Source organism: Amblyomma mixtum, chromosome 5 (genome assembly GCF_055824585.1).
Source record: "Amblyomma mixtum isolate Tamu chromosome 5, ASM5582458v1, whole genome shotgun sequence".
NCBI lineage: Eukaryota > Metazoa > Arthropoda > Arachnida > Ixodida > Ixodidae > Amblyomma > Amblyomma mixtum.
The window spans coordinates 47,811,838-47,883,926 of record NC_143016.1 but is presented as its reverse complement, the minus strand read 5'-3'; the positions used below and the strand labels follow the sequence as shown (position 1 = coordinate 47,883,926).

The 72,089-nt window shown below is 47.9% G+C and overlaps 1 protein-coding gene and 1 pseudogene across 2 annotated transcripts in view; one reads left to right on the top strand and one right to left on the bottom strand.

Annotated features, from left to right (window-relative positions):
• Window positions 1-21,921: 21,921 nt before the first annotated feature.
• On the top strand, window positions 21,922-54,390 carry LOC149342020 (uncharacterized; annotated as a pseudogene). The gene is made up of 3 exons (XR_016282996.1): window positions 21,922-23,270; window positions 50,648-50,965; window positions 51,430-54,390. The product of XR_016282996.1 is annotated as an uncharacterized LOC149342020 (transcript).
• A 14,418-nt stretch (window positions 54,391-68,808) lies between these two features.
• Window positions 68,809-72,089, bottom strand: part of LOC149342019 (uncharacterized) — a 12,845-nt gene continuing 9,564 nt past the window's right edge. Inside the window, exon 5 of the mRNA XM_089546723.1 lies at window positions 68,809-69,092. Coding sequence (XP_089402849.1) covers window positions 68,809-69,092 — 284 coding nt within the window. The remainder of the gene's footprint in view (window positions 69,093-72,089) is intronic.

The window sequence follows — 72,089 nt, the reverse complement described above, 5'->3', positions numbered from 1 at the left end:
CCGGCAAAATATTCCTGGAATTATACTCCGCTTCGCTAGACAAGATACCCGCGAAGAATGGTTTGAGAAGAGGCGTGCCCAAAGTACCCACTCATCGCAGGCGTACATTCAAGAAAGTTTGACAAAACACTCACGCAGCAGCCCTCTCTAGTTCATCTTCCTGTTTCTCTTCTACGTTTTCCCAAAAATCTGTCATGGATACACAACAATATGTATCTCCAAATAACTTTGAAAATTTTGTTGACAATGACTTTAAGTCATCCTTTAAAGTATTTCATGCCAACATGCAATCTGCTCAAAACAAAATCACTTCACTTGAGGTTCTCTTAAATCAGATTAAGACCCAGTTTGATGTACTCATATTGACTGAAACATGCTATCACGATGATGATCATGCACTATGTATTCCAGACTATTTCACATGTAATCTTAAATGCTCGTACGAATGCGAATTGCTTTCAGCTTTCACAAAAACAACACATTTCGAGGCATTATCTTTACGTAGCAACAAGACTGTTCTTGTTGCGGTGTACAGACCCCCCGAAGGAAACTTCGGGGGGTTCAGTTTTCTTTCTTCGGGGGGTTCAGTTTTCTTTCATTTTCTCGAGTCTCTATTCTCATACCTTAATGACAGCGATCTTTGCCTTGTTTGCGGAGAAGCCTTCAATTTAAATATGCTTGAATCAACTATAGGTCCTATAAAAAATTCAATCTGTTGGTTGAAACGCAAAGTATAAGAAACACCATACCCCTTGCAACACGTATTGCATCCACTTCGTCAACACTAATTGCCTTATTCTTAACCGATCACACAGCCAATAAAATTAAATAAGACGTCCTTATATGCGATCTCAGTGATCACCTTTCTATTTTTTTTTTGTGTGTGTGTGAAAGTTCTAGAAAAAGAAAAAAAATCGCAAAGTTATCCGCCAGCAAATTTTGTCATCCCAGTTAGACCAATTTCGGGATGATGTAAAGAGAGCGGACTGGTCGGACGTTCAAAAATCGGACGATCCTAATGTCTCTTTTTGCTTATTCACGGATAGAGCTTTACAGGAAAACTTTTCCTTTCCTGTCTGTTAGCGTGTCTTGGAAAATCAGGAAACCTCGGATAAATGACCGCCAACAGTTTTAAGAATGACATGTTTCACAAGTTTATACAGACCCGAGATATGGCTGAGCTGAAAGAATTTAAGCAATATAGAAATAGACAACAAGGAAATTAGGAAAACTACAATTGACTGTTTTGAAAACTCTTCCAACATAACGAAACATGATTGCAAGTTTACTTGGCGAAAACTCAATCATGTTCTTGGCCGTTCATCTATTCCTGACCCGGTGTGTGAGCGCAAAATAAATGGCAGGTTACTATATTGCCTATATTACTACATGGCGGGTTACTAACAATATGGACCTGCCTTGGCGCATGCTTTTAATGGCCACTTCGCAAATTTACCTGCACCAGTATAACGCAAGCATGCAGTTTCCCTCTTTAAATAAATCTCCAGCAATATTTTCCTCGGTCCTGTGACCAGTAATGAAGTGTACTCAAAGATTATGCAACTAAGAAATTCGACCAGCCGTGATGACCACGACGTGCAAATCAAACCCGTAAAATATGTCCTCGATGTTATATCACCTGTCCTACCACATATTTTAATTTGTGCACAAGCTCTGGAGTCTTTCCTAACGACATGCAAATAGCAAAAGTAAGGGCTATCCATAAGAAAGGTGATCATAACAATCTAAATAACTATCACCCAGTTTCTATCCTTCCCGTGTTTTCCAGAGGGTCGAAAAAACTTCCGCTAGTGAGCTTTGAAATTTTTTTGAAAAAAACAAACAGTATAACTGATGCCCAGTATGGTTTTCGGAAATTCCGATCTACAGAACTTGCTTTGCTTCACCAACACGAATACCTTTTACTATCTATATTTGTTGACATGTATGTATCAAGAATAATTCTACATTTTACAAAGGCACTTGATTACCTCAACCGAAATCTTCTTCTTGAAAAACTAAAAAATTACGATGTTCGCGGATTACCGTTACAGCTAATTAAATAATATCTCTCACATCGCGTACAATATGTTCAGCTATACGGTTATTCTTCAGGCTTTACTCGTACTCAATCGCGAGTCCCACAGAGAAGTATTTTAGGGTCATTTTTATTTAATATGTACTTAAACGACATTGTGAATGTGGACATGCAGGCTAAGTTCGTCATCTATGCCAATGACGTTAGCGTTTTTTATGTTTCCGATAACTGAACAGAATTGTTCTCATTGCAAACGTGGTGTTATCTAAAGTAGGTGATTGGGCAAAGCAGAATGGTCTAATAATTCAAATCAAATCAAATCAATTTATTTAGCATTTCTTTCAAAACAGAAATAAATGCAAGGATAAGAACAAAAAGCTGCTTCTTGAGCAGCTTGACAACGGTTCTTACCCCTTGTTTTCTTTTGGCAACGGATAACAGCAGAAATAATACAAAGCTGCGATTAAAATTGTACGAAGATAAGAGCATGCAGTATACATAGAAACTGTAAACAGTTCTAAATCAAAAGCGATCGTTTTCCGTGCGAAATCAAGAGTAGTTCCATCGGAGTTAAGACTTATACTAAATTGTTCGGAGATATGTATCGAGGATGAATTTAAAATGTTAGGGGTCATTTTTACTGAAACGATGACTTGAAGTCGACACACAGACTATATATCGTCAAGACTTGCATCAGTAGTTGGCATTCTCTACAGAAACAACTATTTCCTACCGAAGAACATTATAATGCTTTTATAGAAGTGTCTCTTTTTGTCTTATCTAAATTATTGCATACTCGTGTTTGGCACGACCACAGTGACCAGTATATTGAAACTCGGTAGACTTCAGAGAAAGGTAGTTAGAATTATCACAGACTCTGCGCATGATTCCAATCTGCAGCTGTTATTTCAAAAGCTCGGCCTATTACATGTGGAACAGATGTATAATTACAACCTATGTCTTGCATTAATTACAGAAAGGAGTCAAAACAGCAATATCCTGACAAATTTAAGGAAATTAAATGTTAAAGTTCTGTTAGTTCACTTCACAAGAAAACTCTGATTCTGGAAAATTGATTCCTGCAGAAAAAAATAGCTGTGCAAACCCTAAACCACCGTATACCTTCTGTCTTAAATTCCTATTTGTCTAAACACGCCGATGTTTTACAACTGAATGCTAGGCTGCTCAAGAATATTTTTCTTCAATAAAGCGTAAACCGTACATAACCGGTATTAGCCTCGTATTATTCAGAAACTGATTTTTCGCTGTCATCTCACTTGTGATGTATTTCTTTTTCGGACAGTGTTTGACTGCAATTGCGCTGCAATTTTAGATGTGCGAGAATTTTATCGTGTTTCATTTTTTATGACTGTGTAAATTTTCATTCCTTAAATTCCACCACAGAGCATGAGGTTTTGTTTCCATGTATCTTCACTATCAGCATTTGCACACTTACCATGTCCACTAGTTCAGGTTCCTGGGTTTTTTTTTTTTTTTTTGATAAGTTATGCTGTCAAGTGCCGCCTGTCATTTTCATGTATGGAAGAGGGGAGGAGGGGGGGGGGGACGTAAAGCCCTTCTACTCTATATGTAGTCAGTCCTTATGAATACGTTGTTTTCTTTCCGCTTATTTTCTTCTCTATCTGGTACCTTTCAAGGCTGTTTTCGTTCCAGAAGTGCGGCAGTTTATTCAGCGCCACTTCCCCCCTCCCCCCCCCCTTTTTTTTTCTCTCAGTTTGCCACTAATCGTACACGAGATGCAATATGCTCAGTCATAGCCAACAATTCTGGGCAAAGGCATTTTTGAGCGGGAAACTCTTATGAATGCAGTTTTTGCACATAATTTAAAATTTCACCTGAACAATCAATGTATCGGCAGGTCACGCAAAGGCAGTCCTGATTTTTTTTTCTATTAATGTTATTGCTATTAGCGTTCCCCGTTGGTTTCTTATGGAAGTTTTTACTGTTCGATGCGCTGATGGAAACACTCTAAACGATTTTGCTAGATAACAGAAGAATGGACCATTACATTTAATATTTCTATAGCAGTACCTTACCATTTTGCAATTTTCATTTTTTTTTTTTGCCAGAATCACGACCCCCTCTATAAACTTCCGACCTGCTCACTGACGCCACCCCTACGGCGGCGCGCGGACCTAAAAACTGTTGTGTAGGGACCGAAGTTACCGCCAGGTGTCGCCTGGACTAACCCCCACAGCAGACGATGCGATGTCGTGCGCGACGGTCCTGGCTGGTCCTGACGCACTGCAGTGCGCGTTCTTCTGTTTGTTTTTCGTGTTCCTAGCGCGTAGATTGACTGATTCATGGGGTTCAACGTCTCAAAGCAGCACTCGGGCCATGAGAAGCACCGTAGCGGAGGGTTGCGAAATGCGATTGACTACCTGATCCAGTGCACGAGCGATTTTGCCGTGGGAACGCATAGGTATGAAAAACAAACAACAGTATTATACAGCGCATGGCGTGGAAAATGCAAGTCTTATATTCCTTTTCTTGCTTCATTTTGTGCAACAACGCTTCGCTGTCTGGTGCAAAAGTAATTCGTGCATGGGTAGTCAATACATTGATCTTGAAAACCATGCAAGTTCCTGCAGCGCGAAAAAAATACAATTAGCGTACACTGTCACCCGTATAAGTCGGTTACCTTTACGACCTGCTTATTCCAGGTTCCGTAAACTTTACCTTTATCATCCTGTCCAGAAGGGAGGATAATAGAGAACGGTAGGGGCGCCCGCGTTTTATGCGTTGGGGTCTAGTAATAGCGACCTTCTAACAACGAAAGCAACACAAGTCGGCGTGCCGCTACGTGCTACAGCGACTATTCGCGCCTACAGTATCTTGAAAATGACCCCTAATAGCGTTAATTCTCGCGGTTATGGCCACTGTTTGAGCGTCGGTGGAGCTTCGCTGGCATTAACTGCCGCGTATCTCGATCGCATCGGAGGTGCCCTGAGCTTTCATTACTGCGGCTACATAAAGCGTTAGGAGGCAAACTGGACTTCATTCAGCAACTCTTGTGAGCGCTTCTCATCCATAGGAATGTTTATGTAGTATAACCAACTTTGATAATCTATGAAAATCTTGTGCTGAAAAACTTTATTTCCGTAGGATTTTCATCTTGAAAAAGGACATGTGTTCTGGTTGAACACTTTTAGACATCCTGTTGTTTGCAATACTAGATGAACCTGGGTGGTTAATCTTGATAACCACCTATAGCTATTAACATTAGATCCACCTTCCTCTGCAGAATGAAACTCGGAACGATATTCTGCTGCAGCGAATGCATTCCTTCTCAAAGTGAAATGCTTAGCGGTTAAATCTCGTTATGACTGCGACAAATTTTCACGATTTTCATGCTCAGTACTAATAGACGAAAATTTGGAATTCCATGCAAGTTCCATGCTGCAAACCTTTTGCACGCGGCTGTATGCAGTAGTTTTGCACTGCACGAAATAGAGGTAAAAAGCAAGCTCACAGTTCAAGCAAAGTTTTATTCCCTGAACATATGGTACATTCTAGCACCAGTACTTGTAGTGACCATTTCTGTTCCCATTTGCAGACATTGCTTTTGAAGCATCACAAATGCAGGAAAATCAGTAATCCGAAACTGAAATGTTCAGACCAGCAGAACATATTTTATTAATGTACCATCATTAACACTGCCAAGTACAACCAGTATACTACCAGTTAAAATTAGGCTGTATGACTAAGGACCTAATCGAATATATACAAGCTCCAACTACCTAGCCCCCAGCAATTTACCGACAGCCCACCAACATAACATCGGAAGCAAGTATACAGGCATCAGTTCCCCACTTCCTCTGGCAGAATAAAATCAACCCTGCTCTAGCGGCTACAACATACTGACCTAGGACGACAAATTCGCAAATGAGACCACACAGAATAATAATAGCTCCTTTAATTTTCATCATGAAGGTGAGGGAGGCACGGAGAAAAAGCTGAGAAGCAGCCTGACCAGCTCCGGCTTCCCAGAAATACACACGATCATCTCTGAATGTCACAAAAGCAAACACCTGCGGCACGCAACAACAAGCGGAGCACGCGGAGACAGCCGTGCGGAGAGCGGAGAGCAAAGCCGGCAAGGGGGTAAGTTGCAGCGCCACTGCTTGCGGCGGCAGTTTGGCGAACTAAAAAAAACTAGACAAGCAAAAGCAAATCTGGCGACAGGGGGAGCGTCAGCATGAACAGGTCGGAAGTTTATAGAGGAGGTCGTGGCCAGAATGGACATGAAACGTTGCTCTTGGTCACTTGGCCTCTGCCTTCCTTTGACTAGGGCCCCTACTTGCTTCACACTTGGCGCAGTCGACAGGATCATGCCGGGAATTTCGCCACCCGCCTATGGATGAAAAAAAAAAACTCCATGCACCCGCCCTCCCTCTCGCTTCTTCGCTTGTGTTGCTCACGGACCACATGGCATCGTAAAAAGTACATATCAGCCACATTCGGCTGCACTTTCTGTGTTGTCACTAAGCAAACTAGATGGAGGCATGAAGCAGCGCAGCTGCTAAATAGCCACACGTTTGTTCAAACGTGGTAAATAATTCGTTACCTACAGGCATGGTGCGCCTACAGAATCGAACAGGAAAACAGTTGGCAGGCGACGGCATCTCGCAGCGCGAAACGGAAAGAGTATGCAAGAGCTTTTCTTGAAGGTCACTAGATGGCAGCACTTCTACTTTAAACTCCTGTGGGAACTTTTGTTTCACGTAGTATATAGACACCCTCCCCTTAATAATCGAATTTTACCAGCGCTTGGAGACAGGAACACTAGGGAATATTGACTGGTTCTTCAATTGAACCCTAAGAAATGAAACCTGCAGCTCTCGCGATCATTTCACGTGAGCGCTCGCTCCACATACAGCGCGATGTCGCTTGCAACCCGAGCAGATAATAACTGAGTGCACGTCGGCGCGATCTTTTGAAATCAAATTGTCAGTTACTCTACTCACTTCGGCCGTTAGATAGAGAAAAAGGGCGATTTGAACGGCCTCAAACAGCAGTTGGCCTTCGTAAGCGAAGGTTGGCTCCCTGATGTACCGTTTATTGTCCCCCTTGCTTTTGCCTTTATAAGATTAATTCCTAATAGGACAGAATTATAGCTTCTCTAAATTACAGATTGATTGATTGATTTCCGCTTTTGTGGCACGAGATCAACTATGGTAAAAAAAAGCGCATAACAAGGTTAACTGCTCAGCTCAAGTCTTTCTAATTTACTGTTCAATTTGAAATCGGAAGGTATGTTGCAACTGCCAGTTGATCATACTGTGAACCGATAGCCAAACCATTCAAAAGCTATAAAAGTTTCAGCAGTCCCTCTTGCCAGGGAAAAGAAGACAGAGAAAATGTGAATTGAAAGAGGATCTGCCGGAGTTTTCTCGAGAATGGCCTGCGAGATATCGCAGTGCCCTATAGACGTGCAGCACACAACGACTCACATAACTGACCTCAAACAGCAGGACACAAAACCAACCTAAAAATGCTTAGGTTATTTGAATTCATTATGTGAATTCTTTCTATCTTTTTCAAAAAAATGTGAGTAGCAATCATTTTGTATTGCTCTTGAATCTTGTATGGAGCAAGCAAATTGTACGGGGCCATTTCGTACTTGCTTCCGGCGTGAGTTCTGAAGTAAAACCTGCAGGTAGCCGCAGCCCGCCTGTTTTATGTGTTGCCGTTGTTGTGCCCTTGGAGAATTGCTGAGTTGTCCTCGTTCATGTTGCCATTTCAAGATAATGATGTGGGCGAGTACAAGGCTGCATTAGAACTTGTGAGGGGCGCTTGACGGGATTAAGAGGCGTTGCCTTTCGTGACAACATAAGCTATTCATCAGTTCTGGGCACCTTCCCCCCGCTATTAAACGCCGCCTCGTAGGACAGTCTCTGACTCTATGAGCGCCTATTTTAAGGTTGAATTGCAGAAAAACTTCGTGTGTACGAGGTCTGTTAGAAAAGTATCCGACTTCATTTTTTTTTTTTTTTTTTTTACGAACACCTGATGGATTTGAAACAAGCACGCTTGCACCAGCCTACCCTGAACCTTCGTGCGCATGCACAAATTTTTCCTCGCCTGCCGATAGCGTCAGTCGCTGGCACGCAGCGTTTGAGTGAGGCGGTGCGCAGTGCTCTCGTCGGTTTTTTTATTGTAAGGAAAATGGCGGAGCGACAGGAGCAGCGCTACTGAGTCAAATTTTGCCAGAAATTAGGCTACAGCCAAGTGGAAACCATTCGGAATACACAGACGGCTTTCGGGGACAATGCTATGAGCAGCACACAGATTAAGCAGTGGTACAATTGGTTTAAAGGCGGCCGCACATCGGTGCAGAGAGAGCCACGCTCCGGTCGGCCATCAACATGCCGAAATGACCAGGTCATTGCCGAAGTGAACGCTGTGGTGACGCGAGACCATCGTGTGACTATTCGAGAAATTGTGGAAGAGGTGGACATCACCCCAATTTTTCTCCACATTCCATTATCGCCGAAAACTTGGACATGGAGAAAGATGCGGCGAAATTCGCGCCGAAGCTGCTCACGGTGGAGCAAAAGCAGCTTCGTGTTGAAGTGTCACAGGATATGCTGGATTCCACAAACAGTGACCCCGACTTCATCAACACCATAATCGCTGGTGACGAGTCTTGGGTGTGCAGGTACGACCCGGAAACCAAATCCCAGTCGTCACAATGGTAGCATTCCACGGCACCAAGACCAAAGAAGGCCCGCCAAGTGCGCGCAGCAATGTCAGAGTGATGCTGACTGCTTTCTTTGACTCCCTCTGTGTGGCACACCACGCGTACGCACCCCACAAAGTAAACATGGACCAAAAGAATACTACAGGGATGTCCTCCGTCGCCTGCGTGGTGCTGTGCGGCGCAAGACGCCGAAGTTGAGGTCAACGGGAAATTGGCGCATCCATCATAACAATGCTCCTACACATTCCTCGCACTAAATTCACACTTTTTTCGCGGAAAACCAGACTGCTGTAGTTCAACAGACTCCTTACTCTCCTGATATGGCCTCCTGTGACTTCAGGCAGTTTCCTAAAATCAAGAGGTCATTGAAAGGAGAGCGATTTCAGACAAGAGAGGACATTATGGCTGCAACGACAGCTGAGTTAAACTACATTCCGAAAGGGGCCTTTTCGTAATACTTCCAACAATGGCAGCACCACTGGGAGAAGTATGTGGAGTCCCAAGGAGACTACTTTGAAGGTGATTAGGTTTCCAACGCTCCAGTTATGCCAGTTTTTTTTCTTCGGCAAAAGGTCGGATACTTTTCTAACAGACCTCGTATTTTTACTCAGGATTCCATTCGCATACCCTGAACCACACACAAAATACATACTGCCACCAGGTGACCCCTGGTGGCATCAGAAGAAAAAGAGGTGAGAGTTGGCTGACGCGCCCTGAGGGCTGATTCTGTTAGCGCTGCTGGCGAACGGTGTGGGCATGTACACATGGTGTGGGCATGTACTCAAAATCCCCACCTCCCCCCTTCCCCTACCCCTTCCAGAGAGGCATGGGAGACTGCCCTCCTCAACTGCTCCTCGCTTGAGTCCCAAAGGGCTCTGGTGAAACGGGCGAGAGACGGGGCCTCGTCGTGCGGTGTCCCGGACTAGGGACGCCGACCATGTAGCGGGGCCACTCTGTGGCTCCCAAACTCTTTTTTTACAATATAAAAGTTTTCACCACCACCACCACCTGCCTTGGTTCCGTGACAATATTCATTGGTTTACGTAGGTTCGAGAGGTATACTGTTTTGTTTTACGTCTACATCCACAGTGTAGTGAGCAGATTTGTGCGTGTGTGCGTGTGTGTGTGTGTGTGCGTGCGCGTGCGCGTGTGTGTGCACGCGTGTGCGTGCGTGCGTGTGTGTGTGCGTGCGGGCGCGAAAAACATTTCTGGCTACGTCCCTGGGCCTCGATCTCAATGCCATAGGTAGCATAAGAGGGTTCTCGCACAGCTTCCACCCTTACCTATTCGATCACGTTCCTGTGGCACTCGCGGTAATACAGGACGTACTATGGACGCTATGGACGAGGGTGGGGCGAGTGAAGACGCTCAAGGCTTGATTACAGTACATATAAATACCTCCGAAAGCAGAAGATTGGACAGCCGTCGTCGTAGCTCGGTTGGCAGAGTACCGGACGCGAAATTCGGAGGTCGTGGGTTCGGGTCCCACCGGCGGCATGTGGCTGTTTTTATCTTCTGCTTTCTAATCAACTATCTTTAAATAGCCCTATTAATCTCCCATTGATGAACACCGCAAATTAAAAAAAAATATATCTTATGTGCCTCGGTTTCCTTGACTGTTGGCTTCCGTCATGGTTCTAACTTTGAATTTGAAGTTTAAGCTCTTGCTCAATGGTACTGATAGCTTCGTAGGAAGGAAAAAATTAGCTTTCTATCTCGATACCGTACGTCCACCTGGCAGATCTCTCCTTGTCTTTCCAAAAAGTAACCCTTGGGCTTCATCCGAGAAAAGCTTACGGGTGTGTGCCCGGATCTACCACTCAAAAGCTTCACGTTTACCCCTAATGCGAGAGGGGTGGGTGGAGAGCTCATAGATTCAAAAAAAGGGAATTTGGTCACCTAACTGTATTTTTAAAAAAGTTAGCGTTCAGTAGCTAACGCTACAAGGGGACGAGAAACAAAGGCGTAGAACCATGCTACGTGCAAGTTCTCTGTTTCGCCGCAGTGCCGTTGACGTCGTACGACGTGGAGCTGCGTATCACACGCGGATAACTCTTTCGCGAACAGGGTATAGCGGTCGTGAGAGGATCGTTCTTTAGTGTTTCCATCCAGGTACGGTGTCGAACGATGAATGCTCTTCCAAAGCACGACCGCGTCTCGCGCCGGAGCCGATGCATTCACTAATTAATCGCTCCCATGCCATCCCTTAGGCGCATCATCAGCACGCACACCCAACTGAATGACGCCCAGGCTTTCAGGCGGCGAAATGTTCGAAACGAATTCAATTAAACGAGCGCTGCTCTCCCCGTCTTTGTGCGCGGAAACAACGCCTGAAAGAAGTCGGCCGTGAGCGAAACGCCCTTCGGAGAATGCAGCCGAGCTCAAGTGCTCCTCTCAATAGCGTGCTACAGGGTGAGCGTGAGCTCCGGCGCCCGGCCGGCCGGAAAGGATTGGGCCAAAAAGCCGCGCTGACAGTGAATGAGGAGAATCGCGTTGCGGATGCCCGCTTCGCTTGCATGCTGAGGGTATAACATCTGCGCCTGTCATTGACTGAGATTGAAAGGAGCCTCGCCCGCATCCCCTCCAGCCCACTCCAGTGCTCGCTTCGGGGCGCACGCTTGGAGATGCTCCCGCTTGAAAGAGGGAGCCAAGTTTAAACGCCGTCATTAAAAGCGGAATGAGAAATGCCCGCAGCTCACGCTCTTTCGCGAGGATGGATGGGAGACAGAGAATCTGTTCGGCGGGGCGTGTAACAGAGCGCTTGCTACATTTCGCTCGCGGCATTCAAGCTCGAGCCCCGCGGACGTTCGCAGACCGAAAACGGGGGAGGCCCGAAAATTTACAGCCGAATGGAGATTTCACACTCTCCAATGAGAGAAAAAACTTGAATCTGCAGCGTTTTACGCTTTCTGGATGGACACCTGGAAAAGAAGCCGGTGGGAAGAGACACAGTTGAGTAGAGGGGAAGGGGTTCAGGAACTGAATTTCTGGTTCGCTTTTAAGACAATATACTTATCTGATAGACTGCACTGAAGCATGACCATGTCGAACATTTTGGGGTGAAAATTCTGGAAATTGGATAATTTCAAGAGACTGTAATGGAAATATTGAAAGTAATGGTCCGTTCCTCTGAAAAGTAGCAAAACCTTGCTTTAAAACGTTTCCATTCATCGCATCAAACAGTTGACACTGTCATAGAACGCCAATGGGGTATGCTTTTGACGTTTAGAAAAAAAAAGTGCGAGACTGCCGTCGGGTGATCTACGGATATATTGATTGCGTTCATCAAAGGTTTCCCGCTCAAAATGCTTTTGTCCAGAATTGTTAGGTATGACATCGTTGTTCTGTATGAGTAAAACACGTTTTTGGGCAAGTTGGTAACATTCTTGATTCATATTGCAGCGAAGAAGCACACACACACGTAGAAGGAACACGCAGCGTTCGTCCGTGTTTTTTGCGTGTTCCTTCTACGTGTGTGTGTGCTTCTTCGCTGCAATATGAATCAATTCTGTATGAGGTGCACCTCACATCTTAGGCTACAGGGTCCCCTCACTGTTATGCACAAACCATGATTTTATACCTTAAATCTGCTTTGAAGAACGCAAGGAACAGTTGTGCGCCTTGCCCTCTGGGATACCTCTCTTCCATATTTGATTAGACTGAAAAGATATGATCCATGCGGGCGCAGTAGATCAAAACATTTCCTCGACATTTGGCCTTGAGTGCACATGAAAGCCACAGAACCTTTTCTTAGGTGTTGTTTTCAGTTTCGCATATGCAGGTTGCGCTGCAGAGACCTTGCAGTCCTTGGCGAAAAAAAGAAAATACGATGAGTGCCCTGATGGATGAAAACAATCAACTGTTTATTCTTGAACGCGCCTTCTGGGCCTGCGCAAGATAGGCGACGGTCACAGCGCAGAGACAGTGGGAAACAAGATAAAAAAAAGACCAACACACGCTTTGACGTGTGCATTCGTGCACTGCACCACAAATGTAGCTCTGACAACAGTGCATGCCAAAGGCGAGTCCTCCTTCACGGATGCCAGTTCCTTTTTTATTTTTTGCAGGCGGAATCGGCGTCCCAGCATCGATGTTGCCGTGCTTTTTTTGCTTTCAAGCTTTTTCGAAAACAACTGCGGCGTGACAGCATGAGGGAACAAGCGTATCGCTCAGATGGAAGGTATGCGAAGCTGTCTTCTAGTTCACTTTCGCACGCCATCTATTTCAGGACGGCACAATGTCTGGAGTTACGCAGAACCAGCTGCGTCTCATTAATAGAAAACATGCAGGACCCCTTTTTTCCAGCGCCAAAAACATTAGAGGCTTTCGCCCCTCTCTCCGCAGCTTTTAAACTTATTTCACTCTCTCTCATATGTCACTTTTTAGTAAAGAATGGGAGAACCTTGCGGGAACAATGCTTGTGCGGCAGCGCAGGCGACTAGCAAGAAAATCGAGACTCTAGTTACGCTGTAGCGGCGCTTGATGGCTAAATAAAACTCCCGTTGGTAGGCGCGTAATGTCACAGGTCATCCATGCACAATAACCATTGCCAATCCACATTGGTTGGTATTATGGGCGGCAGCGGCATTGTCCTTATGCTCCGGCCGTACACGTCATGACACGTGTGACGCCAATCCTTCATCCTTCAGAGCCCGTTCCTTGGCCCATCGTACGGCAATTCGTCCGGCTCGGTATGCAAACGATATTCTGCGTCTGCACTGTTCCCTCGTGCTACGTTCCTATCGTTTTTTTTCTTTTTGTTTGCGAGTGACGAAAGGATCTGCAAATGTGTTCGATTGGTCACTTTTCACAGAAGGCATCGAAGAAGGATGCCTTCAAATGGCTGCTGTCTATCCTGAATGAGCCAGGAATGCTGGGAGACGAAAGAACAGCGCACGACAGAACAGCATGCGTCAAAACAGTGCACAAAAACAGCATGCGATAAAACAGCACGCAAATACAGCATGCGATAAAACAGCACGCAAAAACAGCACAGCAACAAAACAGCGCAGGGAAAAAACAGCGCTACGCGAGAAGAGCACGCCGGACAAAACTAACAGAACGTTGCATGTGAACTCGATTACTTCTGCTACACATAAAATAAATAAATATGAATAGTAATAATTGACATAACTTTGCTGATCGGCAGGCCACTACCTGCGCAGAGCCGGACAACCCTGGGTAGGACTAAGTTATGAATTCTTAGTTCATGCTATAAATACTGTTCCAAGATGTTTATCTGATGGATGTATAAAGCGAGAGTGTATTTATATATATGTGAGGAGCAATTACACGACTGGGGATGTCAGCGTCACGCTAACGAGAAATTGTAGCAATAAATGTGAATATTCCGCCGAAAATTGCATGGTAGTCAGTCCATCCGGCGCAATAAGAATGTATTCCTAGGATTTGTGTGTGTGTGTGTGCGTGTGCGTGTGTGCGCGTGTGCGTGTGCGCGTGTGCGTGTGCGCGTGTGCGCGTGTGCGCGTGCGCGTGTGCGCGTGTGCGCGTGTGCGCGTGTGCGCGTGTGCGTGTGCGCGTGCGCGTGTGCGTGTGCGCGTGTGCGCGTGTGCGCGTGTGCGTGTGCGCGTGTGCGTGTGCGCGTGTGCGTGTGCGCGTGTGCGTGTGTGTGCGCGCGTGCGGGTGTGTGCGCGCGTGCGTGCGTGCGTGTGCGTGCGTGTGTGTGCGTGTGTGTGCGTGCGTGCGTGTGTGTTAATTCAACACACGCTCAACAAAAACTCATGTACCAAGTTTCAACATGCTGTCAACACTGCATTGCCCAATACTCTCCACCTTTTAACATACTTTCAACAGTGTGTGTTGACACGGGTTGCTGGAATTTCAACACAAAGTCAACATGCATTTTTGTAACGGTTATTTTTGTAAGGTGTGACGTTCTCGGTAATCCAATTATTTTATCAATAATTAATCACAAGTAATCTATTCCATTTTTTTCCCCAAAAAAGGTTGTAACAAGTTTTATAACTTCGAAAGCCGAAACTCGGTGGCAAACACATTGGTGTAACACGTAATTCTCTCGCGATAAAACGACAAAGCACAAGCTGCGGAGGAGCCCCGCGTACGCAAGGATATCTGCACATGTAAGCTCGAGCGGCCTGTATTTGGCTATAGCCCCGTATTCTATAGCCCCGTATAGCCCCGCGTTGTTTTGTGTAACTTCATCGTGCAACCGTCATCATGCAAAATATGCGAATTATAGAATAAACTTTCCTCAAGAACGAGGAAACAGCTTCGAAAATTGATGTTCTAATCATGGCATTACGTGTTAGTGACATTTTTATTATTCTCTCTAAAAGAACTCATTTATGCCAATTGTATTATGGTTAGACAGTCTATGGAGCTCCACTTACGATAACGCCTGGTTTGCCTGGTCGGTTAGGTAAATAGAAATAGTTGAGAAAAGTAAGCAGGTATTGTGAGCATAGATGAGAAACGTCTGTAGCACAACTTCAAATCTCAGACAGTAACGGCCCACGGACGATTTATATTTAATTTGATTGATTTCAGAGTTGTAGTTACTTACGATTACTTTGAACTGCCGTTGCTTCACATAGCTTTTCAGTGCAGTTAACACCTTTGGCATCCTTATATATCTACTTTGTTTTAGTACCTTACTGCACACTATTTGTTAAAAGGCCAAGAGATCTCAACAAACTCCTCCAACGTTAAGGAGTTTCATTTCATTGCATGAAAAATTACGTTTTTTTAGTTGCAAGTGCCTACGTTACAAACACTTTCTAATATAAAAATGAGGATGCATTGCGATGTTCCTCCTTCAGAAAAGCATTCTTTTGTTAATTACTTCTTCTAATCATTTAAAAAGAACAGAAAAGACAACGGCCCGTAATTGATTTCGTATCTGCATATGTTTGGGAAGTATGCCATACGTGCTTATAAAGTTGCCCATCTGTTTAAAAATGGTGCTGATAACGTGCACACTTCACTTACTGCCTCAGACGCATGATTTGCTATTGAGGAAAGCACAGGCTCCAAGTTCATTGAGGAGACTTCGTCATGGAGTGCACTTGGTATGATTGACGATGTTGACGACCTAAATAAATTATTGTCATTAAAAGCCGCGTGAGTCCAGCTAAGTGGTTGGAAAGAAAACCTATACAGCTCTCTAAATCTTCGTTAACATTATTAGTACAGCGCCACATCAGTTCTATTAGCTGAGATAGAAAGAATATGATCAATAAGCATCAAAGAACGAACAGCCCACCGGATTAATGAAACAATGCTAAAGCATGACAATTAGAAATGACTGCAGAGGTTTTGGTGAATTAGCGAGGCCTGTGTGGCGAAGACCAGAACAATAAGAAGCATGACACAAAAGCATATCAGGACCCATATGAGAACTATTTGCTTCAATCAATAGAAAATCTCAAAAATCAGGCTGCACGCTTCATCTCCAATGAGGCATGAATGATTCCCCCAGGAAATCAAGTTGATCCCCCCTCCCCCTGTTCTCTTGGCTGCGCTCAGCCAGCTACCAGCTAGAACAAATTACTTTGAGACCGCCCTACCAAACAACTTCCTGGCTTCGTATCTGTCATTAATAATTGTAACCCATTTCAAAGTGTGGTCAAGATAAAGGTATCGCTGGACTGGGAAATGTTAGGCGCCAAACGTAAAAATTTAAGCGTCAAATTCTTCCACAAGAGAAGAGATGAGGCTTGGGCATGTTGGTAAGACATACTTAAGGGAAAAAAATAGCGCACACGAGAAGACGGGACAAGCGAGGAGACACAGACAAGCGCTTCCACAGTATCATCTTTAATCAAACAGGCATTGATAAGCGCGACTATAGCTGCAGGAGCCAACTTACCTCTCGACTCGGCATGCACCACCACTCCAAAAAGGTCCGCGAACACGACTGCAAAACGAACAGTTTTTAAAAATCCTTGTTTTCCAAAAACAGTAAGAGATTGCAACTTGTTGCCAGGAGAACGTGTTTCAGTCTGTGATAGACACGATTTTTAATCTCGACTATATTTGTGAGAGGATATTATTAATGCGACAGCGTTAAAGGACCCGTTCACCATAAAATAGGTGTCGACGTTGTCGGAGTAGGCGTTCTGAGCGACACAACACGGGCATGGCTCCGGAAGGTGGTCCCCAGAGAGCAGCCTAAGAGGCAGGTGGGCCAGCTAGATCACGTGACCTTGAGGCGCCATCACAACCTGCCCACCGGATAGTGAACAAACTGCCCACCGTGGCAGGTGGCAGTCAATTTAATGATTGGTCGCTCGGCAAGACCAACCTGGGCCGCAGAAGGCCCCCCACTGGGAACACCTGCCATCGCAACCTCTGCACCACTGCGCCTGGGAGGACTCCCAGGGATCTATGAGTGTAAAGCAGAGAATGACCTTCGGCATATATGGGAATTAACCATCCCATCGCGTCATACCCTTATGACAGAGTTTAAATGTACCCTCCAATTTTTGTTTTCTCTTAGCTTGATGTTAACTGTGTTTTATGTACTTTGCTGTTATTATTGTGTACAATTACCATATCGATCTAAAACTGTCTCCCCCGTGATAATTCCCCCAGGAGACGGAGGAATTATCAGTCTCTTCTTGCCTGTGGAGCCGTATTGTGCTCTATACATTTCGAAATGTCAGTCTGCCCCGCCATTTCTTCCGTGCTTCTTTTCAGCGCGATGTTTCAACGCTGTAGCTTTAATTAATGCAACGACCATGACGCCTTGGCGCCCTCTACTGCACGAAGGCCAGGCTGAAAGACTCCTCTTGCCGTAGGACGCAAAAAAAAATTAATTATTCACATACCTCCGGCTGCAGTCGATCAATTGAACGCTGTGCCTTGCAGACAGATCTTTCAAATGTTAAATTTTAAATATCGCCTTTTGTTCAGCAACTTTTACTTCTCCTTTTTCGTTGTCCTTTTTTCCGTCTCTAATAATGCTCTCACGATGTTCATTTACATATGATCTGTGTACCTAGGACTGACGGCCAAGGTATGACCGAGATAGCTTTGACGTAGTTTCTATGCGCTCCGTCGCGCACGTTGCGATCTTAGTGCATTTATAAATGCAGGAGGCAAACTACGGGAGCTGGGGTCTGAACCGCAGGCTGCTGAAATGTCACGCGTGACATCAGCTTAGTGCAAATAATATTCGCCCCTATGGCCTTTCGTACAAGCACTAGTCACGAACCATTACTGGCTTCAGCGCGAACCACTACGAATGCATTACGAATACACTTACACGAGAACCATTACGAATACACTTACACGAGAGTGAAACTGGAGCAAGCTGTCCTCCAGCGCACCCCCTTGGGAGGCGCTTGAGGACAGGCTTACTCCCTTGTTACCCCTTGCTTCTTAGAGTGCGGTTGCTCGAACATAATATGGCATAACATGCTTGATGACTACTAGCAGTCTATGTAATCTACGAAACGATTGATTGATTGAATCCCTCTATTCCAATCAGGATGGCACTGTGGCCTAGTTATTGGGTGAGGGATCTACAGTCCACGATGTACAGGCAACGATCTAGAGACCACCTCTTTTCAGTCCGCTCCTTTTCCTACGCCGTTCATGCTGGGAGCTCCCTGCATCTGTTACATTTCCTGCTCGGCCTTTTGGCTTCGTGTTCAATGCGGTTGAGTTCCTGGCACGGAAAAAGGGTCGAGCGGAGGAGAGAACGGAATGCTTGTTTTCTTCTCTCTCTCTCTCTTCTGCTCTCCTTTCTTTCCCGCAGAACTTGAAGTGGGAGGGGTGAGCGACGCACCGGAGTCCATCTTCTCGCTTTCAGCCGAGTCCCCAGCCCAGCGGGATCCCTCTTGTTGTTGCAAGCGGCAGCACAAACGCCGACCAGGCGCAGCGTGCTGCAAAGTCGCCGGCAAGCGTTTTTCCACTGGCACACTCTTCACGCTTGAGCGGATAGGTGTGTGCATCGGATGAAAGATGTGAGGGAAAGCAGGGAGGGAGGGGAAAGTAGCGGTGTAGGGAGGACACGCCGCTCCCAGCAGAAAGAACCACCGCTGGGAGTGGCTGCCAAAGGTAGGCGGTCGGAGGCTTTGGCGGACCCCGGAGGGAAAACGCAAAAGCGAACAAGGAAGCCAGCGCTATAGAGGAGCGGCCCGATAATGCCCACCTGTTTGCTGTTTGCTCACTCTTCGGCTCCCGCGGCTTTGCAGCGGGGAATCTGTAAAGGGGGAGGGGGACACTCGTGGCTTGTACATCGCCCCGTCGTCACGGCGCTATTCTGCGCAGCCACTTTGACAGGATGCCGGGAAGTGGCCACTCGCCCGCAGTAACACGAATTTTCAATTTCCTGCTCCCCGCTGGCGCGCACCCGCAAGTTTTCCTCTTGATGTCGCCACGTGGCAATGGTGCGTTTAAGTGCTGGCCATCGTGCAAGATTTTTGTTGTTGTTGTTCCTGCTCTCTTTAACGCGTCAGATACGCCTCAGTGTACTTACGGCCTGCTTTGCTCCCTTGATTTTATTCCTGACCACCCATGACTAGAGCTGCCCATGCATGACTAGAAATAATAAAATCGTGAAAGCTGCCAGTGAGGAAGGAGGATCGTTTACATGCTTGTCGGCGATAACGGTTTGGATGCACACCCATTGTCTCTAAGTTATTTCTTGCTTTTGCGGAGCGGAGCGGGTGCGGAGCGGATGCGCAGAGCTTCCAATGAAACTGAAGCCGCGCGCTAAGCTAAGCACTACCAAAGCGCTTGATCCACCTTTCAGCTTAACTCCCGCTTCAGCTTTAAACGCTATACGAGCGTACCTGATTCCTTCGGAATACTTACCTCAAGCTTTACGTAGCTTACCTGCTTGCATACGTGTGATCACTCCACATATTCTGCGCAATGGAACACGATTTTGATAACATGACTTCGTTGAACAATTGGAGGGTCTATGTCCGCATTGCACTTATTCAATCTTCTTGGTTGAAAAAAGTAGGTTTTTCATGGTGCTCCCACAAGAAATTTCTTTCTGAAATGAACAAACCCATCCCCCCTTCATTTACACTAGACTATCATGCAATTCTGATGTAACATTGGCTAAAATATTCCTGCTGCTTTTAGATACGGAAGCATAATCATGCAAACAGGCAGGTGGTCGAACGTGAGGGAGTCATGGGCTTTAAAAATCGGCTGGAATAACGCGGCCCCTACTGGCGCAAAACAGAAATGCTAATCGGAGATCAGCGGAACAGGCCTGTGACCTGAAGGGGTAGTGACTCGTCTTATGGCGCCAATTGTGATGATGATGATGATGATGATGATGTTGATAAGGCAGACGAAGGCACGGACCGAAAATAGTGCTTCGGTCGAGCAGCTGCAGCATGGAAGCGCAGCAGATACATCATTGCTTCGAGCATCAAGTGACAGTAGTTTCGGATTACCGAACGTGACATGCCATACGCACGTCCGCGCAGTTAGCAGACACGGCGCCTACGCAATACGTCTTTGTCAAGCACTCCTGCTTTGCGAATAGCAAAGAAAAAAAGCAAATGAGCGCACGTCAACGGCACATATTAAACCACCCCTTTAATGATAAGAAACTTACCCAGACAGGCAGCATTCGCGTGGGAACAGCACCAAGCCAAGTGAAGCCAGGACGACAGGCAACGTCCAGGTTTGAAAGACAAGCGCGAGACCTCTTTATTTGCTGTGACAAGCGTGTTTGCGCGCGTTCGAGAAACAGTGGTGGCGGTGCAGTTCCTAACTAGCGGATGAGCAGGAAGGAGGAGGGCCATGTAAACAAAACAAAAATAAAATAAACAGAAACCGCTTCCGAGAAGTTGTGCCCCCGTCGAGCATGCATCCAGGGAGAGTTCGAGCGAAAAGAGTAACGACAAAACGCCTCCCGCACTGCAGCATTCAAGCGGCGGGGAATAAAAGGAGAAACGAGCACGTGAAAGAAAAAAAATTGAAAGAGCAAAGAGGGAGGACGAATGCGAAGAGGATGTCCACGCTAGAAGAGCAAGCAAGTATTACAACACAAAGGCACGGGACGCACGTCCACCACCAGCACCAGCGTCACAAAACGAAGCCACTCGGGTAGAGGGGACGACTGGCGCCTGGACACACCTCCCCTTCCCACCCCCCACACCCCCTGCTGGCCACCGTCAGTTTGGTCGCTTTTTGCTTGTCGTCGTTATCGGGAGAAAGTTTTCGCCCCGCCGTCCTGTTTTCCTCTCGCCTTTGGTCCACTTCGATCACCCGCCAAAAGCGCGAGCGCTCGTATAATCGCCCTTTCCTGGTTCTGCCCTCTCTTCGGACCCCAGCAGTGGGCCTTGCTCGGTACCCCCCTCCCTTCCTCCGCCCTTCACTTTGTGGCCATCCAACAACAGTCACACGCACAAACATGCATGAGGAAGCCGAATGGTTTGAAGAATAAAAAAGGAGTCTCAAGAAGGAGATAAGCTTTAGAGCAAGCCCGAGGTGGTGGTGGCTGTTCTTCTTGGAGATGTCTCCTCCCTCTTTTCTCCTTTCCTTTTCTTCCAGCCTGGGAGAGCAGACGCAACAACGCGGGAAAAGGAGGGCAAAGTAAGCGAGGGAAGAGACCCGTCCATCCGTCCGTCTTCCCATCCAGAATCGGTGCATGCCTGCGCCAGATAGAGCGGGCGTCCAACGGTTCAGGTGCGAAACCGGAATGTTTCTCTTTTTTTTACAAGCCGAGTAATTAATCCAGAAAAGCGATTTTTAGTGCCGCAGGTTCTCCGACATTTTGCGATGTCGCAGCTTTATCAGATTTCTTAATCCAATCTTTTTTTCTCTCTTATGGAGCATTTCAATTAGCTCTCAATTAGCGCCTGTGTTGTCCTTTCACGTCCTTGTCTTCTGCCCTGTTTCCTTCACTTGTCTTCGCTTCAGTAGGTAACAGCGGTTTAGTTTATCTCTTCAGCACCCAGCCCTGCTCGCTTGCATCTTGCAAAATGGTCCCCCAGGAAGACCAGAAAAGTAAGCAGTCGCGGTTGCGCGAGTCCGCGCACTTCCGCTCCGGTGGCCCACTGCTTCTCGCGCGCACCCTTCAAAGCGCGTCGTCGTGCCGCCTCTCCGCTCTCCAGGGGAGCCGATGCAGCGGGGCCAAAAACGGCGCGTGTTTTTGTGTTCCCAGAAAGAGCGGCTCGTCGCTGCTGTGGATGCGGCGGAGCCCAGCGAGAGGGGAGAAGCAACGAGGCCGGAGCGCTACTCGCGAAGCCAGCGCGCGCTCGCACACTCTCCTCGACGCAGCAGAAACGTCGTGCTGCGCTCCTCCTCAGCTCCTGCATCCATTCCCAGACGGGACGCCGGCCGTCGCCGCGGAGAGCCCAGGCGTCGTGGTGTCGCGCCCGGCCCGCTTTGGAGCTTCGACCCGTCCTCGCCGTCGTCGTCACTGAGTCGTCAGGCGACGACGCCCGGGCCGCCTGACGAGACATATCGCATTTGCATGCCTGCCCGTCGCGCTTCAACGCCGCCGCTTCGGGCCGGCTTTTGCCGATGACAGCAGCAGCAGTGCCGAGGCGACGATGTCGTTCGTGCACCGTCGACTGACTGACAGCCGTGCCAGATGCTCGGCCGTGCGCCGGCTCCCTCCTACAATACCTTCGCGGCGCAGCGCCGACACTTCGCGCGCGGCCCGATAGTGGCTGCGGTTTTTCTGCCGCTTCCTCCCAGCTGAGGAACGCAGTTCGCCAGCCCCTGAAAGGAGGAGGAACCGACAAACGAGAGCAGCGCAGTCACACTCGAGGACTACAGCGAGGACACCGAGGATACCGCTTTGTCATTGCCCTTGTGTTTGTTGCCATCGTTCGAGCACCGAAATTGGTCCCGTGTCAGTGCGGAAAAATAACAATCTGTCATCGCCCTTTTCATAGCGCTCCTTGTCGGCGCGAAACTGGACCGGTTTTTCATCCCAGCCGGCGGCTCCCCACTGTCCGGGAGAAAAAGGAAGCGGATCGGGAGGAGACGCGCAGGCAGCGCGAAGTAGGAGAAAAAGCGCAAAACCGCAACAGCAGAGCGGGGCCCGGCGACCACCATACATCAAGCGAATTTTCGACTGGCGTCCAGTGCGGCGACGAGGCGGCGGATACTTGCAAGAAGCAGCGCCGAGGAGGCCAGCGAACCGGCGCGCGCGCGGAAGTAAGCCAAGCAAGCTCGGAAGGAAGCGAGGAGGGAGGGGGGGCAGCTGCGCTGCTCCGGCGCCGGACAGCGGCGGCGGTGGCGGCGCTGGTGGTGAAGCCGCCGCCGCGCCGCTTGTTGTCGGGGCGGGGAGAGCGCGCGCCGACAGCGAGGCGCGGCACATCGGCGTCGCGGCGTCGGGCGTGCGCCGGCGCTGGCGGTGTGCGCGCCGGCGGCTGACGGCGGCGCTCACCACGGCGACGACGCGCCAGGAGTCGCGGCCGCTGGCGCGAGCGCCGGCGGACATGCTTGGCCTTGGCACCGGGGGCTCCTTCGTCGTGCGGACCGGCTTGTACGTGCTGCTGCTGATGCTCTGCCTGATCCAGTGGCCTTCCGCTGTGAGAGGTGAGTTCAGCTGAGGGGGGAAACTTGCGCGTCCGCCGAAGCCGTTTGAATGAGAGGGGCGCGCTGGTCACGTTTTCGTGACCGGCGACTGAACCCGTGCGCGGAGCGGGCTGAACACGGCTTCTTATTCTTCGCTTCGATTTCTCTTGCGTGAAATTCGAAGTCAAACACGCCGATCCGGATTTTTGTCTCGCATGCGAATGATCGATTTCTCGAGGACTTGGACTGCTGCAAAGCCGAAAGCAAGATGACTCATCTGAGCAGCTGCGAGGCATTATCAACGCTTCGTTCTGTGGTCGCGTGTGCATCGCAGGAATTAAATTGATATCTGCAACAAGCAGAACAGCCTAGTTGGACGCACATTTGTTGACACGAGGCTTGTAAGAGGCAATTAGCAGCTGTTAGTAGTAGTTAGAAAAGTTGCTCTGCTAATTACGAGTCTCATGGACGCATCTTTTTGTTTTTTGGCGTTCCTATATCAGTGGTGTAGTGGCGTGCGGTTATATGACTTCATCGGGGTCGGAATGTCAGTACGCTAGTATTTCTTTCTTGTTTCTTCGTACAGATAGTATGACGTCGCACTAATCTCTGGAAGCCAAGCCACGTGGTACGTGGGTGTCTTCGCTCCCAATTGTGAGAAAGGAGTATTGTTTATCTTTTTTTTTTTGCGATCTTGGCTGGTTAAGGCTGTCGGGGATTCACTAACTAATAATGCAAGTTGTCTTTTATACAGAAGAAGCAGCTTATTGAGCACAACGTCATTCATCAAGTCTTTCAGTCGTGCCGTTTAGCCTGAGCACAACGTAATCATTTGGCGGAAACGTGGTTGCTGTGGCTCCGGGGATCATAAACTCAAGAGACGAAATTTTGGGAATTTTCAGGTTTTCCTGCTAGGAATCATCCCGAGAAATTGGGCAAAGTACAAGTTTACCTCTAGTTTCTACTGTTCAGAATTCATGAGTTCGCACAAGCTTGTGGACGAAACTGATTATGCACGAGATTGTGTCATGCGTGCCTCCTACGGGGCTACTCTACTCAATCATTACAGACATGCCCAGCATAACACAGTCTTTGTCGCGACGGCTCACGTCGGTATAACCTCTCGTCAAACGACCCGAGTGGTCTGGGGCGTGACTGAGAGTGCACGCATTTCTATGTGCTTTTTTTTTTTTTGTTATTGAAGTACCGTGACATCGATTTTCAGGTTGCAGCTGAAGAAACCAACGATTTTATCATGCGTTCTGTACAGTTAAGACGGAAAATAAAATTCAGAAAGCAGAATGCAACAACAAGTACTACATACGCGCACTATTATTTTGTGTCGGAACACCCCTATGTAACTCATGAGAAACGCTGAAAGCTCCAGTCGCTAAACCTTTTATGCGGTTCAGGAATGTGGCCCTGATTCAGACCGTCGAGTGTAAATGCCGAGATTGCTATAAATCAGTTTGTGCTGCTCAAAGTAACCACAGAAGCATGAGCGCGCCCTTGAATTCGGGGGATAGAGCCGCCCGTAACACTACCGTGGTCAGCACTATGGACCTCAACTGTTTTACGTGTTTTCCGAGGGCCTACAGTAGTTAGACGCTGAGCGGCAACCAATCAATGGTGACGCTAACTGACTAAGCCTCTCAAACGTGATTTAGCTGGCACCATTCTGCTGAGTTAACCCCTCTATACAGTGGAACCCTTTTATGACCAACTGCAAGACGTGCGAAGATTTGTTCAGCATAACCGATAGCTGCATAGAGCTAAATCAGCATACAGGAGATTTTGTTAGCTGAGATGGATGTCCAGGCTTGTTAGAGTTCATGGTTTGTTTCCCACAGGGATTTGTCGTCGCCTTGAGCTTAAACTAAACCAGGTTGCACAGCTTAACATTTGACACCGCAATGTATGAAAACATAAAACTGCTCTCAACTGCTTCGTTTTGAAACTCTAAACTGACGGCCACACCAGTTGCTTAGATGCAGTAATGAATTATTTCAAGAACTTATACTTGCCGCTAACAAGGAAATGAAAAAAAAGAACAGTTTCGTTAATAGTTTCTGGCCGTCAATAAATAAGAAAAGTTTTTTTTTTCTTAGCTAGTACTTAATACTCTTAGTTTCTCAGCCTTCAGCAGTCAGGTGACGCCCATTTTCTGCGTTACTGTGGGCGTGATGGTCACGTGACTTGAGCATTAAAGCAGTACGAGACCAAGTCGCTGTTGACGAAGGCTGTGATGAAAGTCAAGCAGATTATCATCCTTGCTCAAAGAGGCGAGGGCCCTGTACACGCTGTTTCCGATCGATCAGCCAGGCTGGACGAACGAGAGGAGGTCACTTTTGGGAAAAGGACGTGCATGTCCAGAGCTCGACTTATCTAACGTGCAGTTAGGTATTTTACTATATCACTCATAATTTACAATGCTAAGTCTCATACAGTTCTGGGTTTTAAGCATTGTGCGTTATTCCTTTTATCCGGGATTTTGTTATAACCGAGTCGCACTCTATACTACACCGGTGACGCGCGGTGCTGTGCAGAGGACGGTGTTCCACAACGGTTTGACTTCAATCCTGCGCTTAAGCAAAGCTACCTAGACTCAGATTTTGGAAGCTTATTTATACGCCATTTCGTTACACGACTCCGTCTATTTGTGTACATCCAAATAGAAATCGCGTACCATTCAGCCGTATATTTACTTCGTTTCCTGCCAAATAGAAGCGAAGACCTTAGTTTAGCAAGCGCAGCCGTCAGTAGCAGCTTTGACTTAGCTCGAAACATCGACCTGATGTCGTCGTTTATCATGAACCCTTCGTCAGTGCTATTCTTTTTGGCCTGTGATGTGATCTGATATAGTACTCCAGACAGCCTACTTTGTACAGATTGGACTTTCTAAACTCCTCTTGAAGCAACACCGCACGGAGTGTGTAGCAGTAATGCAACTGGACGGTCCTTGTAGCATTCGCTTCAGTTCCGTTCGTACGCAAATTATCGGATAAAGAGTGAATGGAAGGCAAAACGGGCCTGTAGTGGAGTAGCTGGCTTGCCGTTCAAGGCGTCCTTTGCGGAGTAGAAAGCTTTAGTAATAATTCTACTAATGATAATTTGCCCAATCAAGCTTTGACCCTCTGGTCTAGTAAAAATAACTCAAAACTTCACCGCCAGAAATTGATTAAATACTCTCATTCGAAAGCCATGATCAATTATGCAAGGTCGGGTGCTTGAACAAGGTGTTTCCGCACGCACGCACGTACTCCACTAGGTTAGGTTTATGGGGAACACTAGGTTAGGTTTATGGGGATTTAACGTCCCAAAGCGGCTCAAGCTATGGGGGACGCCGTAGTGAAGGGCTCCGGAAATTTCGACCACCCGGGGTTCTTTAACATGCACTGACATCGCACAGTACACGGGCCTCTAGAAATTTGCCTCCATCAAAATTCGACCGCCGCGGCCAGGATCGAACCCGCGACTTTCGGGTCAGCAGCCCAGCTCCATAATCACTGAGCCATCGCGGCGGCCGAACACAAGGGGTGTGCTTCCCACTTCTAATAGAGCGCCCGGCATTTGGCTGAGGAGAGAGCGCGCATGCGCAGAGGAGGCCCCCCCAGACAGTGGCGTCGACCGGTTCTGGTGACGTCGCTTAGGTGGCATCGCAGGTGATGGGCGGGTCAATCCGTGAAGCCGGATCCGACGTCGGGACAGTCGGTCAACGCAAACGGCTGGGAGGCCTCCTTTAAAGGGCCGCTACGTTCTTGAATTGTATCCGACTACAGTTTTCGGGTTGAAGCATATCAGGCCCAACTTTCATACACATTTCAGCAACTGCGCTCGGCGGCTGATCCGAAATACGGGGGTTCGATCCCCGGCCGCGGCGGTCGAATTTCGATGGAAGCGAAGTTCTAGAGGCCCGTATACTGTGCGATGTCAGTGCACGTTAAAGATCCCCAGGTGGTCGAAATTTCCGGAGCCCTTTTCTACGGCCGCTTTAGGAGATTATTACCCCATAAACCAGTGTGGCGAAAAACGCTTGCTGTGGACTTGCCCGGCTGCAGCTTCTGTGAGACGACGCTTCCTAAGAAAGCTAGGCCTGCGATGGGACGTTGCAGGCGGCTATCGCAAGTGGACTCATGATAATCGCTTTATCGCGAACTTTTGCCGCTTTTTAAGCGAGGCTTGTTTACACTCGTTTTGATAACTTTCTTTCCCTTTTTCATTATGCCTAATGGCAAACAGCTCTAATAAAAAAAAAATGAACCAAACTATTCCAGTAACTATGGCGTCGTCTGTTGGCCGCCACTAGTGAATGCCGCCTAACTCAGCGAGGATATCTTAACTTGTAATTTTGAGAAAACTATAGATCCCGAGAAATTCTTCACGGACATGGTGGTTATCATGGCCGACTCTTCGGCCTCGCTGCAAAATCTGACTTGTTAAATACTTACTACGCTCACATTACCTATTTCCGACGGCCATAATAAATCAATGGAATATACCAAAATTTGAAATTCCCGCGGTGGTATTGAGTGCCGAGCGCCACGCTGCACGTGGTGGCAGTCGTGCGTACTACAAGTATTGTACTTGTGCATATATTTCCTGTGCTTGTCTCGGAAAGCAGCTGGGCTGCTTGGATTGACACTGACGCAGTTAGCGAAGACAGACTAGAAAGGTTAAGGTAGATTGTTCTTAAACGTTCTTGTCTGTCTTCGCTTGTTATGTGCGTGTAAATGCAAGCAGTTCCAACTAGCCCGATTCCTAGCACTTCTCAACTTTATGCTACTCAGGTGTCGAAATAGAATGTGAAAAGAAAGGAATAACACCGAGCAAAAGGTTGTTAAAAGATGTAATTGACGTATGAATATGATCACATGTGAATCTACTACCCGACCAGACGAGATTTCATCAAACCTTAGATTTCAAGTTTCGAAATCCAACCGCTACAGAGCAACCGCCTCTCGAATCTGCAAAGCCTGTCTCGTTGTTCTATACTGGTCGTCTGTTTCTCTCCAGAATAATAGTTAGGGGACGTAAGATGAAAGCTTGCGCGGCAGCTTTCATGACGTCAATTCGTATAGCCCCAACAAGCTGGCAAGAGACAGCTTGTCATCGCGAAATGGCGAGCAAGCAAGAAAGGTACAAGAGGAAAATGGATCACTCATTTTGAATCCGCGGTGTTCGGCAGCGGACCTGCGAAATATACGACGAGGAATATTAAACGTAACACATTCAAGCGCTAGTTGCTGTGAAGGAAACATTGCAAAAACTGCGTGGAATATATATATATATATATATATATATATATATATATATATATATATATATATATATATATATATATATATATATATAGTGTAAGGAACTTACTGAAAAAAAAAACATACTGAGACAGGAGACGCGGAATGTGCTCATTATTCCGCTCTGCGCGTTAGTCTTGTTAGCTACAGTCTAACCTCGCTATAACGAAATAATAGATATAACGAAGGGATAACGATTCCCCTTGGAAGCTCGGTCAGCGTGGGCTATAACGAAGATACGGCTATTACGAAGCAATCTCCGGGCCCCTTCAACTTCGGAAATAATGTAGGGGCCATATGAGACCCCTGCGTTAATCTCATAAAGCTATCCTATCCGAAACAGATGTAGACGGGAGCTCATTTCTGCGCCTTAGCGGTCGAAACATTACGTCACGTTTCCCAAGTTCAGAACTAGGGAAGTATAATCGCCGAACAATTCTTCCCACTTGCCAGAATGTTCTATAAGAAGCTCCTTCAAAAAGCAGTTGCCATTTTGTGTTTCACTTTAAGCAGGAGTGAAAGTTAAAACCATGGAGAGGCAAAAAAAAAAAAAGAATACTGCATATCTTTGAATCTTGGAGTGGTCCGAAATGGCACATCGTTTGGTATTGAGGATTTGGTCGAGAAATAGAAAAGCGGTCTTTTCAGAGAAAGTTCCCGCACGTGAGATGTTCCCGCCCATAGAACAACTAAATGTTTTCGGATGGGAACATGTTGACAGCATTCTCTCTGGTCGGAAGGCGAACTAAAGATAAAGGAAAACAATCCAACTAAAATCTTTCCAAGACCAAACCTGATAGAAAAGAAACTGCTGCCGCCAGTGAGGTTTGAACTCATGACCCCTGGTTTACGAGGCCAGTGTTCTACCACTGAGCTTTTATTTTTTATTCAACATGGTATTTATTACAGTGATGTTATGTTCTATGTACATGAACTATATACAAGCCATTATAAAAACAGTGGTAATCAATACATATTCAAAAGACATACACTAGAAAAGGGGCAATGCAGAGCACATCACTAATAGTGAGTGCCACTCCGGTTCGTACTCAGTCTGGGCATACACGTCTCTTAAATTAACAACCATTCGACTGAAGTGATCCTTTGTAGACACAACAGGTTCACAGTGTCTGTCCATCATGCGGGTTTACCAGAGGCTGTGCAGTCCAATCAGAAGGAACATGTCCAGGGGTTCATCAACAAATGGCAGCGCAGTGAGATAGCGAACAGAATGTGGAGTCAGATGAATTCTTTTTTTAAATGTGCGTTGCAGGATATCCCAGAAGAGTACTGTATCTTTGCAACTGATGAAACAATGCTCAATTGTTTCTGGTTCACCACTGAGCTATAGCGGCGCTGGAAATGATCGCTCTTCAGGCGAGCTTTGGTCAGATACTTTTCCCTCCTCCCCTAAAGCGTGCGTTCTGCTGTACAATGTGGTCGGGTTGGTTTTCGGGACATTTATTTTTTTCACAGCGAGGGCGGTTTATGGGACACCTTCCGCCACTGAAGGCGCGTAGCGTAACCTTGTTCCACGACCACACGCCCAATCGGTGCACGTGCCTCGCACTACCTTCGTCGTCTTCGGGTGAGGTGTGCCCCGAGCACGAAACCCGAACCTAGCGCTCTGCGCATGCTTTCTCCACATCGGTGGGGACGCAGGGGTCGTAGACGTCCCCAAATGCTTTCAAACGCCTTTAAGACTCTGCGCGCAAGTAGGAGGTGACAGGCCGGGCAAACATGCGACGAGTTGCACACAGGAAGCACGCGCTCGTGACGCTGCTCGAAAACATCCGCAAGTCTGTGTGCACGTGACTCATGGACAAAAAATACAAAATGGCCAAACCGCGCTGGTGAGGCTTCGCACTTGATTCACAGCAAATCTCGACGAACGATCATCCTCGCTTTCCCGAAGCCTGGCAGAGTGCAGGTCTTCGTGTGAGTTATAAACAGTCAAAAGGAAAGGTACGGCACCAGTCGTACGAGCGCTTTTCAATGCGGTGACTCCCATTAAACAGGCTATTCTTGAAATGCATACGTGCACATATAACTGGGTATGTCCTGTACCAAAGATACTAAACGCCGTATAAAGACGACCCTGATTGTGGCAAACGTAAATTGTAAATTGTGGTGTTTAACGCCGGAAGTGACGCATAGATTATGAGAGACGCCGTACAGGGGAGAGGGGGCGGGCTTCGGATTAATTTAGACCACCTGGGGTTCTTCAACATGCTCTGACATCGTACAGCACACGGGCGGTGTTGTACCTCCATCGAAACTCGACCGCTGCCGCCGGGGTTGAACTCGGGTACTCCGGCTCGGTAGCCGTACGGCCAAACCACTGAACCACCGAGGCAGGAGGCAATTTAAGAAACTATGGGAATCGGTCTAACTATCAAGTTGGTCAATAAAAATCAAAATTCCTATAAATGTTCCATTTAGGTGCTAGATTGTAATCGGCATTTGTAGCTGCCCGTTAAAAATAGCCTTGTCTGTTTTAAGCCGTACGGTCGGGGTGCTTACGCAGCCTCACTCGGAGGCGTACATGCCATGCGGTGTGTCTCTCTCTGTCCACAATTTGCTGTTGCACAGTTCCTAGTATAATCGCGTTTTCGAAAACTGATAATATGGCCATCATTGCTAACGACCAGATATAAATCTCCGATTACTATCTGGCTTCTAACTGTAAGAGTTATAAGTTATACGATCAATTGGTACTAATTAGCACGATTCACATGGTTTCCTAGCCGCCTCGGTAGCTCAGTGGTTATGGCGCTCGGCTGCTGGTCAGAAAGACGTGCGTTCGGTCCCGGCCGCAGCGGCGGAATTTCGATGGTGGCGAAATTCTAGAGGCCCATGGGCTGTGCGATGTCAGTGCACGCTAAAGAACCTTAGGTGGTCGAAATTTCCGGAGCTCTTCACTACAGCGTCCCTCATAGCCTGAGTCGCCTTGGGACGTTAAACCCACATAAGCCAAGCCAGTCACATGGTTTCCGGCTATCGTTATCACTGGCACTAAACTATACGAAAAACTCTTTATACCTCAAAAAAGTTACGGTGGGCAGTTAAAGTCCTTACGTGCTGTGAATGCGAAAGCATTCTGTGACCTAAAGGCCTTTAGGGTAAAGACCTTTATGGTAAAAGCTTTTGACTAGGAGTCCTTTATCATTGCCATTGTCATTAACGACCCTCATCGTTATTTAGTAACATCCTTTATCTTTCCAAAACTGCCTCTATCACTAACTACTAATGTCTCATCTAATGTCCTTGCTGCGTTGCCTATATCACCGATTACTATATTATGGTCTAATGCTCACATTATGCAAGACCACTGTGACGTCATTTGGGTTCTCGTACCACTGCTGCTGGATGGCAACGCCAGGTTATGTTGCCGATGACCCCTTCAATGCTTTCGCATTAAAAAACCCACTTTTAAATATAACTGCATTCGCTGAAACACTCGGTATATATCAGCCACGAAGGTGCAGTAATATCCGAAATTGGCCACTCCTTTCGCTTTGTTAATATTGGACCTTCTGTTAGGTTGGATACTGAGTCTTGTCAGACATACGGGCCAGAAAAGCAAGCCCGTCCCGTTACCGGGCTGCTAGCACTTTGCTTCGAAGTGATGCTTCGTTGGTGATGCTTCGAAAGAAGCGTGAGAGAGCCCCATATGGTTCGGAAGGTACCTTCCCTACTTTATTAAGGTGCGAATTACGCCAAAGGCTTTCTCTTTCCGTGAGGGACATTAATAGAGGACTTTGGCCCTTCTTGGGGAGCGCTGACGGTCGCCGTTCTGTTAAAACTTATGGCTGCTTGGCAACCGGTCTAAACTCTTCGTTCAAACCTGCGTGTGATCACAGCCTCACCTCGGGAGCGTGGCGCGGCGCTGACGCTGCGCCTTATTTTTACCGAGTGAAATGAATCACTGAAAGAAAAGACATGCATTTCTCGAAGGCTTGATACTCAATGTGTCTCTGAATTCATTTGGCTGTATACTCGACTGTTTAAGCCGCAGCTGCGTATTGACTAGCCTGCTCCCTTTCCCTCGAATAAATCTAGTTTCTCTCTCTCTCTCTCTGTCTGGCTGTGTCACGTGGAAAGCGCTTAATTCTCCGTTGGCATAAATATCCGCGCCTCCAAAGCCCTTTCCAGGCGCCCTTCTTCAATCGCTAACGAACGCTGACAGCCACTCACACGTTGCAACCCGTTCGTACAGTTCATTCCTTTGAGGAATTACTCCTATTGTAGAAGAGCCGACTGCACTGAGAAGGCAAACTAAAAACGAAGTTTTTTTTTGTTTGTTTTTACAAGCTGCCCCCCCCCCCCCCCCTCCCCCGACCCCCCTCAAGCAGTCGCGACGCGTCAGGTTTTCAGTGTTCTCGTTTGCGCGCTTTTCTATATTCTCTCTCTCTCTCTCTCTCTCTCTCTCTATGTAGTGGGAGGACGGAGGGAGGGGGTAAGAAGTAGTACGAGGTCGTTAATCCCTCCGCGCGTTTCAGCAGTCGATGTTGCCTTCCCCCTGCACGGCGCAAACAAGTCATGCGACGGACAATAAACATTTCACGGGGGCGGCTCGCCACCGAGCATGAATCAAAGCGCGCACTGGCGAGCAAACTTGTCACACTCTCGAGACCGGGCCGGCTGTTCGCTCGTTTTTCTTCGCGTTCTAATCACGAGTAGTCGGCAGTTTGACTCGCTCTGAGACGCCGCACTGTTTATAAACTATTCATCGATGCGTGGCGTTTCGACCGTTCAGCACTGAGCATCGGCGCTTTCATTTTATTTTACGAGAATTCTCATCGTGGCCGTCATTTCGTTCAATAATACATCTACGGAAGCCCTGTAATCTTTAGCGGATGTATTTTCTTATTTTTTTTTAAAGCGTCAGCTGTTTCTGTCTGCTTCAGATGCAAGAGAAAACTAGCGAAAAATTTGTTTCGAGTCGTTGCGGCCGACGAGGTTCCAAGTATTAAAATTTTTCGCCGCGACGAGCCGCTCAATCGCTCGATTCGCTTGCATGTGAACCGGCCTTTAGAGCCAGACACTATGAAAATCCCGTGGTTGACATCCGCACACAATGATGTCATCACATAGCACGGTCACATATTGATCTAATTGATGCGTCTAGTGACCGATTGTAATGTGGCTCAACAATCAAATGAATTAATAAACAGATTCACAACAGCGCTACGGAACGAGGACAGAAGGAACACGAAAAACACAGGACTCAGCGCCCGTCCTGTGTTTTTCGTGTTCCTTCTGTCCTCGTTCCGTAGTGCTGTTGTGAATCTGTTTATTAAGCATGAACCAACTAGCCCACACCAGAATCTTCTTAGAATCAAATGAACCCGTTCTTCTACATCCACCTTACACAAAAGCTACTGCTGCCACTTACCGCATACCGCGAGCCACCACTGCGCATGCGCAGATCGCCCCGAGGCGCGTCAGGTGGCGCCACGTTCCCGTCAACAGCGCGCGCGCCTGCCGCGTCGGCTCCGATCAGCCCTTGCGCAATGGCGGGGCGCGGTAAGCGACAGCGGTACGCGCTATGCTGAAACTATCTTGCGGGAATGCCTCTTCTACTCTCGCTGATTTTTTTTTTTTCTATTTCACTTTACTTTCTACTTACCTCTTGCCTGTTCTCCAACCACTGTAACCGACCAGTGCCACAGACGGACTCTTCGTCGTGTGCGCAAAGCAAAGACTCGTGGTCATTACGTTTCACGTGTCGGCGAGCGTTGTTGTCAGCGTGCCAGATAAAACAGCGAAGTGGCAAGCGTGGGCTCAGAGCTACAGGACGCGTGCTCTCATGGCACGAACAACAGCGGCCTCACTTGTGCTCTGATGCGCGTGGCTAGTTCACTGTATAATAATTTTTGTTACTCTTGGAGAAGAAGGTCGAAGCAATACTAAGAGCGTGCTAGGCGCGGGAAGTGGTAACACTATCTCAGGGCTCTAAGAAAAAGCAAGGACGTTAACGAAGTGGGTGCGGACTTACTCCGTCATAGTTCAGAACTTCCATTTGGTTCCAATGCCTATAGTGATGAGGCACTGAAGAAACAAATACCAAACACACGGCGCGAATGTGTCCAGTTCAGCTTCCTGCCGCTCGTGCTACCTGGCATGGCGTCGCAACAGCCGTCGTCTAGCCACTGAAGCAGCGAATGCGACGAATGCGTGCGCAACAGCCTGTACTCCTAATGCTCCTCACTAACGTCTTTGACCATGCAGCAGTTGCAAGTGTTGCGTCATCCCGGCTTCCATTACATCCTGCGCACCTCTTTTCACCTAATCTGACCTCTCCTCCTTTCATCAATGCGGCTTACCTGGGCGCAGTAGTTCAACCAATCAGATGCGTCTAGTAGTCAAGTGATCTGCGAGGAGTGCGTTCGGACCGGCCCAGTTCTCCCCATGAACCTCTTATCGCCTGGTCTAACCTCCTCCTCCTGCTTCTTCGAGGCGTTTTCACTGTCTCCGTGCACTCCTTCTTTACCCTTTCTTCTTCATACTCTTACAGGTGACGCCAACACCGCTAAAGCAACGGAACGGGCTCGTAACAGCTGCGCTGTAAAGTATAATTTACTGGAGCGCCCAGATCCAACAAGGGGGGCAAGCTTCGTAACAGTATATATTTATTTATTTATTTATTTATTTATTTAGTAAGGAACCCACAGCGCCGTGGCATTACAGTGGGGGGGGGGGGGGGGGCAATGTACAAAAGAGAAGCACACATGACACCTCCGCTCGCAGGCAGAGTTACAAGCATAAAGCGTTCGCCATGTAGCGGCGACGCACGTCGAATCGTCCCTGGCAGCAGCAGACGAACTTGCGTTCCTTGATCCGTCGGCGCATATCCCAGACGAAAAGGGTGAACTCGTAGGCGATGAACACGAAACGGCGCAACCGCAACATTCCTTCAAAGCTGAGACGCCATGTCTCTGCAAAAGCAACAGGACAAACGTGAGCGGCAGTGCTTCAGCCATGCCGGTTCCACGCCCCCCTTTAAGCTATAACTTTAAGCTATAAGTATAGTTTAAAGTTCATTTCTGGTTTGAAGCTTATCTGAAGGCCTGTGATTTCATACTGCACATTGGTAATCCGGTATACATCTTTTCGGATAGGTCTCCGCTATGCTGAAATTAGTAATCGAGAGGGCATTTTGCACTCAGGTGCAAAAACAAAAATACTATGGACAGAGGAATATCCTTTGAGTTCCTCGAAGTGGGGCATGTGAGGAGACTCCTGCGTAATTACTCCCATCGTCGACTCCCGCTCATGGAATGGGGATGCCACCACATTCCTTTCATTTAGCTCGGCATTTTGCTTAACGCTGGAATTTGTGGTTAAATGTCTTTCTGTTACTTCATGAAATGCGCAGCCTTCCTAACCGTTACTCGACAAATAAAATTATTGCCGGGGTTCGTGGCCCACAAAAAAGAGTAGGTAGGCATTCCGCCTATATCACAAAATATGACGCCCTCGGGGAAGTTCGCGAAAATTCTCCCGTTACTCTGGCTGAAAACAACGCACGTAGGTGATGCAGGTACGATCCGCGAGTGGCAGGTCCGTGCTTTACAGCTGCTGCCATCTGTCGCTTATACATTTCACCAATATGTTGTGCATACGTACTGGAAAAAAAAAACAAAGAAAAACGATTGCTTGTGAGGAAAGGGCGAAGTAACTGTCACACTTCTAGTGGACACCTCAACCGCGCCGTGAAGGAAGGGATGAGAAGAAAGTGAACGAAGGGAAGAGCTGCCATTGTGGAGGTGTGCAGGGAACCACCTGCAGGGAACCTGTTGATTTGTTTTCAACCAGTGGAGCTCGGGAGAGGGCAGAGGAGGAGAGGCGCGCATGCGCGGAGTGACCATGTAAAAATGACAGGTCACGATGACGTAAGCCAGCACCGGATTTGCTACGCTACGATGGAGAAGCGGTTTCTGGAGAGGAACAAAAAAAGCTAAAAGGAGCAAGTAGGCACTTGGCCTCAGTAGCGAAAAAAAGAGGAGAAAACCGCTGCAAAAGCGAAGATGAAGAATGCAGAGACAAGTATGGGAAGCTCCAATATATGTCACTGTGACTTCCTAGTAGCGCGCGACGAAACAGTTAAAATCACTCTTTTTTTATACCTCTATGTGTACCCCCATGAGTGGCGAAAATTCCCATTTCTCAGGATTGCCAGCCAGATCAGAGCAGACTGTGTTGCTACGCGGGTCGCACTATAAAAAAAAATAACGTCCATGACGCAGTGACCAATTCACTTTAGCTAGGAGTTTGCCCAAAGGAAAAAAATGTGTTGGTTTCCACTCCTGTGTCCGCTTCCTTCGAAGCTGTCAGAGCCGTCATCGATCGTTCATGGCACGCACTGAGCACGAGTGCTGTCGGCACGGTCTTCGTTTCGAGCGTCGCAAAAATTAGCGCTGCTGTCGCGACTCTTCGGGCGTGCATAACAAGAGCAAAGTTTCGTTTTGCCGTTCGCGACATGACGCGCGGACGCGTTGAAATGCAGACGCGCGCGTGAGTTTGGGGGACGTGTTCTGTCAAAAGCAGTCCGATGGAGGTATGGTGAGCTTAAGAAAATCTATAAAGTGTAGTCAAGAGACGGGCAACGCGAGTGCACGACTTGTCTGCGGCTTGCCGGCGCGCTTCGTTTAAATGCTTACCTCTATAAAATGTTTATAAAAAGGCCTTTCCTGATAAGTCTTGTGCGCATCTGCGACGTAATTTGAGACCTTCCAGCGCTTTTTTTTTTATGACTGCCAGTGGCGGCGAGGTGGGCCTAATTGCGTAGGTGTGGCTTCTACTCATCGCGCCAAAAAAGGCTTTCCATGTCAACCTGCATCGGGAAAGGGAAAAGCTCATGAACTCTTGAGATATTGCAGAGTAATAAGCTGTTTTGTTTCCCTGCATAGCCGAAAGGTGGAGACGCCTGCTAAAGTTTTGGAAAAAGGCAGTGATTGAAGAGCGCACGCATATGCCTGGGGCACCTGCGTGAAAACACGCTCCTGTGTCGCACATGTTGTTTATCCATTTTCCTTTCATAACCCCTACCAAGCTCCAACAGTGGAGAACTGCATGAGCGAAGATTTAATTTTACTGAATAAATTTATGTAGCTTTGAAAATTCATTGCGAAACACTTCAAGACTTCGCACACAACGACACAGAAGGGCACACAGCGCTGTGTCCCCTTCTGTGTCGTTGTGTGCTATCGCTTGAAGTATTCCGCAATGAACGTTTACCAACTTGCTCAGTTGTCTGCTCTGAAGCATGAAACCGTAAGCTAGGTATATGAGACAGTTGTATAGGGCTGTGTCATGAGGCGGATACAAAAAATGCCGAAAAACCTATAAGGCATCGATATACATCTTTCTGTGTGCTGCGTGAAACGAAACAACAGAAAGGAAAACTGTACAGAATACTCAGCTCTCAAGGAAAAAAAAAGTCAGTGACGATCAGTGCGATCCATGCAGCAGAGTATGCGTTAGCATTAGTGTTTCCCCTTGGCGGTGGCGGGTGGCGTGGTTCATTTTATCGATATCCGTGTGCCCCACCGTACCCACTCGCCACTCTCCCCGCCTCTCGATTGTAATTGGCGACCGCGGTTTTTCTCTCTCTACATTACACTGCCCTTTCCCTTCCTTCTCTTCATCACCTCGTCATTTCAATCTGTCCACTTCGCCTCCTTCCCGAGGCTACACACGCTGCCTTCAGTGCAGGACACTTTTCGCGCTAATTGGGGTTCTAATGGCTGTGCATTAAAATCCTCTGTGGACACAAAAATCATCAGTGTGTGGGCCTGCTGAAGTGGAGCAGAGCTTGTTTTTTTTTCCCCGAATGAGCCACCGAGGTCATAACGAATCAAAATTTTCTGGTCACCTAGGGTCGACCTCAGGTTCAGTCAAAAGAGCTACTACTGGGGCTAGTTGGAAATACATTCTTGAAGGTATTGGTGAGCGCTATCGAAATACGGAAAATGGACGAACACACAGGACGAAGCGCTTTCGTTCAGCTTTTCTTTTTCGCACCTCATAAAGTTTATCCTTCTGCTCCCCCTTCTTTGTAAAGTGCGCTGTTGGGGCCAGTGTTGCTGCATTTCATGCTGTAGCATTTTCTGCCTTGTTATACATGCTGTCCGCGGCTTGTAGTGGCCGAAAAGGTGGCTGCGCATCAACAAGCGTCTAGCTTGCTTATTGTACTTGGCAGATAAGAAAGAGCCCCTCAGTGAAGCCACTGCGACAGGAGAAAGCAGAAGGTTAGAAGTGAAACTGGAAATTTTGAAGTATCGGACATGTGCAAATGAAACTTAAGAAGTGATTACGGTAGAACACAAGATCAAGACTAAAGTGTATTTGGCAGGGCATGCCTGCAGGCTAGGGCAGTTCCCGGGAAAACCCGCACGGCAGCAAGTCAGAGCTGAAACGTACACTTCAAGTGGCCCTTCTCGACAACGTTGACCGACCAGGAGTAAAGGACCCTGACGGAATCACTGCCTGCCCACTCACTGCCAAGAAGACCGCTATACAGAATGGATGATGAAACGACCTTGTTTCATCCACGGCAATCAACAGCCTCTGGATGCTTCGGTCGATGGCAATTTCAGCGGAGCTCTCTCTATGAGAATAGCACAGACGACCTTGACTGAACCGTTGCCTAATCGTCTAGGGAAGAAAAGGAGAAATAATCAGACACAGGAACCGAAGAACGCCGGTGTAAAGTGTCTAGGCTGTGTGCGTCGTGCCCCGGCGAAACGTGTCATTTCAGCAGCTGGGAGCGTTTCTTCTGTCTGCAGTTGAAGTCGGGGGAGTAAATACGTTTCTGACACCTTTTATGCGGGGTGCCAGCGAAGGCGCCGGCTACTCGCAGCTGTACACAGTGCGCCAGCCTCATCACAGACAGGAGGCGGAAATTCGAGAAGCTTAAATTTCGTCGAGTGAGGGCTGCGTGCAAATGGGCTGCGTCTCTTCTTTTTTTACTGTTATTATTCCTCGTTTCCCGCGCACTGGGCTCTCTTCTTGCCGTTGCCACCCTAAAAGCGAAGTGTCTCACTCCGCCTGTGCGTGGAAAAGAAATGTAGCACCTCCGTGTCTTAAACTTTATGCGATACGTGAGCGTTTGTTCGTGTTGAACGCGAAGGAAGCGCTAACTGACTGCTCCTCGCGCTACTACACTCCGGGCCGTAAACTCTGCGTGAGTCTTTAGCGTTTCGCCCCTTTTTATGGCTTTATCAGAGACTGTGGTCGCTTATTTTATGCGCCTCCTTGTTTTTAACCACCGTGGCCCCCTTCCCTGTGTGTTTTCATCGAGGCGTGTTGGGGTATAGTTCGCTTTTCAGCAAAGGACATCTTTGAGCGCATACATTTATCACCCGCGGTATGAAAACTGATTTTGTTGGCGCAGCCTTACGCGGCAGCTTGTATAGTTAATAACGTTCCGCTATAGTGCAGCTTCGCAGGAAACCAAAATCACACTCGAAGGTTTTTGTGCTTGCACGTATATAGTATACCGCGCAGTTGCCGCGAGCAGAAATGTGCCCAGTGTGGCTCATAACTCGTGCCGAATGACGCACTCAAGAGGAGGCGCACTACGTACGGGAAATACTTATTCTACTGCAGCATCTGACTTGACGGGATGATTAAAGCTCACCTCATTACCAGGAATTCAGGACAGCAACCATCCAGGGCCGCTAAGCCTAAAGCGGCCTATCACGTTGCAACTGCAACCACCCAGTCACTCTGTTTCTTGCGTCACGGATGATGTCAGCGAGATACTTTTCAAAGTTGATGTCCATGCGCAATGTGTTGCAGCCAGGGGCACTAGTAGCACTTGTACGGAATTCCTGGTAATTATAGTACCTGGAAGTGTGGCCCATAGGCCCCAATTAGACATGAATTACAAAACGACAAGCTTCTGTCTCGGATATCTATTGGCTGTTTCAGTGGAGCCCGCTGCTAATTAAAAAAAAAAAAAACAGGCTTTTTGAGGTGTGTCGATCACTCGTGCGACTCATGCGGCGTGTGGCGGCGGGCATCAGTTAACAAGGGAACATTCTTAACTAACAACCAGATTCTTCATCATCATCATCAGCCTGACTACGCCCACTGCAGGGCAAAGACCTCTCCCATGTCTCTCCAATTAACCCTGTCCTTCGCCAGCTGTGGCCACCGTATCCCCTCAAACTTGTTAATCTCATCCACCCACGTAGCATTTGCCGCCCCGTGGCAAAAACAAGGGTAACAACAATCAGGTTAACTAATGAAAACAGTTCGCCTTTTAACTATTACACTTAGGGGCCTGGTTGGAGCTCGAGATTTGTAGCTGTTCCTTAGTGATGGCCTTGTCAGTCCTTATGAAAGCGCGATTACGCTGGGCGCGGTGACGCTACGAATTCTGACTACCTCACGCGTCATTGAAATCCGGGAGAGGCTGTATGCAGCGCACGCAGGGACGCCCGGATGCACATGTTACTCGGATGCGCATGTGTCACGTACGCAGTCGAGACACACTTGTCAAGGCAACGCGTGAAACACTGGATAAGGGTGTAGTTAACAAAAACCTTTTCACCCTTGTTTTAGCTCCTTTGAGAATATTAATGTGTTGGGGGCCGAAAATATGCGTGGCGTCGCACACTCTAACGAATACGCCTATATGGGAGTAAAAAGGGGTGTAAGCTGACCTCTAGCGCCCTCCCTAAAAGTGAGTGCACCAGGGGACATCTTCTCCCTTTTTACTTCTTTCGGTTTGACTGTTAGCCCAAACACACCTTCCAAACCGCAGCCCGCGCCGGTGTTGTCACTTTTGCAGCAACTCAACTCCTTTTTAGGTCTCACTTTTTTGTAGCAGGCAAGAACGGGCTGCCTTCCGTACCCTTGTTGGGAAGCCCCTGCACTAACGTTGTCTTTGAAGACAATCGCCTTTCTCATTGTGCGGCTTCGCTTGGTCGGCGGCTTTAGGTACATTTGCCTCAGGAAAAAAAAAGCAATAATCCTCAAGCGCTTCAATGCCTTCTGGAAACCAAAAAAAGGCTTTGCCGGAGTTTGGAATTCGGTCGTACAATATAAACACGAATACGCCCATATGGGAGTAAATAGGGGGTAAGGCATGTCCTCCATCGCACTCCATTCTATAAAAGGGAATGCGCTATATAGAGGACATGTTACTCCGTTTTTCCTCCTTTATGTTTACAGTGTGTCAACATTTCGGCGTAAAAGTTACCGAGACGAATGCAGCGCGCTTTTTTTCTTTGGTTTTTAGATGCCTAAAATCAAGGCATTTTTTTTTTCATTCCTTCTCTACTAAGCGCTCACCTTTGCTGGCATTTTCGCAGTTAGTTTCACGGAAGGAAGAAAAAAACCGAAACGTGATAAACGTATAATAACAGAAGTAAACATTTGACAAGCTCATGATGCACTTTGTGAAAGCGGATATTAATAGCCCTGCAACACAATATACCGGGTGTTTCAGCGATCAGTTTATATATATATATATATATATATATATATATATATATATATATATATATATATATATACACACACACCGGTGGCATGTGGTTGTTTTTTTTTTCTTCTGTTTTCTAATCAATTAGCTTTAAGCGATAACATATTCAGTAATGTTCTAAATTGATCAACACCACAAAATAAATAAATCAATTAAAAAATCCCCTGTGCCCCTTGGTTTCTGTGGCTGTTGGCTTCTTTCATATTTATAACGAGCCCCTCATCCCCTTCCCTTGTTTGCTATATATATATATATATATATATATATATATATATATATATATATATATATATATATATATATATATATATATATATATATATATATATATATATATATATATATATTTTCTCGTGGGTGCGATCAGGAAGCATTTAAACGCGCACAGAATCGTAGCATCACTATAGATACGCTTCCTGGTGTCATCATTTAAATGTCGTCACATGCGCAGAGGTCCGGAGGCGCTCCGCTATTTGGTCCTTTTTTTTTCACGCATACTCTGCATTAGTTCCTCGCTGTGAGCAACAGCAGCCACTTACAGCGTTTAAGCATTCGTCATGCTAATCTGACGGGACTTTCCGGTAACCCAGAAAAGCGGGGGTTTATTTATATACCCCGCCGACCCGCCATGATTCCGAGCTTTTAAAGCGCTCCAATGCAGCACGTGCGAAGAACCGACGCGTGCGTGTCCAACCTCCGCAGCCGTAATTCACTGGAGCCTTAGCTCGCTTTGCGCATTATGCACGGTATTCAAAAGAAACGAAGACAAAGAAAGCGGCGCATACCACAGCCCCGTCTGTTTCAAGGCGAACTAAAGACGGGGCGCCAATTTTCCAATTAGCTCGAAGGGTTTCTCTTAATTAGCATGATTGGTACCCTTGGCGGAACATCAAAAGCGGCCCCCGGCGATTATAGGCCGGCTCACGAGGGGCTCGGGGCGCCACTCCCAACACGTCGCGGTCACGAGTTGCACGCCCTCGTACCCGTTCGAAAACAGCGGCATTCCTCGCTCATTTAATCTTTCGGAACTTCGCCCATCAACGGGTTCTGCAGCTGGGCCAGTCAACTTTGAACTGTTCGGAGAACATGTCACTCCAGAGCACTGGAACTTCTCCAGAGGGTGCAAACTGTTGGTCATATTATGAACAGATAAGCTGCTGATTCTACAGGCAAAGGAAAAAAAAATAATGACCTGGTATGTCACAAAAATCGACCAGACCAACAAACTAGGCAGTCAGTACTGGCTTAGAGGCAGTCAGTTTTAGCTTAGAGGAGACGTATTTATGCTTAAGCATTCGTGTAAGACGTACTCGGACGTAAATGGCAACTCCCTTATAAAAATGGTCTATAGACAGTCTATAGACTTCTTATAGACTATGTTGCCTTCCTATAGATACTTCTATTTGTCTATACATAGTCTATAGACTGTCTATAGACAAAAGTTTACTAAAAGTGTATGCCCATAAATCTATAGCTTGTCTGTAGACTGTCTATAGGATTTGTATTGCCTGTAGACTGTTCTCTACGGTTTGTCTATAGACCAGAAGTCTATGGACAGTTTACAGACTGTCTAAAGAAATTTTTGTAAGGACTAGTAATTCGGTATACTTCTAGGTTAGTGCGTGCCAAAGCTCTGTAGTGTTCTGTTCGGCTGGCCTTGCTGCAGATGAAGACAAAATTTTGTATCGTCACCTCGTGACATTTTAAACCATGCAAGAACTCGATTCTGGGCTTGAAAATGCTGCTTGAAAATAACCTCATCTTATCTAAGAATTTAATACTGTCCAGTTGCTTTTAGCAAACCGTTCGGGCAAAAATGGTCCCAATGCTATTTATAACGGTAGGCCAGTACGTGCAATATGCAGTTGAACCAAGGAACTGTTGCACAGCGGCTGGAAAAGCCAATAACTGACCTCAGTATCGAGTGCTATCTCCAGTCCCTGAGGCAAGAAGATATGCGTGGAAAAAGCCATTTTCTTTGAAACGAAGAAAAGCCAGGGAGAATATATACACATATATAGTTTCTGTTTTGTTTGTTCTGAAGATACACTGAAGAAAGGATGACGCTAGCGCTGCCTTACGGCATGTCCTCTCTTTTTGCCAATTTGGCTCTCACGTAAATGATTACTAGGTCTCTTTCCTTCACCAGCCACGAGAAAATTATGTTACCTCATGCTCACCCTGGTTTAAAAGCACGTTTGTTTATTTCTTACATAACGTAAAGAGAGATATAGACTTTTTAATGATATTTGGTAAATAGTTTCTCATTCCTCGTATGCTTGTCTGCTGGAGGCAGAGAGGCTTACTTCCAAAAATGGTTTCCTGATCTACCAAAAGAGGCAGCCTTGATCGAAGGTTTCCGTGGATCATCGACCACAAGAGCAATGCTTTTCGTCCACGCTGTCGCGAGCAGGGTCTCTTCTGACTAGGAACTTGCGACTCCGTGGCTGTCAGTTTGGTTGCCGCGTTTATGAGCAAACCTCGCCTCTCTCTGACTCGGCTACAAGAGTATGCAGTCCGTAATGAATGCGCTTTTGGCCCCGGTTAAGGAAGGAAACATCGCTTTTCTTGAGCGTTCGTACTTCTCCTTGAGGCCGCTGATGGTTTCTTCGTATTTTGCCGACCCCCACACATCCAGAGCCGAGTTATTGCCTTCGGTGGGCAAATGTTACGAGGAGAGGCATTTGGGAGTTGTGCCCATTCGTTTGGCTTGTTAAGGGCGCTTCGATGTTTCCCCGATGACACATTTCGATGCGAAAGGGTTGTAGCGGCGCGCCTGTTGTGACCCATTTCCCCAGTGTCCGCTCCCGCAATCATCCATCAAGTGGGTCGTGTAATGGATCGGCCAGAAGCGGACCAGGCGCGAACTCCTCGTCTTGCCGAGTACTGGCGATCGCCGCCGCAGACGAATAGAGGCGGGCCGCCACTGCTGTGCTGCTGTTGTCACTGCCAGCCTCGTTCCTTTATATATATATATATATATATATAGTGTTCGTATATAGTTTCTGGTCTTGTTTCTCCGACGTTCGATAGGCTTGGAGAAAACCCTGTTTGTGTGCCGAAGCTCGCGCTTAACAAATGGCGCTTGCAATCTTCCCCTGCGGAAATAAAACTTTTCAAAAAGAACGGGCTGGAACGGGACGGGACGGGGTGATGATAAAAACACGTCATTTTTACGGCTCAAAACTTCTTCAGATTCGCGGTCTTCTCCTATATTGTTGCTTCTCGCTCGCGCACCCTTCTTTTGCGCTGGTTTTCTCGAGGGAAAGTTCGGTCGCATTTTTATGTGTGTATGTTTTCTAGGCAGCTCTGTGGCCGCGAGCAGGCTCTGAGATATCGCCGCTGGCTGCTGAAGCCTTTCTCTTCTTGGCTGCGGGGCGAGCATCGATGGGAACTCGAGATGGGACTGGAGACGCCAGAAAGGAAATCCTGCGTAGATTGGCATCGCCCCCTTATCTGACTGGCTGGACGGACGGAGAAGCAGCTCTCGCCACCACGGCTTCTTGTCCTTTTTTGGGCCGCACTTTTTCTTCCCGGCAACACGCCGGAGCTCGCGTTCCAGATAGCGATCGACGCCGTCCCGTCCCGTCGTCCCGGCCGCGAAAGAAGAACTTCGGGGGCAAGCCGCACCTTCCGGCCGCGTTTCGAGCATTCGTCAAGGTGCGCGTTCGCGGACCCGTTCCTTCCTCCCTGCTGCGATGCTGCGGCCACGAATAGACTGCGAGCCGCAATGGTGCGACAACGCGAGCCCCCGCACGGGCGTCAGTGGCGCGACGAATATGAAAGCACGAATGGGGGGGGGGGGGGGGGGGGGGGGGTAACCGGGATGAGGAGGGGAGGGGATTCTTTCGCGGCACGGCGTCTCGTAAAGGTACATGCTCAACGGGAGGCACGGTGCCTTTCTTTGCAAGACCCTCCCTTCTCCCTTCACCCCTGCCCCGCTCCTCCCCGCCCCATACTACTGTGCAGGAGGTATACACGTTTTGTGGCGCTTCTCCTATCTCAGCATCTGCGGGGTCGGAGACCCAGAACCGTTGGTTGCTTTTGAGAACCGCCGTGGTGCGTGCAATGTCGAGGGTGAAAGCACGTATCTCTGCTCAAGTTTAATTGGGACAAACATAAGCCGTGTGCGTGAAGCAGTTGTTTAGCCACCATTTCTTGGCGTGTTAAACGTTTTTGCACGGACGAATGAATATCAGATGTCTCCTCCGCAGCGAAGTCTCGGAGGCGCAACCTGAGCGTCGTATCCGGTCGATAGGTGCCTCCTCTCGCTTGCGAAGAACCGTATTCGGGTCCTGTGATTGAGGAGCATTGCTAATGACTAGCCTTCCTGCTTGAGCCAAGCCTATTACTCGAGTTGAAAGCTATGTGCGCGAGGCTTCCGCTGCCTCCGAACCTTTAGAATAGGGGTACCCTATCGGCTGGGAGAACCTTATTGGTTTTTTTTTTTTTTTGGGGGGGGGGGGGGAGAAAAGGAGGGAGGGAGGAAGCGGTCTTACTGGCTCCTCTAACCTATATTCTAACCTATTCTTAAAGTTTGGGGGCAACAGAAGCCTAGCGCGCAAAGCTTTGAACACAAGCAACGGGCTCGACTGAAGCTGGGAGCCAGTGCGCAGGTGCGGGACAATAACGCCCCCCGGGTTACTGTTTTGCGCATGCGCACTGTCGCCCCTCTATTCTTAGCGTCGCTTTATCCACACTCGACAGGGTACAGGGGCCATTTTTTAATTCAGGTGCCCACAGAAGTTTCCGTAACGGACAAAAAAGATGAATTTTCTTGCTGCCCAGATGCGCAGCCAGTTGCGCAGAGAAGTTCAAAGCACACCTTTTAGTCATTCCCGAATGCTCCTGCGCTGATGTGCTTGATCGTACACGTATTAACACGAGATCCTCGCTGGCAGCTTCCTCGTTCTCCAGAAACAGCAGTCCATTCTACACTTCAATGCATCGTCGGGGTAGGCTAGAAAAGTGACCTCCTTCACTTGTCTCAATTCAGTCAGTTTATTAGGCGGGGCACATGAAGGAACGCATTTAAATCACTCCCACAACTCATTACGTCATTTTATTTCCGAACGCCGCATGTTACGTCGTTGTTCGTTTTGGCCAGGCTTGGGGTTTAACGTCCTAAAAGGACTCAGGCTGTGAGGGACAGCCTAGTGGAGACCTCCGAATAATTTCGTCCACCTGGGGTTCCTGCAACGTGCACCGACATCGCACGGTACCCTATCCTCTAGCATTTCGCCTCCATTGAAATACGATTGCCGCGGCCGGTATTGAACCTGCGCCTTTCGGGTCAGCAGCCGAGAACCATAACCACTGTGCCATCACGGTGGCAAATATATATATAATATATATACACTCGAAAAAGGCTGGTCCACCAGCCGAAACGTCGTGAATTAAATCCTGTTATGTTTTTCAATTTCTGGTGACTTTATCTTATATTGATCGATCAGCTGCCAAGAAATCAGTTTTGATAGATATATATATATATATATATATATATCGTATTGGTTTTCTGGAACATGAGTTAGGAACAGATACCGGCCTACCAAGATCTCTTTCCGCTTTTCTGGCATTCCATTGCTGCCGGGCACAACAGAGAATGTCTATGCTAGCAAACAAAAAATAATCCCATCAAGATGGACTTCGTTGCCTCTATGGCGAGCCTTCCAAGCTTACTCGCACACAAGCACTGAAAGTGCTTGCCTCTCTTTTTTTTTTTTTAATCTGTAGCCTTGGAGCCCGTAAAAACGAAGAGGAGGACCTGTGGAGAGAAAGCGAACAAGATAACGCCCGGCAACAATATCCGTAATGCAGGGCCTTAATGTCGCCGCGAGTCTTAATCAGGGAGAACGCACTCCGCCCCCGCGCCGCCGCAGCGAGTGAATTAAGCCTCATCTCCTGCTGCTATCGCAATTACTCGGAAACGGGGCTAAATACCCGCGCAGCTAGCCAGATCGAATCCCTTTCATTCCCCCTCAACGCATATAGCGGGGCACGCTGTGCGCACGCTTTCCATCGCTCATCATCAGGGGTCAGAGCCAGCGCCCGCAATCCAAAGCCGGGCCCGGGGTGAGGGGAAAAGGGGGGGGGGAGGACCCCCTTGCGCGAGTTTGTTTTGGCTCGGGGCCGCCGATACCCGCCGCTCGCTCTCCTCATTAAGAAAAGGAAAAGAGATGAGAGAAGAACAGCGATGTGCAAAAGAAAAGCAAGGAGATGAGAAGGCTGGCGAAGAAGAAAGATGGAAAGAGGACGTGAAAATAAACAAGCAGGCGGGCATGGATCGAGGCGCCACGACTTGCCAAGAAGGAAGCGAAGGAGGCGTCGCATCGGCGTCGGCAGTTCGCGGCGGCGGCGGCGGCGAGGAAGCCCCCAAGAAGGAAAAAAAGGAGGGTCGGGGAGGGGATGCGGGAAGAGGGGGAGGAGGAGAGTAGAGGATAGCGGTGCCGAGCGCTCTCGAACGGGGGAGCGGGCGAGAGGGCACGGCGGTACGGGGCGCTCGGTGACGCCGCCGAGTCGGGCCTTCACGCATCCATGCGCACACCGCCGCGGGTTCGGGCCAGCGTCGTCGACGACGACAGCGGCGGCGGCGCGTCTGATGGGCGACGTCATTATTCCGAGCCGGGGCACACATGTCCACAAGAACCTCGAGGTCTGGGCCGGAGCTGTGGAGGGGGGCCTGAGAGGCCCTTACCCGAGCTGCCCGGACCGCGCTTTCCACGGAGCCGGCGACGATGCGTGGCGAGGGGTCTTCGGTTTTGGAAGGGGAACAGGATAATCGCGGAAAGGGTTTCCGTGGGGCGGCAAGGGAAAGAGTCGTATCGGCGACAGAAACGAGGCAGGACCCCCCGCCCGAGCTGGGACCCCTGCGGAGCGAACGCTGCTCGTGGTAGCTGCGCTGTAGGCTACATTGTTGTCCTCGCTTTGAGCCTGCGTTCTCGTCATTCGGTTTTGCGGGGTTGAGCTTGCCTCTTTTTATCGTCTTGGAAGTGTTGCTTCCACCGCCGCATCTTATTAATGTCTGCGTTGAAACTGTGTGTCATGGGCACGCGAGCGGATAATGATACGCTTAAATATTTTGTGCGCATTGTACGTAGGGAGCAGATTGCTGAACAAAGCGCACCTATAGCTCTGATGCGCGATTCGTTCCATAGCAACGAGGGGAACCGGTGTTTCATAGCAATTTTGCAAAGGAAACGCTTTGTCTTCTATGTCATACACTATCGAAAACTACCAATTAGATTCCTGTTGGACCAGAACATTCTCGGAGCGCTGCGGATGGACTGACGCTGTCTTTGGCAGTGGAAAATACCGACCGCGTGGCTGTTGCAGGACCAAGAAAAGTGACCTGGCAGTTTAGATCACCATTGTAGCTTGCACGTAGCTGGCTGTTATGTCCAGCGTTCAGTTTGCCTGCCAGCCACATTTCAACGTTTCTGTCTTACTGACGTCACCACTTTTATTTATGATGCCGGGACTTATCTTGGATGCCCTCGGCTGGCGTGTCAGCGAATTCACTCATGCTTTACCTTTTCTCGCGGTTTCAGTCACTGACTCTCGCAGGCAGTACTTGTGGATTTAACCACGTGACCGAATTTGTGCAATTCTTCAGATACAGGTTCGACCTCAGGTCTATATTAGCGTCGATAGCATATGCCCATAATGCGGTAAATTTACGTGGGGCAGCGAAGGAGGAACCTGAGGAGGAACCTAATTGTGATTTATTGTGACAACGCGCACGGCTTTTCCGCCGAACGTCAGCTTCAACGCTGTCGCGTTAATTTGGACACTGGTTCCCAAGCATAACTGTCCATAAAGCGAGTCGTTCGTAATAACGATTCGCGAAAAAAAAAAAGTATTCAGAAAAAGAAAACACGCTATGATTAGGGTCTGCTTCTGGGCATAGTGGTGGTGAGTGAAGTTTGAATTATACAGTATTTTGGGACCTCCAAGCCAATTCTCCTCGTCGACATTATGCTTGAAATATAGCGGTGCAGCTTCACGTACCTGGTCCCCAATATGATACGCTTGATGGCGTCTCATGGCTAGATGGCCAACATATACTACGACTGTTCACAACCACCCCATTACTCAGTGCGCTGAAAATTGCTGAACAAGCTTTCTGCGTACCACAAACTGCCTCTACAGTAGCCTTCATAGCCATTCATGCAATACGGCAAATGGTAAGGGACGCCGACCCGATAACTTTGTGCTGTAAAGCATGAAACCAGAAAATGAAAGGCCTATCAATCAGTCATTTGCCATTTCCCACTGAACTGGTGTGGTGTCCTGCTCTCAAATACAGAAACTGAAACATCTGGTTGGGGCTGTAGAGATTTTGTTCTCCTACTGTCCGTATTAAGGCGTCAGAGATGCATCGGCCCCAAAATGATCTGTGCATTTTCCCCCTGTCCATTGTCCGGACAGCGAGTTTCCATATTAACGAGGCGTAAATACACCGAAAAAGTGTGTTCCCCAGAAAAAAAAATGTATTCGAATTGTCCATATTAGCGGGGTTCGTATTGGCGAGGCACGACTGTAATGACAAATGTGGTGGCGCCGCACGTTGACAATGAAGCGCGCCTGTATCTTCTTCCCAGCTGACATACGCTGCCACTGCAACCTTGCGCCGTGCGTGTCCACGGGCTACATGTGCAAGTCGGAGTTGGGGCTTTGCTTCTCTGAGAGCGGCGTCCAGATGACGTCTTCCCTGAACGCCGCCGCCACGACGGCACCCCGCCACGGTTGCGTCGACCTGCTGGCCGACGTCTCGGGCGACACCAACTACGGCTGCCAAGCACCCGCCGAAGGCGCGCCGCCGTCTTCGCTGCAGGAGGCCACTCTTTCGGAGGGTCGCCAGTGCTGCAGCGAAGACATGTGCAACTTCCAGAGGGACTTCCCGGAGCCGGGTGCCTCAGGTAAAGAAATCCGGATAATCAGAACGAGCGCCTATTTCCCGGCACTAGTACTATATACCGGGACGCGACTTACACATCGGAGAATAATATACTCATGGCCTTTGTTGACACTGCCAACGACCCGTAGCGTGATGATCCTAGCGACGCGGCACGACAGCTCCTCGTTTTATAAGCCAGTATGGTTTCAAGCACGGTACAACAAAGATCTAACAGTATCCGTGCTAGCAGGGGCGTTTACTGACCGAACTTTCGTCCAAAGTAGGTTTCATAAGAGAAGATCGAGCTTACAGCTGTGAAACCGTTGTAAGTGTAACAAATACGGCCAGTCTATATCTGCATGTACTGTTCTTCATTGCCCTGTGGTACGCACGTGTACGTATATCTCGGCAAGAAACGCGTGGAAAGCGTTCGTGAGCACTGCGTCGCTGATTGCCAACTGTCCTGTCCCCATCCCCTCCTCACAGAGTCGAGGACGCGGGGTGGCGATCAGCAGCAGCCTGCCGCGGGCTCCCTGACGCGCCTGGTGTGGTTCCGGGCGGCAGTGATCGCGGTGCCAATCGCCGGCGGCTCCGTGCTCGTGCTGCTCGTGCTGCTGGCCGCCCGGCTTCTGCGCAAGGACAGCGAGCTTCCGTCCACGGCCGCCACTTTCCACGAGGCGCTGCACAAGGGACGACACCGGAGCATGCTCCGCGTCTGCCTTCGCGGCTGCTTCGGAAGCAGCGGCGACGCCGCCACGGACAAGGGTGTGGTGCGCGTCTGAAACGTCGTGCAATCCCGGTGTGCGGCCAGCAGGAGGGCTTCCAGCATCGCTACCACCTTCTTCACCCACACGCGCGTTTCCCTGGTGTTTTCTTTCTTCTGTTATTTATTCTCTTTTCCTGCCGCGTCCACGGAGAGACGTGTCCGCCTTGCGGCGCAAGACAGTGCTTGTCAGAAGAAGAGCTGTTGCTTGTTAGCTCGTGCTGTGGTGGCTACGCTGGGGCGTTCGACTGTCACTGTAGTCAGCTGTTAACGCGCAGCAGATTGCTGCAGCTCGCATTTCTGCGGTTACGTGCCAAAATATTCGTACGTCGTCGAAATGCTCCGACGATGTTTGCCGTGCCAAATTACTCACGTCGACTTCACTAGGCCAGTCTCTATCAAAACTGAAGATTGTTGAATCCTGCTTACTTGTGCCGAAGGCATTGTTGGATTCTTTGATGCTAGTGGACAATTTGTCATTGTCGCTCAGACGTTGTGGGCCTCCTGCTTCCAACTGACTTTGGGAGCGACAGTGTATTGTTTCCTGCGAACTAAAAACTGTGGAGGAATTATCCGTCGGAAATTACACACCTTCGATAGAACTTACCATCAGTCCAGTGACACCGTCTGTTAAGGAGGCAGGCACCTAGTCATTGCAAGAGCTACTTGCATCACATGTTTTGTTCTCCGCGTATTTGTTGCAATTTTTTATTTTAACTCTTGAGCTGGTCCCAGCAATGCATTTTTGTGATGTTGCAGGCTAACTGCAACATTCAGCCAGACAGTCGAGAGAATTTTTCTAATAATAGCGTTCAAACGGACTGTTGTATGCTTTTGCACCTATTTTGTAATACTCGGCTGGATATATTCAGCTTCTGCAAGTTTGGACTTGGCCATGAAGAGGCGATGCATTTAGTAGCCTTTAGCCTGTTCCATTTCAGTTTACCAGATACAGCGTTACACTATACTGAATTTTGTACCTCGCCATTGCCATGCATTTGACCTGCCGGCTGTTTGTGATGTACAAGCGGCTGGCGGGGTTTAGTATGAGGAAAGACCAATTACGCATCAGTCTAGCTTCTGCGTGGTATTATATGAGTGCATGTGAGAAATCTTTCTGCTGTAGCTCGCACACTTACGTACTCCCGCTTTTTCGTCTGAATGATGAAGCCATATTTTTGCTAGCAAAAGGCGCCCTGCCGTACTTCCACAAAGTACCTAAATCACCGAGACGTAAAGCCTGCCAGCACTGCGTCGGGAGTAACCGCTTGCTAGAGAATGTACCAAATAGAAGCGTGCCACAGTAGTTTTTCAAGAATAGCAAGCAGTGTAACTTGCCGCCAGTCTTTTGGGGACCCTGTACTCTCCTCTTGAGCATTGCCTTTGTGCCACTTTGCCTACAACCATTTAGCATCTTAGCAGTCTTCACCAGAGCACTAGTTATTTCATAAGATACATCTTCTCTTACATACAGCGTGAGGAAAGGAATCTCACGAACATCACATTTGAAGCCTTGTCCTTTGTGGACTTGGGAACTGCGGTTCCACTTGCCCTTGAAGTATGTACGTCCGCATTCAAGCATTTTAAAGCGAGTAGTCTTAGAGGAAAAGTAGCTATAGTTCTCGAGACGCGTCCTTTTCCAAAACGTGCCAAGCAAATCTCTTAGCCGGCGCTAGTGCATGACATGCTAAGTCTGAAAGCCGCTTATGTAGCGTACAAAAGGGCTGTGCCCAAATCAAGCTAAAGCCCATGTTCACACCTGCGGTTACTTTAGTCGGATACAACTCAAGACCGAAGCGGCAAATACTCCAGAAAGAAGCTCGTCCAACCAAAGGCGTCGCCCGATTCTCCTCCTCTTGCCCTTGACCGACCCTTTTGGACCTGGTTGCGTGAAATCGCAGGGGGTGGCAGATGAATGGGGTCTAACCACTGTTCAATCGGGTCAACCGCGGAGTCATGAAAATCGATCGACGCCATTGGCTGGAGTGCTTCCTTTGAGGGGCATCTTCTGCTTCGTTCTTGAGTTGTATCAAACTATAGACCGCGGGAGTTTTTCGGTCATTGTGTCGCTCACTTAATACGAGTGGATTTGCTCGGCATCGGTCTCACATTGTTTTGGTTCGCTTAAGAGTTTAACAAAAGGTGCCTTCGAAAAGTTTGAATTTTGTGGGATGGCAAAGCAAGGGAATTACGTTCGGATTCATTGAAAGTACCGTCTGTGACTAGCACTCGCTTTTAACCGCTGCTCGAGTGGGTAGCGTGGTTCTGATAGCGCACCTGGCGTTCTGGTTGCACTTGAAAGCAGTTGCGACATTTCTGCCGACTGTGTACACCGTCAGAGCGACGGAGTCGCCGGAAGACCTACCGGACCCGGCGACAAACCGGTTATTGCAAGCAGCGGCTACAAAGTGTTTGACATAGACGGTGCATGATGAAAGCCAAGAGGTGGCTGACAGGAGATACAGGATTTGAGCCGTAGTGCGTTGTTGTTACTGGTTTAGTATAGATTACTTAGAATTGAGTGACGGGGTGTTAAAAACTATAACCCTGAAAAAAAAAATAGAAAGCTATATGACGAGCTGATATTTGCTGTGTGCCACTTCGCATGTTTGTGGGGTACTTGGTCGATCGTTGGCAAAGTAAAAAATGGTGACAAACATCAAGATGTACACGCAACAACTGCATGATTGTGGCCTCAAGTCCACTTTTTTTTTTTTGTCTTTGGTTCTTGCTTTGCGTTGACGAATTTGCCTCAGGCGATGTGTCCCGTTCACAGCGCCGCCCAACGCATAGTGCTGCTGTCAAACTGCGAACAAAAGTGCAGTGTCTTATAAGCTTGTGTGCAAGCGAGTTCAAAGTGGAATGAGTCATGGGCAGAACTGAGTTTGTTTTTGTTTTTTCGTACGTGTAAATTTGTGAAGACCGCCCGGAGTTTTCTTCAACAAGGTTAGCCGCCCACAGATCGTAGCTAAAGATATTATTTCACTCCCTCTCTCGAATACTCGCGAACTGCGCAAGTCGCCGTTGGGCGACGTTCGAAAATTTAGGCTTCACCGTTGCCGATAAATAGAAACGCGCCACTGACTTCACACCCCTTTTCCTTGTTTAACCGATGGTCAACGTTCAACGGAATTCACAGTCTCGCTGTTTCGTTTCCGTGTTTCTCCGAAGTGCCAGATTGTTAAGCAGCATGTGCTCCGACTACATCGCGCTGTTTCGCCGACAACGAATGATGCCCACTCAGCTTGGCGAACGCTTTTCCCGTAAGCACTTACACGCACAATGCACAGATCGCTTAATAGCGCTAAGTAGAGCGACAATCACGGCAGCCCTGCGCTCGCATATTTGCCTAAAGCCTTAGCATAGCTTCTAAGGAAAGGGGGAGGGGGGGGGGGGGGGGGGGCGGCCGCGCACACCTTATGCAAGCACACTCGTTTTATACACTCCAGCCTCCTCCCTCTGTCGCATAACAGCCGAGCACGTAGCTGGTAGAAGTCTATATAGCGTATAAAGGAGCCCCTATATGAGTATATTTGTATATACGAACGGCGCGCGCGCTTCAAGCTCAACCGTCTCTTACCTGAACGCTTCCTGCCTTAAACCAAAATCTTGGCTGAGTAGTCGTAGGAGAACGTAGGTGCAGAGAGCACTGCAGCCCGTGGTCGCGTTGACGTCCGCAGCAGGACCCCTCCTCGCACGGTACCCCCTCTGCACTCACCGCCGGCATGTCGTGGAACGCTTCGGAGTCGTGGGGAGCGCTTTAGAGTGCTGAGCTACATTCCATGTTAAACGGATAACTTGATTGCAAGAGGTCATGCGACTGCGTAGTCCACTTTAAAGTCAACTGTTGGAAGTCACCTTTTTCGCATGAAGTAACCACCAGAATTAGTCTTCGCTGTTGCCTGAAGGCGCGCAGACAGCACTGTGCGTGAGGTGACTGCAACTATAAGTTGTATTCGTGCTGAAATGTCGAGGAGGTCGCGCGGCCAACTGTGAGTCCGCGACCAAGAAGCGATGAGGGCGACGTTGATAGCCGCCGCCACCCCATAAGGTCTCTGTCAAAACAAGAACTTATTTTCGGTACTGACGTCGCCGGTGGTGCGAAGTCGTACACTCTAAACACGAATACGCTTATATGGTAGTAAAAAGGGAGTAGGTTGTTCTCTAGTACACTGCGCTAGAGGTCAGTTCACTTCCTTTTTACTCTTTTCTGTCTGGAGTGTATGTGGAACAAGCATCACTTACAACTTACGAGGCGCCGCCGATTGATTCAGCCGCTTTGGGATTCGAATCGCTGGATCGGAAAGAAGTCGAGCAGCGCGCAGCTTCCCCTCGACAGTCGCTTCTCGACCAAAGTGACCATTGGCGACTGTCGCTTTGCGACCAAAAAGGCCGCACGACCTCCACGACTCGCCAGTGTGAACTCATTACCAACAAAGCACCAACCAGTGCACGACACGCAACTCGTATTTATACCGTTCTCGTTCGAAAACAATTAAGCCTTTTTTAAACCACCGTGCACGTTCCAGCAGGCGCAAGAATTAATTCGTATTAGCATCGAAAGATGGCACCTATGTTTGTGCCCGCTTGAAGTCATTGAGCAACGCGAGCACAGGCGCGGGGATTACTTGGCGTGAGCATCAAAAGATGGCGCCTATGTTTGCAACCGCTATGCAAACACATGTCCTAGCTTTAGTTTCATACGAGCCGACTTAGCTGAAGGCAAAAGTGAGCCAAGCCCTCCAGCGCAAACGACATCCCGCGGGGCTTCTCGTTTCCGAGGGGCGCGGGCAAAGAAGCCACATGTCGCCGAGTTGACGGCAGCGACGCAGCTGCTCATTTCGCGCGCGGCGCGCAATGCCGTGAAAGTGTTCCTTGCTCGGCGTCGTGCTAAACATAGACAAGAACGGTGATGGCGCAATTGGCCGCCTGTCGCTGCCGTCGAGGAGTCATGCCCAGCAAAACACAAGCGCCATGAGCGGAATCCGAAGCGCTTCCGGACGCTGGGAACGCTTTGCATGCTGGCCCCCCGCACCGCTGGCACGAGGGTGACGCTGTGGTGTGCGCTACATGTCGTTCGTTGTTCGTTAGTTCATAGTTTCAGAGTTGCGACCGAATATGCATCTTCGTCTACTGCGTGAGTGCTGACCTGGGAGCACCGTGATTGTTTCTCGAAAATGCTGCCTTTCCATCATTTTTTTTTTCTCTGGCCTGTTAACGCATTATCGTCCTGCCACGGGCCTTTTCCTTCGTAGCAGACTTGAGAGTAGGCTGCAGCAGTCAGCATTTCTGGTAGCTAGAGCTACGTTCGACTATTTCACCTTTCTCGTGCGCCTACACAATACGAAAGGAATCAAAAGTGTTAGTTTTGTGCCCTTCTTCAATAGGTACCTCGCCATTTGGCAGCGTTTTATTTATTTGCCAATGCATTCCGTTTTAGTTGCAGGTTGAGCAGACGCGACTGCCTACTATCGGGGACAAAACGTCCTCCCACGGCATGCGAGCGGTAGCCAAAACGCATAGCTTTGTTATTGGCCGATTCACCTCCACAGATGTGGAGGTGAAAGTTTGACTTGGGCTATTTAATATGCGCTAGTGCAATGAGGCGACTGTTGACAAACGTCGCTGTTATACGCCCAGATCGCGGTTCGCGCGTCATGAAGACTTTTTGCCCTGAATAGTACCTTAGTTGACCCCTGTAGATTTCTTCGCTGAGAATGTTCCAACTTAGGCGATAGTGCAAAAGGAGAAGTTCGATACCTTGCTGAATACCCTATCGAAAAGCTTTGTGTCAGGATCAAAAAAGAATTAGGAAAATTGCAAACCGGTTGCTGTGCTCCCTATAAAATTTCCTCCCGTTTAAAACGCACGGGAAGTGACAAGCGTTCACAACTTCCTATCATATTTCTATTGGCACGACATGTTTCTACTGGCCCGTTTCTCTACTGTTTATCACTAATCTGTGACGTAGTACAACTCGTGTTCTGTGTCTGAAAACTGATGCGCAGCCTCCAAGCTGTTCACATCGGTCAGAGCCTGAAAAAATACAGACGCACAAAAGCAATCTTAAGAAAATGCCTAAGCCATGCCTCGTTTCACTGGCGCCACCACAGAAACCCTACGCACGAAAGGAATAAAAGGAGAGTAAGCTGTCCTCTAGTGCACTTCCTTTAGGAGCAGGGTATACTGCTCAAGCCCTGGGGTTGCTTTACATCGGTAAAAGTACGAAATACTTGCGGTCGGCAACGGAAACGAATTCCCTCTTCAAAACATGCGTAGTTCTAGCAGTTGCGAAGATTTTTAACCGAAGTTTCAATCCTCACTGTTTGCTAATCTCAAGACCTCCTGTGCCACGTTTAAAAGCCTCCTTCCATTGTAATCTGCATGAAGTTACTATGCTGTGCATTGAGAATATACTTCGGTTTGCCAAGAGTATTCATTCTGTATATTTAGTGATCGAAATCTACTCTGGAACTTGGGCAGAATGCCTTACCCCTAAAACAGAGTGAGCTAGAGGACAACTTACTCCCTTTTCATTTCCATATAGGCTTAGTTGTGTTTACAGTGCAAGCGAAGAAAACACAATCGCGCAAATAACAAGAACCAGGGCCATCTTTTGGACATTGTTCTTTTCGTGCTGTTCCATGAAAAGACTTCATGCCTAGTAAGACTAACCTAGTTTAGCGTCGCGCCTACGTCATCACCTCTCAACCAATCGACGCAAACCGAGTACACTCTAAACACGAACATGCCTATGGGGGAGTAAAAAGGCAGTGAGATGTCCTCTGGCGCAATCCATTTTATGGAAGGGAGTCCTCTAGAGGATTGCTTATACTCCCCTTTTTGTTTAGAGTGTATGGTTACCAAAAGGCACCCACTGTCCAGGGTAGAGCGGGAGACTGAGCTCGCAGCGAAGCTTCGAATAAGGCAGCACTTGGGCTAAAGGAGGGGTGCCGTGCGAGCGGAGGATGCGAGGGAACCAAAGCTGTCCACGTACCTTCCACAGCCACCGTATTATGCATACTGTATACGTGCCAAGCCCGGTGCCAAGCGTGCTTGCGAGCCCCGCTCTGAGAACATGGCGGGCCGCGGACGCGTGTGCGCCGGGCGCCATCGCGTGTCTTGCCATAGAGTCGACATTTTTGTACATATTTTTCTTATTGTGCTTGTACAGTTTTCTAAGCCTAAGGCGCCGCGACTGCTCTTTCGCTTCCGGCCGTTGAAAACACTACACACAAAGGAAACGACAGAAAAAAATAAAAACCAAAGCGCAGTGTGAGTGCCAAATGCCGTCGGCTGCTACACGCACCGACTCCGCCCACTGCTTGTGTGGTGCGCGCGGTGCGCGGCGCCATTTTGTTTCTTGTGCCGGTGAAGGCTTCTTTTTTTTTAACACCCACACACAGTTGTACATACGAGTTATTATATGTTATTATATATATTATTATTATATTTAAGAAATGAAAAGCCGCGCTGGCAACTGTATGATGCAAGAGAATAAAGAGCATTGATCGCTGAACAAAACTGCGTAGACTGCTGTGTTCATTTTCGATGCATTCGAGTGGATTTGATGGCTTGTTCGTGCGTCAGATCGCGTGACGCTCGAATGCCGTTTTTCTGAGCGGTATTCACTTAGTGCAAGTGCCCTGATCCGTCGCGGGATCGTACAACGCTTGAGAAAATTCCGGAAATTACTGCGGATAACTGCAAGAAGCCGGCTCCGTCTAGGGCTGATGGGAGGGTTTCCCAGCGATTGGAGCCACACATATTGAAGGGTAAGTTGTCCTGGCGCCGCCTCAGGTAATGGTTTTCACGTGTAACACGCTTTCATGCTGCCACGGTGTGAGGTAAAACGGTTCCTGGCTGTAAATGAAGTAATTGACGTCAGTGAAGTAAGTCAAATCTCGCTATAGAGAGACGTTGATAACGAAATAATGGATATAACAAAGGAAGAGCTGTTCCCCTTGGAAGCTCCGAGAGGGGCGCATGTTTTTATGAAGCGAAATTTTCGTACTAAGGGATATAATAAACTTCACGAGCCATTTCGTGCTGAGTATATCGATTTGTAACTATATTGAATACTTCGAACCCGTTTGGTGTTGCAAGCTGAAATTACAGCGCATTACCGGCTCTGTCGAACACCGCACAAAATGTACAGAAAGCTGTTCCAGCCTCAAGCACTTGCAGCCCCTTGACTGCTTTCCTCGCCACACACTGGCCACTGTGAACGCGCCGTGCTTCTCGGAAGCTGTACGTGTGTGCAGTATAGTTTCCGTTTTCGCGACGTGGTCACGTGGGCAGACCGTTTGGTAGTCCGTTTGGTGCGCTTGACGGTAATGAGGTCACGCTATTAGTGGGAGTAGTAGAAAACCAAGGCGCAAATCAATTCTTGTTTACTAGAAGGCCCTTTTACAATTTGCATCAGGTGTGAAGAAGTGTAAAGATAGGGATGAATTTTGGCGTAGCTCTGATCACATTGCCTACAATTTTCGGCAACAAACAAGCAATCACTAACGCCGTAGATCGCGGTGTGAAGACAAGAAGAGAAAAAGCTGACTCCTCTCATTCGAAGCGCTTGAGAGCTCTTTTCAAAAGGTCTTTTGTTAGCCCTTGGCCTGGCATACACATTCTCCACAAGACATTTCTGCCATGCAGTGAAGCGATGTAGCCCGCGTGCTCGTGCGTCATGCGGAGAAGCCAATGGAAACGCGTACTCGCACTCGCGACAAAAACGCCGCCACGCACACGCTTGCACACCAGATTGTATTGGCTTCATCGCCTACAAAACGGTACTGAATATTAGGAATACGTCTTTCCCTGTCCTCTGTGGCAGTGTTCCTCTAAGTCCCGTTTTCTAGGCTCTGAAGGCTGTGTCGGCAGCAGTAAAAGAGTGACGGACGATTTAGCGTGGTTAGGCCCAATACGAAATAGGTGCGCAAAAACTTCGGTTTTCACTTCGGTTCCGGTTCCAGGCAATAAAGCAGGCTTCGGACAAAGATCGGCGAAATCGGAGAGTTAAATTCTTGGTGTCCGTGCACTAAAATGGGCCCGAGTTGGCGAAGCTGACATATCTGGCTGCTGTACCGATACCGCATCACAAGTGCTCGGAGCGCATGTTGAAAGCTCCTTCAAAACACATCGGCGGTAGACTAAACGCCTCTATGACAATATATATGCGACACTTGCGACCAAGGCCACCTACGGCTGTAACGAAGCAACGGCTATAACTAAGAGACAGCGGGGCTTCTTCGAATTCGTTATTTCGCTGTAAATGAAGCTTTAAAGCATTGGGTGACCGCGGTAGGCGAAGGACATGGCTAATTGGAGATCAAAGGCAAAAATATTGTCACGTAGTGGTGACTGCAGTCCGGCGAACAGAAAAACAGCGAGGATGTCTTCGAAACGAAACTCTTTATTTGGGATGACTTGCGCCCGCAAAGAACGGAGTGACTCGGCGGGGCGTAGCAACAGGCGCGCTCGGCGGTCGTCGAACAGAATGGCCGCCACTCTCGGCCATGCTCGATTTTAAAGCTGATAGCGAACTTTCGAGATAAAGCGTGCAAAGTTACTAGATCATTCTGGAAGAACGTAGAATCGGCTCCACCTCGATGCGATCAATCGAGATAAATCTGGTCGCGTCTTGCATCGAAAGCGATAAAGCGGCGTGCCCTCAGCTTTGAAGAATGAATAAACAAGCACTACAAATATTCGCGGAAATATTTGTCCTGCACTGGCCGTAACGAGGATGACGATTTCAACAACGATGAAAGTAATGAAAGCATTGGCGACTTTCACGAAATCGACGACACGCTGCGGCGGCGCCGCTAACTATAGTCTAAGAAGGATCGGCAGCGCAGGGAAGCATTTGCTCATTTGCGAGTGCTTCGTAGGCACGCTCAGACGTTGTAGTCATAGTTTTTCTACAAAAATATTTGACGTTGTTCACGACATAGACGCCACACTTTGCGGTCGCGCCGTGATCCCGTCTAAGTGGCACTGGCCCTACATATTCGCGCTGCGTGCTGCTGGTGTTGCGTAGAACGAGCTTTCGGATGTCGTCCCCAGAAAGTCGGCAGAAAAAAACGTCAACGGGATAAAAAAGCCAGCCGGGAGGTATCATTATACTGCTTGACCATTGCAAGTATAGCCCGAAGAGAAGGCAGCTTTTGGTGCATAAAGTGCGGATTGACAGGCCACTCACAGCGTCGATGGTCTTGTGTTCGCAGCATTTCCAGGGAGACTTCTGTGTTCCAGGTAAGGACTCGGTGCTATTGTAACTTTGGTTTTAATTGAACGACTGGGGCTATAATCGTCGTGGCTGGTCGTTGTAACTGCTGCCGCGATGAAACCCCTAATGCTCGCTAAATTGTACCTCGCCTTAACCCGAGCTCCGGTTAAAGCGCCTGCATTTTATTCTTCCTCTCTGAGTTTTATATGTTCCTATTGGTGTCTGTTAAATCTGAACACTCTTGTTTCATGGTCTGCAAAGTGAAACTTCAAATCGATAAGGCCCACGCTACCCGCTCCGTCGCGCCTCCGAGGGCGCGCCCTGACTAGGAAGTATCGAATTCATGCCGCAAGGTACAGCCGTGAGTATAGGCTTTTATTCGAGCACTAAAGCAGTCCTCTGCAGAGCAAACGCAGGGAAATGTTATAGCAGATTCTACGTTTCACGGTCAGTGCTGCTCGCTTTGAAGCGAAGCTGCATAGAAATAAAAGCAGGGAAAGCTGCTGTGTTGCCCTCGATACAGCACTTAAGCGCTATAATTTGTTCCGCGGCACACCGCTCCAGCGCTCTAAAGAAATCTGCTCACGAGTATACATAGTGCTCGCCTGAAGGGATGGCCAAGGGCTAGTAGGATTCAGCTTGCTGAAATGAAATCCAAGTAAACGATGGTCGAAAGCGAAACCATCGCTAACCATTCTTGCTTTCAGCGATACATCATAGCGCTAAACAACTAAAACAACAAATAAGAGGACAAGACAGGCGCTATCTTTCAAATGAAGAATTATTCACACTAAAAAGTAAATATATACATGCAGGAAAAAGAAACAGAGGCAAGCTCACACAAGCCTATCTAATATCGGAATTTTGCTCCCTTGTAGTGCGATAGAGGGAGTTCTGACGCACGCGCCGCCGGCCTTACGAATGCAAAATGCCTCTACTATTTCCCTGACTTTTCTGCTCTTATCACAGAAGATGGCTTCACTTCGTTCTAATATTGGATGAGATTTGTGGTTTTTGCAGTGCAAGCTGAGGTTGCTGGTTGGCCGCACCTGCTTCAGATCTCGCTTTTGTTCTAAGAGGCGCTCATTTAAGCAACTGGCCCGTTTGGCCGATATAGCTGCTACCACAAGAGATGGAAATATTATAAACTGTGCTCATTGTGCATGGCACGAGGGGCGACTGACGATTAATCGTGTAGGCGTTATCATTTTTCAATTCTCCTCCCTTCTTGATGCGACGAACAGATCGGAAAATGGCGGCGAGCTTCCTTCCCGCCGAAAAGACGACGTTGACGTCATATTTGACACCTACTTTCTTGAGGCGATGCGGAGTGCAGTGAGCATAAGGAATGACTGCAAGCTCTTTCCTTTCCAACGCACCTGTCTGCTACCTACACCTTCCTTGAGCTTACCTGTCAACCTTTCGCACAGGAGTCCTATCGTGACATCGAGGTAACCGGCTTCTTTTAGTCTGGCTATCCGGCCAAGGAAACTTTCTTCATCCAGGTGGTGGCATGATTTCAAAAGAGCAGATCTAAGCGAAGAAAGGTCAATACCATCTTTAACCAATTACGAGATCACCAAGACAAGCCTGACTACGACGGGATCTTTACAACTCATTTCCATCGCGAAGATCACATCATGTACATGTGACGCGGTATCCCTGGCATGCATTTTACTCACGTGAGCGCTAAATGGGCATGTAGTGCGGTGGCAAACAATGCTATAGTTAATTATCGACATTTCTTACGGGCGTTTTCAACAGAGAAATTTATCGACTCCCAACAATTCTGACCCGAAAAGGACCGCATATTTGTTTGAATGAGGAGGAGCGTTTTCAATACGCACTTGATGTTGACGGAAACGAAGCTGTAGTTCGGATAAACCGGCTGTTTGAATTAAGCGAGTTCTATTTAAAAAGAGTTCACTGCAGTTATTTTTCAGCTTAACAGCTTGAGAACTGCACCCTCTATCATCGCAGCCTTTGCCGGCCAGCTTTACTGGTTCTCCCACACGGGGTTCAAAAATTGGCCGCTTGGAGGCTTACAGTGGCGTCTTTAAAGGCTGTGCGTTGCGCGTGGCTGCTGTCGCGAGAGCGTTTTGCTGTTGGTCACCGCTCTGTGCGCGCAGCGTTTGTGTCACATCCGGTCCGGAGTGGGCATCATACGTCACAGGTCATTGTTTCGTGTAGGCCAGCTCATACGTAAATACAGTCATACTATGTGCGACATTTGTGTCCAAAAAAGTGTCTTTATGATGCCTACACGGACAAATTGCTTTTGGACAGAGTACCGCAAAGAGAACAATTTTACACCAATTTATGGCAAAAAGGCTGGACATATATTGGCTCCCTTTTGCGTGTACTTCCATTTTTTTCTTTACGTCTCGTGAAGTCGGTGCACAGGTTCTTTACACTAGATGAATTACGCGCGCAGGAATTTTGCTTATAGACTCTGAGAGCTAGTACTCTCATTAAGTCACAACACTGAGCAACAATGAATAAGAGACCGAGCATTTCAAAACGTATTTTATTCATTACTCATAATGATATAACATTCCGAATGCACTGTACACAGAAATAGTATTTTTTGAAGTACATGTGTTCGCTCGAGAGTGACAGCACCAAACTTTACGCTCAAAGCACGCTGATCAGAAACCGGTATTTCGTTGTAACAGTGCAAAACGCACCAGGGCGACAATAAAAAACTCTATCTGTAAACTTCGGTACCATATTACTATTTTTTTTCTCATTTACGTCACAATCACAATAAAGCGCTCGTTATGATATGCCAAGTTGAATCGGGCTGTCCTGCAACACTGAAACATTATGACTATTCAGCTAGAGTGATGAAGCATGTTACAACTGCGCCCCTCAATAAAAATGTTCATTGAGGAGAGAATATTTCATTTATTTGCTCATTCCCGCAAGCCATCGTCGCATGTGAGGGGCCATAGACGAGAGCGCCAACGGTATACGCCCCCGTATCACGCGAGAGCAATGGCGGGAGACAAGTTTCCGGTGGATGCCTTCTACACCAACCAGCTCAACTTCGCCCCTTCAGTATTTTGGTTCTTTGCATTTCCTGCAGCCTTTTCGTATTATGATGTCCAGGCAACAATGTAGTGAACTCAGTTTCAGCAAATGTGTCTCGGTCATGGCCTGATCTTACATTCTAATCTTAACTGCAAGTAAATGTGGATGGCTAACGGCAAGCAGAATCAAATTTAAGCACAGCATGGAACGAATAATGTCTTAAGTGGCGCTCCACTGGTACAGATCGAATCACTATAAAAGGGAACGCTGTGTTATTAGCATGCCATGTTTTCGCCTCGGTTTCGGTCTCGTTTTCCCTACTCCCTGCACTCGTGTGGGTTGCTTCTCGCATCAAACCCAAGAGAGCCAGAGCAGACGCTTCCAGACGAGCGCCCCTTGGCAAGCGCAATAGACGAGCCATTCTTGGACCTCTGGGCGATTCTCGTGACGCTCACTATAAACAGAAAGGTGTAAAAAGGGTGTAAACTGTCGTCTAGCGCACTCCCTTCTATAAAAGGGAGTGTTATGAGATGTGCGCGACGTGGTGAATTTTGCTGCAGTTTATTCCTGAACAGAGTCAAGCTGGGTCCCATTGCGGACTGAACGGCTTCCTGAATTCTCTCCTCAACCAGATAATACCGTGAAAGCGCGCCACAGGCGCGAATTTCATTAGAGTACAATTAAGAAGACTGCCTGCGCATACTTCGCAGCAAGCAGGATATACGTATCTTTCATGAACGAAGCCTTACTTGTTCAGGTTCAGTTATGAGGCGTCTCATTCGGTTTGTAGCTAAACTTAACCGAGTGTTAAGTCCTGTTCATTTTCGTAATGAATTTACACTGGTTTGACACACAGTGCAGCCAATACGTTTCAAAGCGTACAGGCAATGTGAACGTTTACTATGTATGGTGATCTGAGAAAGCCTTGCTTTTTTTCGTTAATGGGGGGATGGGTAAGTACAAAACTGGGTAATAAAAGTAAAGATAAAAGCAATTCGCGGCGTAAAAGCTTCAAGCTTCAATGCGACTGGGTGTGACAATTTCGTGCTTCGACGAAGACAACAATGCGTCCATTTCGCGGCTATCACATGACCCGTGACCCAAATGTATATGGCGACGTCCTTCGCAAGCGATCAATACTCGCCCCGAAAGGATAAAAAAAGTGCATTGACAGCCAAGCTTCGTGTCTTGGTACACAAACAGACAGGGTGTTAGCTGCGCAGCAGCTTAGGTCACGAAGCAAGCATAATCTTACGCCGTAGCTTTGCTTTGATGTGATTCATGACGCGGGCTCACACAATCGAACCCTTCAATTGAGCGACGTTCTATCGCTGTAATAAGATTTGCGTAGGCAACATCCGAAGGCCCTCCTGTTCTCTTTCTCTTCAAGTAAAACAAAGAACAAACACTAGCCCTTTTTCCTTCTGCTAGAGTTCACTCGATATCAAGAAATCTACCTTCACCAGTACAGCGCGCTGTAGGAGCTAACACGAATAATGTTAGACTAATAAAGTGGTATAATGGAAGGAATATCATACGCGCGCTCTGAGCTCAACCGAAAAGCTTTCAAGTTCAAAAAAAAAAAAGAATTCCGCCTTCTTGTAACTTCAATCGCATAATACTGTCTTGTTTCTGCGAGACATTAGATAAAGGAATATCTCTTTTCGGTATCGGCGTGAGGACAGAGTTACTGAAATTGTGAAGTTGCCAAATGGGCATGATAAGTCTGCCATCTATAAAGCCACGAATACAAAGTTGGGCAACATGTTCGAGAACAACACATGCAAAGCTTTGCGAGACTTCCGGGAAATCGGTGTTCGATTTCCAGAGCTCGGCACGGACCTTTCTTCTTTACATTACATATACTCCAGATTCAAAATGTTAACCGGCCAAAATTCAGAACAGCCCAAGCCTATTTACGGAATTGCGCTAGGTGCTAGACATTTTTTTTTATTATATTGTTACGAAGAAGACTAAGCTGGCAGTGGCGCGGGACGGAGCACTCGCTAGGACTGATGCTTGGGCGAGTTGGTATGCCATGTTCAAGAAGAACAGCGCGAAAAGACAAGGACCACAAAGACAAGATACACAAAGACAAGGATACAAAGACAAGAATACACAAAGACAAGGTCTTTGTGTATCTTCCTGTGGTCCTTGTCTTTTCGCGCTGTTCTTCTTGAACATGGAGCACTCGCGCTAGGCCAGCGGCCATTAAATCATCTCTTATCCATCGTTCACCACGCCTCATTTTTCGACTGGCAGCCACGTTACATTTGGTACAGGTAGCGCCGCGTCTAGACGGCAGAGGAACGCCAACACCGAGAAGATGCGAACGCACACCGCGACGTCCGCGGGAAGAAACGTCCAGTTTCGTCTTCAGCAGCGAACAGCGGCTATTGTTGCAGACGCGGCGTTACCCTCCCTCTCGGAAAGGGCATCGGCCCGATGCTTTAAGAAGAAAATAGGGAGAATGTAACCAAATGTAACGTGGCGGCCAGCCGAAGAATGAGGTGTGGTGAACGATGGATAAGGGATGATTTAATGGCCGCCGGCCTAGCGCGAGCGCTCCGTCCCGCGCCACTGCCACCTTCGTCTTCTTCGTAACAATATTGAAGTGTTAAGAGCAATAACTCACGTATAATATGTAATGCTAAAGCGTTCTGTTTCTCTTGAAAGTCCAGCGGCGTGATGACTATCACTTGAGAAACGTACTAATGATTACCCTGCTGAAATCCTTCAAAGGACACGCAGTGTTTAAACGTCATGACGTAGAAAGAGGCACTTCGCCTTTTAATCTATGATCATACGTTATAAACATAGCAGAAGCGTGCAGTGTTATTAGCCTACATGCGTTTCTGAGTGCCAGCTCACCATCGTTCGCATCGACGATCACTTGTGTCAATACTGATTGCAACCCTTCTGTATTTGTATATCACGTCCTAAGATAGGCACTTGGAATATTTCCACGACACTTTCGTGCACTGTGTAAGTACATGTAGCTCCTTTGAGGCAGAACGTGACGCGCGGCAATGAATAGGCCAAGTGGTAATTTGCGGTCGTATAAAAAGTGCTCTTCTTCGCTGATGCATCACAGCGACGCAGCCTACAGTTAACAACGGTGTCACGTAACACTACACCATTGAGAACAACGACAGCCGTCTTGTGCAGCTGCACAAAGCCTAATTAGAAAACTAAAAAAAAAACGCACAGACTATATAGCTTGAATGTAACGCATAGTGTTTCGATAAACCTCTGTCCACTCCATCACCTCGAGAAAAGCGCGGTACACGATGAGAGAGAACACGTCAATCCAACGAGGCAACCACACACCTATTTGTCCGTTCAGGAAGTGCAAAGATCGACGGTCGTGTGATGCATTCGGTCACCGCTCGAGAAGCTCTGCCGCAGGGGTGCTGGACTGCGCACAAGCTCCGGCGCACGAAGCAGTTCTAGTCTGCAGGAATGTTGCGAAGAAAACACCAATACACAGAAGTCGTTGCTGGTGTCAGGCACGAACTGCCTGTTCAAACAAGTAAAGTATCTATTTCACGTGTCCTTCGGTAGGACCTGCGCAAAACAAGACGGACGAAACAAGAAATGAATACAGCTCTTATTTTGTTGCTTTTTTTTCTTCTGTTTTTGTGCACCTAGGTCTTTTTGCTCACAGTCACGTTGTCGAGAAACGCGCGCCGACCATAGCCGAAAAAGTTCTTCTTGCACTCCACAAGCACGCACGTGAGCACTTGATGGAGCGATGCGAACTCGGTGAGACGCTTAGTAGGCAGTGCCAGCCTATAGAACAGTGTTCACGCTCGCACCGGATCTGCTGGCCATGCATGGGTCACGAAGAGGCCAGCTTGGTGTCCCTCTGGGCGATGTATCCCGGCGGCAGCGTAAGCTCCAGGGCGCCCCGGTGGCACGGTGTACTGCGCACGCTCACGGGCTGCGTCGGCTGGTAGGCGGGGCTCAGGGGTCGCAGGGGAGTGACGATGCGCGACGGAGGGTCAGCCGCCCTGAGCGGGTCAGCTGCCCTCAGCGCCTCCGCCAGAGGAGCGGCCGCGCCCGAGGCCTCTGCCACGACCCGGAAGGCCACGTCCGGGTGGATGATGCCCTGGGCATCTTGCGCTGGAACAAGGAATAGGTGGGCGTTCGTGAGCAGTTTGCAGTTGCTGGGAAAAATAAAAATAAATGCAGGTCTTTGGGATGTGATGAAGAAGAGCGCAGAACCTGTGGCAGCTTGATACAGGGACACTATAGAGAGTTACATGTGTGAATATTGTAGCCAGGGGTTCTAAACAGATCTATATAGTATCCGAAGTAATCAGGACGATTATGATGGAGGCTGCGGCGCAGAGGAATCAAACATCTCTCCAGTAATGAAAAGGGAAGTAAAGAAATGTTTAGAAACAATGCAAAGGGGGGGAGCAGCTGCTAAGGATTACGTGACAGCAGATCTGTCGAAGGACACCGGGAAGATTGTGCTGCAGAAAAACAGGCCATCCTCTATACATAATGTCTTATAACCTCGAGAAACCGGAATCTTTGAAGAACGCCAACGTTATCTTAATCCATACGAAAGGTGACGTCAAGGGTTCGAAAAATTGCAAGCCGATCAGTTTACTGTCCGGTGCCTACTAGGTATTTAACGAAAGGAACATTTTGGCTTTCGTAAAGACTACTCGACAATAGACCATATTCATACTATCAATCAGGCGATAGAGAAAGGCGCAATATAATCAACTCCAAAATATAGCCTTAGCAGATTACAAGAAAGCATTTGGCTCAGCTGAAACTTCAGCAGTCATGTATGCATTATGGGAAAAGGGTGTAGAAGAACCATATGTAAAAATACTGGTAGATATCATAGCGGCTGAAACGCCACCATAGTCAAACGCAAAGAAAGTAATAAAATCTGAATAAGGAAGGGTGTCAAGCAGGGAGAGGCGACCTATCTAATGCTATGCACCGCGTATTTACACAAGGTATTCGGGGACCTGGCTTGCGAACAGTTAGAAATAAGAGTGAGTGAAGAATACCTTAGTAATCTGTGATTTGCTGATTTGCTGTGATTTGCTGTGATTTGCTGAAGTGTAAAGCATGATCGAGGACATGTATGGACACGCAAAACATAACGTTGGGTCTAAAATTAATTTGCAGAAAACTAAAGAAGTGTTAAACAGTCTCGGAAGGGAATAGCAGTTTACGATACTCAGCCAGGTGCTGTAAGTGGTAAAGAAATACATCTACTTAGGACAGGTAGTGACCGCAGGTCCGGACCACGCGAATGAACAAACTAGAAGATTGCGAATGTGGTGGAGTGCATTTGGTCATGAATGGCAGTTTAAAAGTGTCCCCCAAGATAAAAGTACATAACAGTTTTATCTTACCGGTATTCATCTGTGGGGCAGAAACGTAGAAGATAACGAAAAGGGTTGAACATAAATTGGGAATAACCCAGCGAGCTACGTAAAGTAAAATGACAGGTGTAATTGTAGGTGTAACGATAGGTGAAAATGATAGGTTATGAGACAGGAAGAGAGCAGAGTATGTGAGGGAACATACATGAGTTAATGACATCCCATAGTCGAAATCGAGAAAAATAAATGGACATGAGCAAGGCATTTTATGCGAGGGCAAGATAACCGATGGTCGTTAAGGATAACGAAATGGATTGCAAGAGATGTCAAACTTAGCAGGGGGTAGCAGAGGGTCAGTTGGGTGGTTGAAGTTAAGATATTTGCAGGTATACGGTGTGCGCAGCTGGTACAGGACAGGGTTAACTGGAGAGATATGGGAGAGGCCTTTGTCCTGCAGTGGATGTAGTTAAACTGAGGCGATGACGGTTGATGATATATACCGGGAGTATACTAGGCGCGCGAACTAAAATAGAGAAGGTTTTAATAAAGGCCAAGTGTCCTGGCCGAGTGAAGCAAACTTAGTGCTGTTTAGAGTCGCGTAGCGTAGTCTGCAGTATTTTTTCGTTCTCAAAATTCATTTTAGTAGTGCCTACTACTCAGCTGACTTTTATATATTGGCTCCAAGAATAAAGTGTCAATACCTAGGTTGTAGATTGTCTTCCAAAATGGCTGGCTGAAATACTTGCACCAAGGCAATATTTACACAGCTTTATTTACAGGCCTTAAAACAAAGGCCACGAAATATAAGAGATACAACATGGCAGCTGCTGGCGGATTCCTCTCGCCCAGTGCACACGCAAACCTCCGTCGCGAACACCGCTCCAGAGAATATCGGATTTTGTTCTGACACGAGTCTTGGGACGCTGAAGTAGCACCGCTGGCACGTAAAGCTATGTAAATAGTGTTCTGGTGCAAACATTACAGCTGGCTGTTTTTAAAAGTGATTTACAGCCTGAGCATCTACACTTTATTCCTGCCACCAATATTTAAAAAGCTGAATAATTAGTCTTCACTAATTAATGAAGTTCCCATACCACTGAGACAGTCAAAAAAGTATAAATTTTCACGTAGCGGCGACTGCAGTCCAGCAGTTAGGAGCACACAGTGAAGGGATTTCCAAAACTTTATTGGGTTGAGCTGCGCCCACAAAGAACAGAACGACTCGGCGGCGGCGATAGCAACAAACGCGCACTGCGGTCGTCGAGGAACGGAAAATCCCCGCCGCTCTCAACAGCGCTCAATTTAAAGCTGGCTTAAAAACTTCGAGATAAAGCCCTAGAAACAGCTACAGCGATCTCGAACAAGGTAGAAGCAGTTGTGTGTGGATTCGAGATAAAATTGGTCGCATCTCGCGTCACAGAGTGATTAAGTCGCGTGCCGGCGGCTTTCAGCATGAACAAACAAACGTACAAAGCTTCGCGGCATTATAATAGAATAGTGCTGAGCCCTCAACTATATTATATTATAATGCTGCGACGCTTTGTGCTTTTGTTTGATCATAATATAATATAGTTGAGTGCTGAGCACTCATCTGCTTACATTCGACTAGGACATTCCGTTTTTTTTTTTTTTTTAACATTAGTTACTTTTGGCAGGGACGCCCGGTACACATGATGCGCTCTGCACGCCCGTATTGTTGTCACTGTTCGTGGCAACGTATACGATTAATTAATGAATTCGGCTGTAAGGGTTAGACCAGCCTTGA